The 62,137-nt window shown below is 41.4% G+C and overlaps 1 protein-coding gene across 1 annotated transcript; it reads right to left on the bottom strand.

Annotated features, from left to right (window-relative positions):
• Positions 1-5,756: 5,756 nt before the first annotated feature.
• On the bottom strand, positions 5,757-55,615 carry ALDH1A1 (aldehyde dehydrogenase 1 family member A1). Its single transcript, XM_074994070.1, has 13 exons — positions 55,470-55,615; positions 39,614-39,718; positions 30,519-30,659; positions 29,193-29,322; positions 28,021-28,082; positions 26,638-26,766; positions 23,630-23,743; positions 20,433-20,535; positions 19,625-19,809; positions 14,092-14,256; positions 11,954-12,111; positions 11,579-11,653; positions 5,757-6,378 (listed from the first exon to the last, which is right to left on the bottom strand). Exons 1-13 carry the CDS (start codon positions 55,563-55,565, stop codon positions 6,306-6,308), a joined length of 1,536 nt encoding a protein of 511 aa, XP_074850171.1. The 5' UTR covers positions 55,566-55,615; the 3' UTR covers positions 5,757-6,305.
• Positions 55,616-62,137: the final 6,522 nt, after the last annotated feature.

Below are 62,137 nucleotides of genomic sequence, written 5' to 3'. Positions count from 1 at the left end.
ATCAGGGAATTGTCTTTTTAGCTACACTGTAACTTCTAGGCCCTCACTGCCTTGTTTTTTTCCCCACACCTTTCTCTAAATTTTAGGATCTGAACCTCCAACCTAGCTCAGGTATTAGAGAACCAAGGCATTCTAATAGCTATACTTATTTGGCCCTAATTGACATGCTTCTCTTCGCATACCACACTGCCACAGCTGTGGTGAGCAGCAGCTGCAAGCTAGATTCCCCTCATGAAAAAGAGGTAGCAGCTCTTAAATTGTTCTCTGGGACCCATCTGCCCATTACACCTGAAATAGTCTGAATTAAGAGAGGTTCCAGGTATGCTTCAAAAGGCAGCTATTTGAGAGTTTTTGAGGCTCTACTGAAAGAGAGGTGGAATAGAGCTAAGAAGGTAGGCAGCAATGTTCCTGTTCGCATGATTACCTGAATGCTGCTGCAACTGTATTGTACTGCTCATGATGTGAAACAGCCAGGCTTTTTGCTATACAGTCTTTTTAACAGCACTTCCTATCCAAACATAAGAGGCAGTCCCTGAACTCAAACTTGGTCTGAAGGTTTCACATTCACCCCATCCAAGGGTGCTGGTGATCCTACTTTTGAGTTACATAACTTCTCAATAGCAGCCAGCTCTGCTACTGCCCTAAGTCTCTGGCTAAAGGGACCTACCACAGGTGTTGACTCAACTTCTCTGTAGTTCCTACCTGCCCCCGCCCAAGCACAACCTGCTCCACTTACTCCAGCCTTTTCTGCCTTCTGACAGGTCTTTATATCCCTAAGGGTAAGACTGGCCCATTTAATTAGCTCAGCTGTGTGACCCTGTCTGACACAAGGCTATGCCCTGCCTTCTCATAGGGACTAGCTGTTCTGTGATAGTTGAATAGGTGCCTTTTTATTATTTAAATCTAATACATAAACTGAATTTGGCTGGGGGCTAAGGAACAATCAATTTTCAGCACTGAAAATAGGCAGCAAGACCACATCTCTTGCAAACCTTCCTCTTAAATGGTGGTCAGAGTTTCATAAACCTGCTAATTAAGAGTTGCCAGTGAAAGGGCCTGCTTAGCTATGGCCTTTCTCCTGCTGTATCCTATTGTTCTCAAAGGAGTTGCTCTGGGAAAATGCAGGACTAGCACAGTAGTGAAGGAAGGGCCTAGAAGGAAAAGATTCTCTTTAATTGCATCTTCAATACTTGCAAGCATAAGAACTCATTTATGCCTGCACCAACTAAAACAAGCCACTATACCCATCTCAACATGCCAGTGACAAAGACTGGATGGAAGGGGCATTGTCTAGTCAAGGAAGCACCTGTAATTCCTAATGGCTGCGTCTACACGTGCACGCTACTTCGAAGTAGCGGCAGTAACTTCGAAATAGCGCCCGTCACGTCTACACGTGTTGGGCGCTATTTCGAAGTTGAAATCGACGTTAGGCGGCGAGACGTCGAAGTCGCTAACCCCATGAGCGGATGGGAATAGCGCCCTACTTCGACGTTCAACATCGAAGTAGGGACGTGTAGACGATCCGCGTCCCGCAACATCGAAATAGCGGGGTCCTCCATGGCGGCCATCAGCTGGGGGGTTGAGAGATACTCTCTCTCCAGCCCTTGCGGGGCTCTGTGGTCACCGTGGGCAGCAGCCCTTAGCCCAGGGCTTCTGGCTGCTGCTGCTGCAGCTGGGGGTCCGTGCTGCATATACAGGGTCTGCAACTAGTTGTTGGCTCTGTGTATCTTGCACTGTTTAATGAAAGTGTGTCTGGGAGGGGCCCTTTAAGGGAGCGGCTTGCTGTTGAGTCCGCCCCGTGACCCTGTCTGCAGCTGTGCCTGGCTCCCTTATTTCGATGTGTGCTACTTTGGCGTGTAGACGTTCCCTCGCTGTGCCTATTTCGATGTTGGGCTGAGCAACGTCGAAGTTGAACATCGACGTTGCCAGCCCTGGAGGACGTGTAGACGTTATTCATCGAAATAGCCTATTTCGATGTTGCAACATCGAAATAAGCTATTTCGAAGTTGGGTGCACGTGTAGACGTAGCCAATGTGTCCTTCAGTTCCCATCCTCCAGGCCCCTGAGGACAGCTATAGACTGGTTGTACCCACTGCAGTTCAGCTGTGTTGTTCTGGAGGGACAGAATACCAGAAGTCAACTCAGGGGACGTGCCCCTTTGTACTCACGGAGTGAAGCTACAACCAGGGCTTCTAGTGTGACTGCAGTTAGGAGCTTGTTAGAAGCAGGGTGGGCAGTGGCTGTGGGATCTACAGCTCTGTGCATCCTCCACTTTAAAACTCTCTCCCTGCAGCAGACAAGCATGGGTATAAGGGTCATGGAAAGTGGCTTAGCTCCTGCTCTGAGCTCTGGAGAGGACTCCTCTGATACCCAGCTGAGTTATTCAAGCTGCATGTTGAGGCAAGATGTGGACCTTTGTGGATAAAAACTCCCCTGAATAGTTTTTGTCTGACAATTAGTGCTTATTGACTTTCTTATGCTACCTGGGCTACAGTATATTGGTTTGCCTCCTTTAGACATATTTCAAATACTTTGGACAAATACAAATATGTCTAGTCTTTTAGCCTTATTTAATTGCTAAAAGGAGTATTTCTTTACATTGGCAATTCTTGAAAACACTTTAGTATGACATCATCAAGCCAATGTTAGACTAGTTCTGCTGGAAAAAATATTGTGTATTCCTCTGTTGCTGAAAGGCACAGTTCCCCTTTACATAAATGCACACTCATCTCACCCAAGACATTTGCAAAGAAAGGCGCTTAAATCCCGTGTGAGATGCCAGATAGGTGTGTGTCAAATTATCACCTATTTAATCGTTGAAAGAAGGAGAATCGTGTCACTCCCCAACTACAAAATTGAAAATAGGTTCAGGTTTTTTTTGTGCTAGACACTTCCAAATGACCAGTAGATCAAAATCAAAATACTGTGTAAAGTTATAACATTTAAAAAAAAACTGAATGCCAGGAGAGAGACATGCATATATCTGAGGGCAAAATTCAGGAGCCCCATGATGTCTGCTTTTCTTTCTCTTTTCCGAGACTGAAATTTCAGGAAGGTGGTCACTGGTGGCTTACTTCTGCTCCAGTCATACTTTTGGCATTTCCTTCAGTGGGAGACAACTTATAGCTTTTTTTATAGCTTTATAAAATCCCATTTCTAGGGCAATATACTGCAGCTGCCTGGGGTCTTGACTTCAGCAGCTTCAAAGCACCTCTGTACTGTGGTAGCACTTTTGTGCCTCACAGTGAAACTCCAGCTCTGGCAAGTGGCTGCCAGTGTTGCTGCAGGCAGCCTGCAATGGGAGGGTGGGGACAGAAATATAGTATGAACATATCAACAGATTGTGCCTCCACTACACGGTAAGAAGAGTCCTACTCTGTCAGGTAAAAATAGGAGGGGAGAGAGACTGTGAGAGAAGGAGATGAAGAACAATAAACGGGCTCAAGGAGAAGTATTGGAGAAAAATAGTAGAGAGATGAGGTTAAAGAGAATAGTTGGAGAAAAACAGTGAGGTACACACATGTGTGTGTGTGTATGTACGAAGTGAAGAAGAGAAACAAGACTGAGAAACAGAAAATAGGTATATCACCCCAAGGAAATCCTGCTTCTACTTTTTGTCTGTCATTCTAGGGGTTTATATCATATTTATCACTGCAGTCCTTATTTGAGGCAACTAGCCCCTCTCACTGCTTGGTTACACTTCATCTTTAGCCTAGTGTCTCAGTTACAGCTAGTGTGTATAGGTCACACCAAGTTGCAATTTTCACTTCCTGCTCTAAGTGTAGACATAATCTATATGTTGGACTCAGGTTATGCCCACCTCAGAACACCTACGTATTTGTTATTTTTGTCCTTAAGTGGCATTGTCAAATAATTAGGTAGTTTAGCTTTCCTAGAGTCTACTCAATATACTTCTAATGACTTATGCTCATTTAATTGAGTGTACAGGTGGAATCTCTCTAGTTCAGCACTCTCTGGTTTGGCACATCTGTGGTCCAGTGTGATTTTAGTGAGCTGAATGCCCACTTGCATGGGTGTGGCCACGTTTCCTGCAGTCCCATAAAGTTTGTTTATAGCCACCAGCCCTGCTTTTTGTCCTGTGCTGTAATTTAGATTTAATTACCCCAAATGCGTTTTAAGAGCCCAGTAAGCAGTGGATAAGGTGACCATCTGTCCAGTTTTGGCCAGGACAATCCAGAATTTCAGGTGTCCTGACTTATTTTAACAAAAGGGCTAATTGTCCCATATTCAGGCCCCCTGCTGAGCTGCCCAGCCCCCAACCCAGCACTACCACAGCTGTAGGTACCAGGTGCTGGTCAGAGCATGTACGGACTGGCCAGGTGTGCAGGCAGCAGCAGGGAGGGAGCCAGCAGGGGATGTGCAGGGTACATTTGAGTAAGGGTATAGTGTGTGTCCCCCACACAGTCCTTTTTAAGATTTTAAGGGGACCTGATGCCCCAGGCAGCTGTTGCTCCAGCTTGGTAGACCTCCCTTCCTTCCAAGGTAGGGCTGCAGCTCCATTCCCAACTGCCCACAAGCCGCACCTGCAGGGCTGCAGCCCCATTCCCAGCTTCCTGCAGCCTGAGGCAGCCAGGGAGGTCCCTTGCAGGGCGGTACCCCGTTCCCAGCACTCTGAGGCATGGGGCAGCTGGGAGCCATTTGTGAGATCAAGTTATTGGAGGAAGTGCCGGGGGACCCTGTGTGTGTTGGTAAGAGCTGAGGCTCTGATTCAACAGTAATATAATGGGCCAAATATTTGATTAGGGACTTGTGGAAGGTACATAGTACAGTTTTGAGGAAACATTCAGCTTGTAGAATCAGGCTTGGTGGGAGCTGGAGTTGCATTCATGCAGTGGCAGTAGTTTGTACAAACTTTGCACAAGTTGGATCCAAATATGTTTGTAGTTTGCAGATGTTTGGAAGTGGTCATGTGCTGGTGCAATAGGAATACAGCTTGAATTCACAACAAGCGGTCATGTGAGGAAACTGGTGTCTCTCAGTAGGACCCCTTCTTAGTTCTGTCAAAGTTGACCTTTCCTGTATACTCTTAACAGGTTTCAAGATGAGGTTAATTCAAAGACTAACAGTTTTAGCAAAACAATTTACACTTGGTCTTGGTCACCTTGGTCATGATTGCATGGTTTTTGTATGAATGGAAATTCTTTATGCGGCTGTGTCTGTACTGCATAAGTGCACTGACAGAGATGCCTACACGATAACAGTTGCAGCAGCAGAGCTAAGGTACTGTATTTGTGTTACCATAGCACAGATGCATCCTACAATGATGGAAGGGTTCTTTCCATCAAATGAGGACAAGGCAGGCACTTCTAAAGAGCAGCAGCCACTTAACTCTGTGTGTGTATTTTGTGTATGTGTATATGTACACATATATATGTAGTTTTACTTATTAATTATAATAATGTAGCATGTCTTTTTAAGGGGTGCTCCAATAAACTTGATGTTATTTTGAACATTTGTACTGCATAGGTGTGATTGATTTTCATTGCACTCACTGAAGTCTGAGCAATTTTACCTGCTGGCCTGTATTTGGCATAGGGAAATATGATCACCCTAACAGTGGAAAGGTCAGTACTGCTGCTAGACAATATTGACCTCCCATGGTTTGGCACTGATCAAGTCCCAAGGGTGCTGGACTAGAGAGGTTCAACCTGTACTGCCTATTCTGCAGTATAAAAAGTGAAGTGTAGAGTGCCCAGTGAAAACTAATACCCTATAAAATATAAGTGCAAGAAATATTAGTTCTGAAGGTAGATTTTAATAAGGTTTACATCCAGATTACATGTGTGTAGCATTTAACATGATGACAGAATCAACCTTCTAAGAAATGTACCTAGAACAAATCTATGAAATTCCAAAGAGACAGAGAAGAAAATCTATTTGATAAGTAGTAATTTTGTAAGTGCTTTTGCAAAGGGCATGGTGAAAAATGTAAAGGCAGGTTGCCATCTACCATTTGGAACAGCACATTAAATCAAACTGCACAAGCCAGCGTATTAGGGAAAAAAAGTACATTTTGCTAGCACTACAGATATGTCCCATTGACAAAAATAGTCCATTCTCAATAGTAATGTCAAAATTTGTTAGCTGTGTTCCAGACATTAAAATTTCCCTTTTTCAGTTACCTTACATTAACGTTTCTGCATTATTCTCGATTATGTTTACATAGTCAAGTTTCTTGTTTACAAGTTAATGAATAATGTAGGATGCAAAATTTTTCACAACACAATTAACCTTTGCCGATTTGCTCAGCATTTGATGACACTCCATTGTGCCCTGAAGCAACACTATGAATTCTTCTGTGGAATGTTGATTGTGACAGTCTTCACTTCTGTATATTCGTAAATCCCATATTCTCCCCTAGATAAATGAGAAACAATAAATGCACTCACTGCAACACTGATCATCTTAATGATGTCTCAGAATGGATTTGCCCTAGAATTTTGCAAAGGACCATATCATCTTCACCACCTACAAAGTTTTCAGTGTAACTAGGAATCAGGATACTGCTGGATGCTATTTTGAAAATGAAAGCGATTCCTTCCATTTCCAATGAATCAATGTTAATAAAGCAATTTAGCACATCTCTAAACTACATTTCTGAACTCCAGAATGGGACCTTGTCATGGTGTAAACCAGAATGGTTATGAAGATCCCTTTCAGTGCTTTCCTCAGCTGTCTGAATTTTCTTTTGATTCTTGTTCTCGGATGAATTATGGAAAATTGTATACAATGTTATGTTTAAATATTGTTCAGGCTTTGACATAAACCAGCAGAACTCAGGAAACAAAGTTAAATTTGACTGACTCTTAACCTATCCTGATGTCCCTTTAAATTTCACACTGTGAAATCAGGATGTTCCATGTGCTTTAAATGCGAGTTTCCTAGAGGTTTTGCATTTTATGCCACACTGTTTACACATAATTGGTTGTTTTTATAACATTTTAAGCTAGACCTTGGCACAATATATTGATATCTTGGTTCCTATATAAACAGTATACTAAGTATGTATTTTAGAAAACCTGAGATTTATCCAGGCCTGGCCTTACAGCAAAACAAGGAAGGTGGTTGCCTTGGGCTTCACATCTCCAAGGCCATGCACTCCAATTGAATATCACATCCACTGCTCAGGAGCTGGGCCCCACTGTCAATGTGCCACCTTGGGTCCCACCCCCCAGCCAGGCCCCACTGGTCCAGCTCTGGTCTTACTAGTTATCAGGCACCTACACTGAGAAACCCTTTTTTGAACTTTCTTGCATGAGGTATCTTGTCCATTCATAGAATTCATTTATTTACTTTTTAATAACAAGTTGTATAACCTTCATTGTAATATTAAAGTTGTATAACCTTCACCTTGGCCACCTAGGCAGTTTTCTTTTAGATTTAGAGGACATTTGAGATATAGCCTGACATATTTACTTTCTTTTTTTCTGTTAATTGTCTGATATTTGCTTGTTTATGTGACCACTTTGAAATGGTTTCTCTAAATGTTGTTAATAGAAATATATTAAAATGTATTCCTTTCCATATGACTTTTCTCCTTAAATTCTGAGAATTTCCTACTCTCTGTCTCACACACACGTGCGCACACATAAATCCCTTTATTTTACGTATAGCTTAGATTCCTACATTAGACAGCTAAGCCAGTGGAAATGTTGCCTCCTGGCTGTGCTTTTCTGTCACACCATTAACTTTGATGATGCACACCTATACAACCCGAGAGAGGAGATTTTCAAAGGCTCTAATGGGACTTAGGTTCTCAACTTCTTTGAAAATCCTTTTTGATAGGTAATACCAGTGTATATACTGTATATTTGTACAATTTCAAGTGGTGAAATCTTTCTCTAATAACTGTTGTATGTCTGTCCCCATTTCTGCAAGAGAAAAAAGACTGGTTTCTAAAGACAGCGACTCAGAAATGTACATATGTCAAATTTAAAGCAGCCTTTGATAGCACTAGCTTAAATAATCATTTTGTGGGTGGGATATTCAAAAGTGCCTCCCTTGAACCTAATTGTTGCCTTCAAAATCAGATGGAGTTTGGCCTCAATTTGCTCATTTTGGCACATGCGGAGTACTTTTGAAAAAGCCTACCCTCTCCTCTCTAGAGAGAGCATTAACTCAGATGCACCTGTACATATATTGTCAACAGGGTTGTCCTCATCAATCTATAGTGAGACCAACAGCCTCGCTGGGCCCCTGGAAGGCACAGGGCCTCTGGTGGAAGGGGCGGGGTTGGGGGAAGCCAGTCTTCACCACTACCTGGACTGCAGCATGCCCCACTCCAGTGCTGTTGTAGAAGCAGTGGCGACTGAAAGCTCTGGGCCCTTTTGTATTGTCAACCCCCCTGAGCAATTGCCCCCTTTACCCCTGCTCCCATTGGCAGGCTGGGACCCTGTGCAGCCCAAGCACCTGTACCCTTCCCAGGGAGAGGGAGAGGTAGCACTCAAGGGTTCTGAGGAGCAGAAACAGGAGTGGGAGGCTGACAGGGAGCAGGTGAGAGACACGAGCACTAGGCGGGGAGTGATATGAGCTTTCATGGTGCCCTATGCAGCTGCATATTTTACAGTCGGTAGGAATCTCCCTGATTATTAAATAAATTCTGTTATTTGATGCAAGTATGTACATGAGACTTAAAAGAGAAAATATTCATTGTTTTGACTTTACCCTTCAATTAAATTAATATAGATGGAACATTGCTTCTGTGATATATTGGTGGTCTTTAGAAACTCACAAATGGCTGCTCTAAATGGATGTTGCAAAAATCAGAAGACATAATCCCATTCAATGCAGCAGGCTCACATAATGTCATGTGTTTTATAAGATTATTCATTATGAGACTCATCACATTTGCTCATATCATAAGAAGGGATGAGTGAGCTGCTCAGAAAATAAACAAGTGATCCAGATGGATGTAGCCAGACAAAATGTCCCCACTACAGACCAGCTTTTGCCTCCCCTCTAAGGTGCCTCAGAGCACACAGGGCACTGAACAGCAGTTAAACAGCACGGTCTTTGCTGCCTTCCTAAAGGGGCCCAGATGAGGTGGCTTATCGTGACCCTGAGGAACTGAAAACACAGATAGAGGGCTAGCAGGCTAACCATTAACGAAGGGCCTCAGAGAACTGTCCTTGGCTGGCACTAATGGAGTGAGGCACCCACACAGTTTTCCCAGAAGAGAAATCTCCGCCCTTGTAAAAGAATGTCCTGTACTCCCAAATTCTTTATCTCCTGTCTTACAAGTGCAAATTAAGTGAGAATTGCCCTTGCAAAAACTGGCATCACAAAAAACAGACCAATACGATCTGGCACCATAGATAAGAAAGAGAATACGTGACCCAGGGGGTATAAAGATGGGCCCAGCAGCACAGTGATTCTGGGTGCACCTTCACCAACTACCTGCTGGTCGGGTCAGGTGATTGCCTCCCAAGGTCTGCAATGGGGGATGCCCAACCTTGTATTCATCTTTCTGCAGAATTGCGTGACCAATCCTGGCTTGGCTACGCTGGTATCGAGAGACGCAAGGAGGGTAAGATGTACCCACATTAAGGTCTCCTTTTGGTGTACACAGTTAAAGAATTAGAGCTCTATAGATAGATGTAGTTGTATTAAGATGTCGTTGCATTGGATTGTAACGTAACCTGTTAACACCTGTACTCTGCTAGCATATAAGAAGTAGACAATAGCCTTTTGTAACCACACGCTCATAAACTGTAGCTTAATAAACTTGTAACTAGTTAAGATCTAAGCCTGACTGCTGTTACTCTGTAGCTACATCTACACGTGCACGCTACATCAAAATAGCTTATTTCGATGAATAGCGTCTACACGTCCTCCAGGGCTGGTGCCGTCGATGTTCAATGTTGACATTGGGCAGCACCTCATCGAAATAGGTGCTGCAGGGGAGCGTCTACATGCCAAAGTGGCCCACTTCAAAATAAGGGTGCCAGGAACAGCTGCAGACAGAGTCACAGGGCAGACTAGCACTTCCGGGGCAACAGCAAGCTGCTCCCTTAAAGGGCCCCTCCTGGACACACTTGCACTAAACAGCACAAGATCCACAGAGCCGACAACTGGTTGCAGACCCCGTGCATGCAGAATGGATCCCCAGCTGCAGCAGCAACAGCCAGAAGCCCTGGGCTAAGGGCTACTGCACACGGTGACCATAGAGCCCCGCAGGGGCTGGAGAGAGCGTCTCTCAACCCCTCAGCTGATGGCCGCCATGGCAGACCCTGCTCTTTTGATGTTGCGGGACACGGCTCGTCTACACGTGCCCTACTTCGATGTTCAACGTCGAAGTAGGGCGCTATTCCCATCTCCTCATGAGGATAGCAACTTCGATGTCTCGCTGCCTTACGTCAATGTCAACTTCAAAATAGCGCTCGCCCCGTGTAGACGAGGCGGGTGCTATTTCAAAGTTGGCACGGCTACTTCGAAGTAGCCGGCACGTGTAGACGCAGCTTTTATCACTGCAACACAGCCGGCACAATAAAAAAACTTTAACCGTTTGGTTACCACAGCCTGGCCATAGGTGAGAGTGCTAAGGGCCTAGCGTAGAGTCGTGCCGCCTCCACGGGGCAGACTCCTGGGGCGCCCGTCAGCCAATCCTGGCTGCCCGCTGCGACGGGACAGTGCGTCCTAGCAGTTGAAGTCTCGGGTGTGGAAAGGCTCTTTGTGCTACCATTGGGGCACCCGTCAGCCAATTTTGGCTGCCTGTTGCGACAGAACTCCCTGCTCTATCAGTAAAAGACTTGGGTGTTTAGGACCCTGGGGCATCCGTCAGCCTGGCCCAAGCTGCCCGCTGCAAAGGAGCCCTGCGCTCTAGCAGTTAAAGACTCGGATGGTAACAAGGGCATAATTGGTACCTCACCGCACATTACCCGGCCACTGGCTAACAATGGAACATGAACAAAACCGCAGAGCTTAAAAAGAGTTTGGTTCTCTTTTCATTTGGGCATTTCTGGGCACTTTGTGGTTTGGGTCAAAACCAGAGGCAGAAGGATTGAAAAGCTGTGAAAGGCTATTTTTTTGAATAAACTAGAAGTGGCAAGTGATTTAAAAATGTAATTGTTATAAGCCTGTCAACCTAGAAACGTTCATCTGTTCTAAACTAAACCGAACCTTTGAAATTTATGTCTCACTAGTTACAATATACAGGATGTGCTGAATTTTCAAAAATTGAGTACCTACAGTAGAGTCCGCAAATTGTGCCTGTGAATACAGGTAATTGCATGAAAGTATGTAAACTGGAAAACTGCATCCACCACTATCAGTTTTGCATGGACACATGAGCCCTTATGCCTCACCATAAGTACCCATTCTTGGAAAAATGGGCTACAATGTAAATAATTTAACTACTGGAATTTATGAAATGGCTTGCCTGATGCTGTATGTAATAACAGCAAACCTGTGACCTGTAGCTGCAATACCAGACACTACAGATCCTATATAAAGACTTTTATTAAGAAATAGTAAAGCTGGTCTGTGGAAGTTGAGTTTTGGACTTCCTGGGAATGTCATGCAGATAAATCACTGTGTACAGAGCTGAAGCTTTACTTACAGTTCTCGTCCATTTCCTGACATTTTAAATCCTCCAAAAGGACTCTGTACAGACACTGAACCATAGCAGTTAACCCTGAAAAAGAAAAATGACCTTAAACATCATGGACAAGATTCTGACTTGGTGAACGTCAATTGATTTTAGTATGGTGATTTTCACCAGCTGAAGATCTTCTTAACTATACTTATGAGCGATTGAGATCAAGGGGAAGGAATCTGCCTCTCTGGAGATCAGAAGGGCTTAGAAGAAAAACACTTAAGGACACACACGCACACAGAATAAGTCATCCAATGATGTGTTTTGAAATGGCATCTTAAATCCGTTGAAGCTACTTATAAATATGATCATTGAGGGATTACGAACTCAGTTACCTACCAGACAGTTCCAGCCTGAAGAGCAGATGCAAATGTCAATGCTTTGTCGAGGTCTTTGGTAAACACGGCTGCTGCTAACCCATAGTGAGTATTGTTTGCCCTCTCAATAACTTCATCTACAGTTTTAAACTTCATGATCTGCTGAACTGGTCCAAAAATCTATTTCAGACCAAAACAAAAATGTTGTTAAAATCTATGGAAACTTCAGCATGGATTATTAGTTGAAATAATTTATATCTGAAGTATTTACTTCTGTCAGATGAGTTGTCTTCCTGTGTTATTAATCAAATCAAAAACATAAACTTTAGGGCATGATAACAATTCTAGTGTGAGCACAAATGAGTTTAGAATAAAATGGAGTCAACCTTTAAAGTAAGCTGATTGTAAATACAAAAATAATTAAAGAAAAACAAAGATCATTTAATACCTAACACCAAGATAAGAGAATGTGATCATAACCAATCTGTGCTCCAGTGAATAAAAATTATTTATATTTGGTAAAGTCAATTTTTAAAATGGAAAGACATCCAACTTTTCCTTTCATAAATCCTTTATTAGATTTTAGCTCCACAAGTACCTACACAACTAAAAAAAAAAAAAAAAGAAGCCAATCTGCTTTTGGTGGTTAACTCTTATACAGGAAAATACTCTGTTATATTCAGCTCTTCTTCTGTTAATGGGCAATTAAATTAGCTCTGGCTTCTCATCCAGAAATTGCACTATTCAGTACTTCTACAGGTTGAACATCTCTAATATGGAACTCACTTGTCTGGCAAACTCCAAAAACTGGCATGATTTTAGTTAACTGGGGGACCACTTGTCATTGTTGTGGCCAAATTGCCCACGATCCTATAAAGTGTGATTACAGCCACCAGTCCTGGCTCCCAGTGTTGATGTTTAGCTGTAATCTACCGCTTAAATGTTTTCTAAGAGCCCCGTAAGCAGTAGAAATGTTGTTAATGTGATAGACAAAATTGACCTCCCGCCATTCAGCAAATTCTCTCATATGGCACCAGTCAGGTCCCAAGGGTGCCAGACGAGAGACGTTCAACCTGTATAATGAAAGGGGAATATTGCCACATAGGTTCAGTCTTGTTCCAACTGAACAAAATGAGAGTTTGCACTTGACTTTACTAGAAGCAAAATCTAATCCTAATTTTGCAACTAGGGCTATACGAACTTGTCTAAATAAAAGAAGGAGCCACCTTCTTTTGAACTCCCCTGGAATTCAAACTGAAAGTCAATCTTTGAGTTTCAGAATTGTAAATTAAAACTTATCCTGGTTACATCTCGATCAGTGTAGATTACAGAGAGACTATTCTTGTGGGATTGATGGAAATCTGGTAAGAAAGTATATTTTGGTGAGATTCTCTCCAGACTTCCAGGTGCCAACAAACAATCTCTTTTCAAAACAGCTTTCACATCTGTTTGACCTAGGGGTTATTTTTAGCCTGTTCTCCTGTTGTCCCTGGCATCTCAGGATCCATTCTACTTCAAGTTAACCTGTTGACAGTTACCTATTGCACCAAGTAATTTTGGCTGCTGAGTAGACCAGAAACAACTTAATTTTCCAGATATTTCTGAGGAACTTCAATAGAGCACAGTAGGCAGGCATCAATACAGTGGAAGACCTCCTCTGACATGGTTAACTGTAGAGTAATATAAAGATAACAAAAAGAGTGGGAAGGGCGCAATGGCCAAATTGTGAACCTGTCAACCACTCATTTCTACTGAAGTCAAAGAAATTACTTCAGCAAATGATTACTCATCAAGGGGAACAATGTTTCCACAAGCTCTCCCTGAAAGATTTGTTTTCCTTATTATGTGCTACCTCAACGATGGCAGTACAAGCTGATGTAACTAACAACTCCAACCACTGCACCTGTCTCATATAAGCTTTAACTAGAACCTTATTCTTTTAAGACAGGCAAATTATTCTCCTTTTCCAGCACATTTCATTGAGCTGACTAAGTAACCAAGAAAGGGATTCTAAACTGAACCAAACAGGAGTAAAAGATTTATTTCAAACATTATTTATTTATTTTTATCTACCCAGCTGACCTTTTAAATTAATATTTTGTACAAATATTTAAGCAGAGAACTGCCTGTGAAAGTACAGACTGTCATGACTTTATTTACCTCTTCTTTGGCAATGCGCATCTCATCTGTAACATTAGAAAAAACCGTGGGCTGGACGAAATAACCTTTGTCTCCCCAGGGACCTCCTCCACATTCCAGTTTGGCTCCTTCTCTTTTCCCACTCTCAATTAGGTCAAGTATTTTATGAAACTGTGCCTTGTTAATCTAAATAAAAAGATATTGCAAGAGAGAGAAAAAGTAGCATGTCCCCATAGCAATCCTTTCTCTGTCCATTAACGGCTTCTTAACAAGGTTGTAGGTTCATTAAATCTTATGCGTTGAAATGAAACAGCTGGCAAGCCCCACCAATTTCTTCTCATTAACTTCTCAAAACTTTACAGGCTTGTCAAATATAGGTCAGTAAGTAGAGATATGAGCTCAATACAAAGGGTTAAGTGTTCTAAAGGAGTTGATATTCTGGTTGGATGGGGAAAACAGATTATTCCCTATAAAATACATTAATTGCAGACATCTCTAAATAGTCTGAAATCTGTGGGCTTACAATTGGCCCATACAGTTCAGCAGTCTAGGGGGATTGTTTGTGATCAAGTACATGTGCAAGCCTTCCCAAGAACTGCTGGGTTGGTCGTACTCTTTTACCAACACCAGTAGAGGGGGGGTCTACTACAGCAAATCACTATTCATCAAGGGGAACAAAGGTTCCATAAGCTGTCCCTTTAAATTTAAATTTAGTGCTATTTCATTGTGTTCCGTCATTGGAAGTTGCTGGAATACAGAATGGCTTTGTCTACACAAGAGGCTTTTCCCAGCAAAACTGAACTGTTGTTGAGAAAAACTGTGGAGCGTCTACACACAAAATGCACTTTGTTAACAGTTTGTCAACAAAACCTAGCGCATCCACCAGCAGCATTATACCTCTCTCTGTTCAGGTATAATTCCTCTCTTGACCGTGTTCTGTTGACAAAATAGCTGTGTAGATGCTCTGGGGCCCTGCTGTCAACAGCCAGACAGGGCTTCTAGTTCACCAGGTAGTCTGTTTGCAGAGCTTCTGGTCCATTGTTCTATCAAGAGAGGGCAGGGCAGTATGGCTGCTCTCTGTTGCCAGCACATTGCTCTTTCAATCTGCTTTTATGTGTAGATGCAATCTGTCAACAGAAGTTTTGCCGGAATATTCCTTCTGACAGTGACTTCTGGCAACAGAGGCTTCTCATGTAGACATAGCCAGTATCTGCTGGAACTGCATTTGAATGGCAGATTGTTTTTTGTGTTGCACCAAAATAATGAAATAAAACAAATGCAAGCAATGCTGAGCATATAAGTGCTTGGCAAGCCCATCAGAACAAGGTATAGGAGGCTTGGAAGAAGCAGATGTTTACAACAGGGATGAAACTGAGACAAGCCATTCCCAACAAAGAGGCAATGCTGATAACAGAAAATAGAGTTGTACCATATTAGAAAGTTATTATTCTGGCAAAAAAATAAACACCATTCTTTCCTGCAGGGATTCAAAATGTAAAATCAACACAGCTTATTTCTTACAGACCTATAGTTTGAGAACTTTCTTATCTTGTCCATTTTCTCAGTGACCTTTTTCTGCATGTTTTTGCTATTTAGCTCTGCAAACACACTGTCATGAAGACAATGAGAAAACTTACTCTTATCTGTTAGTGTGGATAGGGCTCTGACTCTGGACAGCACAATACTGAGTGAAGTCCTGATCCCCATGAAGCCACTGGCAAAACTCTCCTTGATTGACATCACTTAGGCACACTGGCTGTATCTACGTTACCACCTTCCTTTGAAGGAAGGATGGTAATGAGGCTGTTCGGAGTTTACTAATGAAGAGCTGCCGTGCATATGCAGCACTTCATTAAACAAATCTCTCCCCCCCATGGCAACTGTGAAGTTTTAAACTTTGAAGTACTGGCATGCATCTAGCCGCAGCGCACCCGCCGGTACTTCGAAGGGCCAGGGCATCTTCCAAGTCCTCTTACTCTTGCTGGTACTTTGCAGTTTAAAACTTTGGAGTTGCCGCGGGGCAGGGGGGGTGGGGGGCGCGGGATTTGCTTAACAAAGTGCTGCCTGTGCAAGGCAGCACTACATTAGTAAACTCCGAACAGCCTCATTACCATCCTTCCTTCGCAGGAACGTGGCAAGGTAGACACAGCCACTATATTTACTTGTACCCAGCATTTAACAGCATTCTGACTGAGTGGTTTTGTCTATTATAATATAATTTTGCTGAGAGAAGGGAAGTCTATCTTCTCACTTAAGATGATACTTTTAGTACGTTAGAGAAACAAGGTGGCAACTAAACTCTTGCTAAAAAAATCACTTACAGCCAAATTTCACTGTTATACTCACATGATTTATCTGTTACCATTGTCAACGCTTAAAACCATTGTTTACAGTTATCAGGGTTGGTGTTTTAAAACCTTACTGGTAGAGTTTCTAAGGAAGGATTAGATAATAAAGTGTACACAGAAAGCTTTGTTTGGGAAGCATTTTTTCTTCTTTTTCATTCTTTGCGGTCCAGTATCATAATCTACCATGTGCTTATTTTGCACCTTGTCCCTTTCCACGTAGTAAGGAACTTGAGAGCTGACTTAGCAAACAGAAGAACAAGGCAGGAAGCCAAATGAGTCAGAACACTGCAGTGCTATAGCAATTATTAATCTCACAACATAGTATTTTTAAAAGGCTTTGGCGAACCCTGAATCATTTCAGTGTATTTTGTAAGGTTCCAATCTACCCAATGGTTCAGCAAAAGCTATGATAAAAGCTTGAACATGTTTATGAAGATTAAAGTCTATCTGTTCCCCCTTCCCTTGGCCACCCATTATATTGCCTTATTGTACACAATAGATAGATTGTTATCCTGGTTGGCAAAATATCTTTGATATATGCAACCTTATGAAGAATGGAAAATCTTGAGCTGGAACAGCTGGATATTGTTGTCAGTTGTGTTCACTTTTCAAATGAACTCTTTGGGGATATCAATTATAATGTACATGAGATTGCAAGTGGTTCGAAAAAGACTGTTTCATACTTCCTGTTTGGACAGCACTCAGCACAGCAGTGCTCCAGTCTGATAGAGGGCTTCATATTGAATCTGGAGATTAGAGCTCTGCAGACTTGTGATGAAGGTAAGTGGCACTGACAGACCCACCAAGGGGTGGGGGTGGGCGCGAAGGGAGCAGCTTCCTTGGGGCCTGGTGATTCATGTGGCAGTGGCGGAATCCATGAGCCTTGGAGCCTTCTAGGCAATGCATAGGGAGGCCTGGGGAGTAGGCACGCTCTGGGATGCATTGAGGGCATTCATCCTGGCCCCCTCTGCCTGAAGCTCTGACCTGTCTGGGATGGTGGAGCACCCTCCCCCTCCCTCACTTACTTGGCCCAAGGGTCTGGAAAATCTGTAGGTGCTTGTGTGCAAAGAAAGGAAGATGGTGGAAGTGGAGAATTGTTTTTTAATTCTCCTTTTAAGCCTCTTCAGAAATATTCTCTTCAGCAGTTTGACCAATCCTTTTGACTATTGTAGGTTCTTTTCCTCTTTCCTATCAACCATGAGTACTTAATTGCAACATAAGAAGAAGAACATGAGGGCGGCTTCCTGTTGGCTCAGCATTTTAACCACACACTAGACTAACACACACCCCCCTCAATTCTCTGAAGTTCATTGTTATGAACACTGCATTCTTTGGTCCTGGTGTTTATTCAGCCCAGGCTATGGTTGTTATTTCGCTAACAGGGCACACCTTTCAAGCTCCTCAGCTGGGGTGGTTTGAGATGCTTTTTTCCATCCTTTGTGAGGTCTTTGATTATTCCAAGGGTGTATAGTTTCCAGGAAAAGGGAATTTTCTATACTTTTTGGGAATTTTCTTTGTTCAGGCTCTAGCTTTACCATCTCTAAGACGATACTTTTACACTATAAGGATCAGGTTCATGGTGAGTAAAAGAGTTACGTTTACATCACAGAGCCTACAGTGCCTGCTCCCATTCCAGTCAGACTTTGGAAAGGAATAATTTACAGCTCTGCAAAGTCATGTGAAACAACTCATCAGTTGCGTGATGTTATGTGGTAAAATATGCTTAGTTGGATAGCTAATAGCAGGTTAAGATTCTGCACAACAAAAGCAGTCACCACCAAACTGATACAATGTGTTTAAAATTTGCAATATGTCAGGGAGCAAAACTGGTGAAGCACAAGAGCCTTGGAAGAGTGGGAAAAATATCAATAAGTGACATCTGCACAGCTGTTCACTAATAATACAATGGCAGTATTTGGATATGCCATTTTAGAGGTTGCTTATTAGTATAAATGAGTAATAATAATTTGTACTTTTACAATGGCCTTCATTTGAGGCTTCTCAAGCACTTTCGAGGTTATTGTATATTGTAGCATTAACCCCTTTCTAAAGAAGAGGGAAGTGAGACAGGGAGGGGACGTACGTTGCCAAAGATCTTTCAGTTAAAAGTATGGAATGCAGGTGTCCTGATATGTAATTCTCTACAGAACTGGAATTAATAATAGAATATGTTTTAATGTGTGGTGCTGGTCAGAAAGAACTACTCACGGCAGGAATCACAGCCTCCTCTGTTTGACTCAGCCTTCTGGTCAGGTCACTGAGGCAATTTCTAGATTGCTGAGAACTGTCAGCAAAAGATATACAAATTGCACAATGCATTTGCGTATCTTTTGTTGACAGTTCTGTTGGGAGAGGCTTTTCCGACAGTTCTCCCATCCACATGGGGCCAATTGTTGGAAAAAACCCTTCTGTCGAGACACGCCTTCTCCTCAGGGAACAAAACGTACAGGGATGTCCACAGAACGCTCCTGACTGGCAGATCTCCTCTGACAGATCTGCAGTCTGGAGTGCGCTCTGTTGACAAAACTTCCATCGATGGAAGCCTGCAGTTTAGACATAGCCTGAGTGCTTCCCCTTTTGGGTGAGGGATGGGAGAGGTGATGGAACACAGTAATTCCAGAACAAATTGTCCAAGGCAGTCCACTATCCTCTACCTTGTCTGTGCCATGTTCCCAGTATCTGGAGGGGAAACTGGGCCCATCTTCTACTCAGGGTTTCTGTGAAGGAGCCTTCTAATTTTCAGCCAAGGTCTGCAGTCCTATTCCTTGATACTTTTCCCTTGAGCCTTTTCCTACCTTTCAAGCTTCCTTCCTCATTTTGTCTCCCTGTCTCTCACCTCTCCTCTCGAGGAAAAACTGTACGCTGTCCTCTCTAGTCCTATCATACTCCTCTTCTCCCAGGTTGTGACTACAGGTTTCTTCCCTACAGTTGCCTACTGTTGTCAGTTACTTGGCTCCATCTAAATATCTCTGGTTCCTGTCTAGCTGAGCCACATGTCTGATTAATCATTCCCTGCTCTTTGCTCCTAGAGGTAACACCTAGAGTAAACTGGACCTAATTTACCATCTCAGAGCTGTGTTGAGGAGCAAAACTGGTGAAGTACAAGAGCCTTGGAAGAGTGGGAATTAGTTTTTCCTAATTTCCAATCCCAGCCTCTTTGCCATAGCATAACAGGACCATAAAACAGCTAGGTAACAATAACTTACCTGGGGACCTTGATTCACACCAGAAGACAGAGGATCACCGAGGACAATTTTCTTAACTCGCTCAACGCTCCTGTGGACAAACTCCTCATAAACAGGTTCTTCCACAAAAATCCTAGAGCCTGCTATACAACACTGACCCTGATGGTAGAACAGACCATGGTGTGCAAATTCCACAGCACTGTCCACTGCAATGAAATGAACACTTAATCAAATCTTCCTTGTTTACAGTCTCTACATATATGCATTTAAGTGTTCACAACATGAACTTTTAGAAAATCTGCTATGTCTCCCTTTCTCACTCCACCTAATTTTTAAAGCACAGATGATTAATTGCTCACATGTATCCAGTGATGCAATTCAAAAGACATATATGTATGCTACCCTTTGAAAAGTGTACATTTGACCACATGGTGCAGAATTTTCATTCCACATATTCTCATGATGCTGGGTCAACAATACCGAAAGGTATACTGAATTATTACCTTTCAGACATTCATATGGCTGAGTTAGCAGCACTTATGCCATTGGTCCAGAATCTCAGGGATACATATCCCAAACAGAAGCTAGTTTTGTACCCCACACTGATACTACCACCTGATACCAGGAAGTTCAATCCTTCCATGACTGTCTGAGCAAAGTCCTTTCTTCCAATTTTAAGTGAAATTTAAGTTAAACGTCCTGAGGCACACACAGCTATTGGACAAATGGAAAATATTGTTAACAAAAGTGATTTGGATACATTCCCTAAGACCAGGAAGCAAAAGAGGAAGGTCACAATAACAAAAGGAAAGATAAAAGAACCACTAACAATCAGCATCTGCAAATATGATATTAGGACTTTTCCCTCCAAGTTCCAGTGAAACCCTCTTCAGATTACTTTTTCCAGCAGCTTCTTTGATCAGTTTGCCAACCTAAAGCAAAAAAGAGAATTTCATCTAAATGGTTTCATAACAAAGTTCACAAAGCTTAAGTGTTGTTTCATCCCCAACTTTTACTTTTCCAATACAGTGAAGTTCAGGCTTGAAAGTGTTCAATATTAGAACTATTAAAAAGGCCCCCGAGTGTTACATCCCCCAGAAATTCCCCCTATCCTCAAACCAGAGGTAAGCCTCAACTGTAGCTGGTACGTCTGTGAAGGTTTATTCCGGGGCTACAACACATAGACACAGCATCTCCCTCAGCTACCAAGTGCCTGTCTTGGAGCAGCACTCTGTATAAGTGGCATCCCCCACCTCTGTATAACATGGGCCCTTGGAGGTAGAGGGCAGCAAGAGCTACAGCCAAAGTGAGCACCAGGGCTCTGATCTCCCACTTTCTCCCTTTCACACAGCCTTTCCTGCAGTTGGAAAGTCTCTTGAAGCACCATATGTGGGAGGGGAGCTGTGGGGCCCAAGGAGCTGTCTGCAGAGCCCACCTTTCCTGGTCCAACTTCTCTCTCTTCAGAGGGATCATAAAATCCTAGGGCTGTGAAAGAAACCTCAGGAGGTCATTGAATTCAGCTTCCTGCCCAAAGCAGGATCAACTGACTAAATCATCCCATCCACGATTTTGTCAAGCTGGGACTTAAAAACCTCTAAGGGTGGAGATTCCACCACCTCACTAGGTAACCCATTCCAGTGCTTCACCACCCTCCCAGTGAAATAGTTCTTCCTAATTTCCAACCTAGACCTCCTCCACTGTAACTTGAGACCATTTCTCCTGGCTCTGATGTCCATCATTACTGAGAACAGTTTCTCTCCATCCTTTTTAGACCCCCTGCTTCAGGAATTTGAAGGCAGCTCTCAAATCACCCCTCACTCTTCTCTTCTTCAAACTAAATAAACCCATATCCCTCAGCCTCTCCTCATAGGTCACGTGCTTCATCCCCCTGATCATTTTGGTTGCCCTCTGCCAGACCCTCTCCAATGCATCCACATTCTTTTTAGGTGGGGGTCCAGAACTGGAGGCAATACTCCAGATGTGTCCTCACCAGCGTTGAATAGAGGGAAACAACAGCTTCTCTAGATCTGCTGCAAATGCTCTTTCTAAGGCATCTCAATAGGCCTTGGCTACAAGGGCACACTGTTCACTCATATCCAGCCTCTCATCCACTGTAATCTCCAAGTCCTTTTCTGCTGCACTGTCACTTAGGCAGTTGGTGCCCAGCCTATAACAATGCTTGAGATTCTTCCATCCCAAGTGCAGGACTCTTCTTTTGGCTCAATCTTCCAACTTGTCTAGGTAACTCCCTACCCTCTAATGTAGCTATACATCCAACCTGAGGTAAGGAGGTCCAGAGGGGACTAGGAATATGGACAAGGCAGACACACCTCATGGCACCATTCTGCTTCCCCTCCCCAGATAGCATTATTAAGGGGGCTCCCTTGTGGTGTGTACTGGAGAAGGTAGGATGGTGATGTGAGGGACCGTGTGGTCACAGACTTTCCATGCGGCTGGATAATTTGAAGGAACTGTTAGTGTCCCACTTCATCATACCTTCCTGCATCCAGAACACCATCTCTCACTTTCTTGCTGCTAAGTTACACTGGGGTGGGGAGGGGGTTGTCACTGGTTTCTGGTCTGGCCTTTCAAGACTGCGAGTTTTGTGGGTTTTTCTCCACGCTCCTGGCACCAGCCACTGTCCAAAGCTGCACAGCAGCAGCAACCAGGAAGAATTATGTTACTAACTCCTCACTGAGCTCCACCAGGAAGCTGTGCCTCAGAAGTCATGCTAGATGGAGGAAGCAGCAGATTAGTTGCTGGACCTACAGGGAGACCGACCAGTTGGGATGTGACCTGTCTGGCACTCCTGCCAGCAAGTGGGGTTGGGCTGCATGGCCTTGCCCCACTCCACACATTTGGCACTCCTGGGGGGAGCAGGGGAAGCCCCCACAGGGTGACCCTTCCTCATGGCAGGAGCACTGGGCAGGCGGATTAGGGCAAGCCTCCCCCACCCATGCCTCAGCCCCACTTCTCTGGCAGGAGCACCAGGGTAGGGGTGAAAGAGTTGTGGAAGGGCTCCCCCTTGTTCTGGTCTAGGGCACCAAGCCACACAAACCCCTACTCTGCTTTTGGATGGAGGAGAAGGTGGAGGTGAGTTATTCTTCCTATAGCCTCAAGTCTCTGGGGAGGAAAAGCAGCTGTTGCAGAGAGTGCATATGGATCCTTTTTATAGGACAGGTGTGTTAACCTTTGGATGGTACACCCATGATTGATAAGTATATGCACTCTCTTACCACACTCCAATGGGGCACACTCCTATAAAAGTGCTCTTTAAACTTCCCACAGAAAATCCATACAGCATAATTAAATAATTTCCTTACTGCTATTAGCTCAAATATTAGCTCGGAGTTTCACTTTTTTTCCTGAAGTGAGGACTGGATAAATTATTCACCATCCTTTTTAAAATTACTGAATGGAAACATCATCAACACACTCTTCTTAGGTATCAACACCATCATTCATTTATGTCATGGTAAAATCCTATGGCATTAATGATGCTCTAAACAGAGGCCAAATTCTCTAAAATGTTTCACATAAGCTTAACTTTACACATGAAGAGTCTAACTGACTGCAAGAAAATCACTCAAGTTCACCCATATAAATAAATCTTTGCAAGATTTGGGCCTAGATTTCAAGTAGTTCTCCCTACCAAAATGCTGTTCTCAAAATTAAATAGCAGAAAACTCTATTTATTATATTTTCAAATTTATAAGGCCACCTCACTGCCAAAAAGATATGGGAATAATATTTGTAAAAAGAAGCCTTAAGAACAGTACTGTTAAGTTAGAACCAATTGTATCTCATTGCATTCCTTCATTTGAAGAGGCTCTCCTACAGTATAGACATTGTTTAGCTATGTTTGAAGTTTTCAATAATGAGCAAATCATTAAACAGACTTTGTTTAACAAAACAGCAGCCAAAACGTTAAAATAGTTATCTAATGCAAGCTAGCCACTAAATCATTTCTGAGATTCAGAAGAGCAGAGCGTTCTAGTTCATAGTTACTTGCATTCAGAATAATACCTGTGTAGAGCCTGTGAAAGACACTTTATCTATGTCCATATGATGAGCAATTGCTGCTCCAGCAGTGGGTCCAAAACCTGGCACAATATTCACGACCCCAGGTGGAAATCCAGCCTAAATTGTAAAAATCACCAGAATGGTGAGTAAATAATGAAGAATAGATGAACACTTCTGTTACTCTCATCAAATTGTTTCTGTTCTACAGCTCTGCAATAGTTTTTCTGGACCACCCAAGGAGTAATTTCCATCTCCAATTCAAACAGTTTCTTTTGCAGAAAAAATATCATGCTCCTATCTGTTGCAGACATTCTTTTGAAAGAACAGATTCCAATTTTCCAGAATAATTTCAGAATGTTTGTCAAATTAATTCAATATGTCCCTCCCCAGATCAGAAAATGTTTAATGGCATGGAAACTGGTTAATATCTTTTCTCAGGTTCGTGAAGGAGATTCCATTCATTTGACTGCTGCTTTAGAATGAGCTTCTGCTCCGGAAAGGGACTGTTAAAATGGTACTGAGGTATGCCCACACAGAACGGCCTGCTTCTTTCCTTTGGCCCAACCTGAGCTGCACATCTTCAGTGGGGGAAAGACTTCCAGGAGGGAGTGGGCCTGAATAGTGAGCAGCCATGTCCTGTATACCTAGGAAAAGTGCTGTTTAGCCTCCCTTCAAACATGTGTTTTTAACACTGTCCTGCTCCCAGAACAAAATTTGGCAGCAATTAAAAACCCATTGCGGCTCAGTGACTCCAACAGACATTTTCTCAGTTCCCCTAAATGCCATCCCAGCAAACTACCACTAGGATCCGAGAGTCAAACTGAGTAGCTTTCCTGCTCACGAATCCTCACTACTAATCTAGAGTCAACTGAAGTGCAAGGCAAGTTAAGTGAAGATGGGCTTCAATTGCAGAGAATGGATGTGCTGGGTTGCTGGCACTTGGTGGAAGCTTCTTTTTACTTTCCATGAAAGAAATATGGCAGACCTCCCCCATTCTCATTGTAGCAGAGTCCCTCCGTAGAGCAGAGCTGGGATTTTGAAATAAGATTTCATTTTGAGGCACCTAATAGTAAAATGTAACTCTCAGGCAGACCTGTTTCTTAAAGAATACTGTATTGCTGGGACACATACAGTTAGTGTACACATCTTAAAATAGTTATATTGTATTCCCTAACATAATGGCACTTTGCCCTGAATTAGCTTCCAGGCCCTACTACTGGAGGCATATTAAATTACAGCATAAAATATAATAAGACAGAATATAAGTAGGTTTTAAAATTAACTTTTTAGCTGTTTTTAGTGCTCATTAAAGGTGCAAGATTTATATTCAAGGCAACTGAAGCTCTCTGTTTGCCACAGAATGGGTCAGCAACAATGACCTTTCCATGCTACCTTAGATATGTGTGTCATCCCTGACCTAAAAGGCCCATCATGAGGGGGAACAAAATGGCAGTGCAGTAGCTATAAATCTATTCTGTCACTAGTTTCCATAATGTAATTGCCAGTGAGGGTATTAGTTAGTGCCAGCTGTGACTATGTAGCATTGTGAGGTGAACTCTTGTCCATGAAGACATGAACTTAGATCACCAATTGGTTTCACTTAGAACAGCTATCAGAGCAAATTTTGATACTCTGACTAGGCTCACATGTCAATAGGTGATTCAGGTGTGAAAGCAGAGCTGAGATGAATTTGGTTCACAAATTTGGACTCAGAAACAATCTGACAACTTTGATAAGAATTTGTACTTTTAAAAATTGCTTTATGTACCTTATAGCCTTATGTCCATCACCTATAGTCCACCCTGATATATTCAAACTTTAGATATACCTGAGCTTTCAACAGGAGAAGTATGGGTAGAAAAACCAAAACAAAATTAAAAATGGGTACACTTGATTTTTTAACATGAAAATGAAATCCTCTTCCTTTGCTTATTTCTACATTAAAGTTTCATAATATAAAATCAATTATAGCCCGTTAAACAGCAGCCCTGAGCTTTTGAATACAGTTGACTCATTATTGTAGGAATATTAACCTTATATTTACAGACAGACAGTACTTTGTCAGGGTAGAACTAAGTTAACTTCTCTTTTATATTGCTTTTCAATGGAGCCACCACCTTTACTTTTGGTGTTAAAAACACAAAAACAGATGAGATATTTTGAACTGTAAAGGCAATTCCCCAAAATTGTATTTTCTAGTAAATTTTTACTGTGTGTGACTCATTAAAAAGCAGCATTTGGGCTCTGGGCTCTCATCCACTTAATCATATTTTTATGTTTGACCTAAATGTTCTGTGGGCTGTATATGTGATAAGTCATTGTTATCAGGCAGAACACTAAAATGTGCGGAGTCAGTACTGCTAGTACGTGGGAAAGTTACTGTCCCAGTAATTACTGATATTGGTGGCAGTATTTACCTCTAACTGCCAGCTTTTAGTTTGTTTTATTGATCCAAAAGGAGGCAATTTAACCATATCACCACTCTTTTTTTGTACCCCTTCTACGCTTGGTGACACCCAGGAAGTAAAACTACTTTGAAACCACTGGAATGTTAAGGACAACTGTACTTGAGACATTATGAGACGGAGGAGGTGTCTGATACTTGGACATATTGTGGATGAGGTTTGTCTGCAGTCAAGCTGTTTAATATTATCTTCATTATTCATAAACTGAGGTGAACCAAATATGTGTTGAGTGAAATCACCTACTCAGATAATGATGGTAAACTAACCACCACTCATCTTCACAAGCTAATTGTTTGCTTTGAACTTCGAAAGATCTGATGCCATCATAACACACAGTCATTTGCCAAGAAATTTAGTGGTTTTTTTGCAGTAGGCTAGATTGAAAAATATGCAGGCTCTTTACCTTTCATTTGCTTCAGTGGTTTGAAGTAAATTCCATAGCACGCAGTTAGACATGCTGTTTACAATTTTGGCATAGTGCAAACTAGTTCTTACTAGTGTCCTGGCCTCTTAGCAGAGTGAAGTAGTCTGCTATGGTAAACTTACCTCTTTAATTAAAGATCCCATGTATAAAGCAGCCAGTGGAGTTTCTTCCGCTGGTTTGATGACTACTGTGTTTCCACAACAAAGGGCAGGAGCGATCTTCCAGGTAAACAGAACCAAAGGGAAATTCCACTAAAAGACAGATGAGAAGGTATCTCCTATACCTAATCATACTGAATTTGCTTTTCCTTCAGTAGTTGCATGAATTGTCACATTGGCTGCATAAAACCCATTGATTTGGGATTATGTGATTTCAGGGCACTCAAACTGGCCGTTAGAGATCATATGAGGCTGCAAACACCTAGTGCAACACAAGGAAAGCCTGACAAAAGTTGCCACTTTAGGGATGAAACTGGTGAGTCTTGCCATCACCTTCTCTCTATAAGGCCATTTCTCACCTGAACTGGCCTCATGACAGTGATGGGGTTGTAACTTGGGACCTCTTACCTCTGGGTGGCTTTAAGGGGGAGAGGCAGGGGCATTGTTTCAAGGAGCAGCTGGTTGGCTTGCTCCCTTGTTGTGTATCTCTGGAGACTCAACTGGTAGGTTTCTTGCCTCAAAAGGAAATCTGTTCAGAATCATGAATAGCCTCCACCTCACAACTTGCTGTAGCATGACTGTAATGTTCATTCTTACTTATTGCTGCTGGTGTTTGAAAACATTTACCTTCTACTATGGTTGGTATGTATGGCTACCATTGGGAATGAACATGGGGCATATAAAGAGTCTTTAAATCCTCCAAACAACACTGGAGAAACATCTCCTGGTGATGCTGCCGTAGGCAACATAGCTTGGGCAAGGTGAGCCAGCAATCTGTTCCTTTGAGCATACTTCTTGCAGGCAAGAAGTGCTGTATCTCTATACCCTTCTCTGACCCTGTCTGCAGGCACAATGTGCCAACTGGTCATCTCTGAAGATCTGTGAGGGGTGAAGTGGCCAATTAAGACACCAGAAGGTAATTGGAAATACACAACTTATAGAAGATGTTGCAGAGTGTTTTGTTTACTCTTTATTTGCCTGTATCCATCCACTCTTTGCCTCATACTTAAGACTGTAAGTTCTGTGTTTGCACAGCACTTAGCATAGCGGTTCCTCATCCATGACTAAGACTCCTAGGCACTACAGTAAGGAAATAATTAGTTTTACATTCTAAACTGTACATATTTAAAATTTGTGCTATATTTTATGAGGGATTGACCCTTTAACATGCCAAATACCTTCTGATTTTAACATAGTTCCTCTCAGGATCAGGTTCAGAAGCAATCTGGCCTGAGAGGGAAGGTTCTGATGGTTAAAGATCCAAACATTCATTCATGCAGAGATAATTTGGAAAGTAACCCCCATCAAATAAAAACATTTTTTTTTAACTGACAGGCCCCAACTTACAGGAATAATTTGGCCGCACACACCTATGGGCTCATGTCTTGTAAATGTGAAAAAGTTTCCATCTAAACAAGAGGAAAAAATAGTGTGCTCAGACAAAAGCTTTTGTAATAAACAGAGAATAAAGAAGACACAGTTTAGTTACCAAGCATAGCTATGTGTGTTGTATTATACATGATATTTTCCAAATGTTAAGTATGCAACCAAAAATACATCTGGATTTAATCTGGACCTTGCCTATGTGCCTCAGTGTTTGATTCTGCCCAACCTGGATGATATTTTTTTCTCCAATGGCAGCTCTGTTTCTGTATGTATGGTGAGACGGTCTCCTAATGAGGCGTGTAAAGTATACCCCATGAGCATTTTGAATTCCTTCTTCTCCACACTCCCCTTACCATGGAAGTGCTTTTTAAAAAGTTACTCACAATCCCAGGTATATATAAGACCTATTTTAGGATTAGATTTTAGGTGACATGGAATCCATTAAGTATAAAATCCTTTTGGTTTCAAATAAACATCTGATCCAGTAACCTTATATAGAGGTCTGTGTGATGCAAACATCTCTGAAGTTTGAAGTATTTAATCACTCTAGTTATCCCTAATTCCTCCTCCATTACAAATCTATTATTTTTTATAGAAAAGACAGGGGAGTCAAATTCCTGAGATGATCAATGGAAGGGGCAACAGAAGGGGCTTTGAGTTAAACCAGGTGAAATTCTTCCCTTCCCTTGTAGTTAGTCTCTTTCTCATCCACCCCAGATAATGAAATCATAGTAGGGCACCTCACTTGCTTCTGGTCCAGGCCATAGTTTTTACTGAGCAAAAGTAATTTCTTAAGATTTGGTTTCAAACAATGTTATGCTGTTATGTGTAACCTCTACCACTAATATGGCCACTTTAGAAAGTCCTTCATATTTACTTTCTTATGCAGAAACCAATACATCTGTAGTAAATAATATTGTTTAGTTGAATAAATAACACAAATATAAGTAAGTTATGTTAACCTTGCCAAAATGTGTAAAGGAGATGTCTGATAAGTCTTAACCAACCCATGTTAACGTTTATCTAAAATCTTTCCCAAGGCAAGATATTTTTCCATGTTACAGAATATTTAGCAGGAGGCAGTAAAACTGAGATCAGTTTTGCCCGGGAAAGACTTTCTCAAAACTACTCACCCATTGGAATTGTACGACCTTGAACTTTATCAGCCCAGCCTGCACAATAGCGTAAACTTCTAAGGCAGGCTCCTATATCCATGAAGTAGGCTGTGGAGAAAAGTTTTCCACCATCAATGGATTCCATTGTCTAGAAGTAAACAAATCACCCATGCATTAATAATGGCAACTATTTTTATACTTATATCTTGTTATATTGCTACTGGCTGTTTACTTTGTAGATTTGTAGTGGTGTTATATCACTTTCTAGAAGGCAAATCAATTTCTGAAGGAAGCAGAGCCACTGAATATCAATTTGGATATTTGAAAATGAGACATTTTCATAGGGTTTTACTCTCAGGGATTTATGCAGATAATTTGATAATGATATATTTTAAGTGATGAACATTCTGGGGATAAACATATTTCTGTATGTGAAGCTGCGCTAGTTTAGATTGAGTATTCTACTGCTATGTATAAAAAGAGCTCCATTCAGAAGCTCCTGTTTCAGCTGATATAAAAGGTTCTATAAATGCTAAGTCAGTAAGCCTTCTAAGTCTGCACTAGCTTATTTAGAGCTGGTGAGCCCTCCTTAATATGACCAAGGAAAGCAGAGGCTCACACCAATAGCAGTGCCACCCAGGTGCCTTTATAACAATGCTATTGTGGTTCTTAACTACTGAGCGGACCTTCCATGGACCCTTAACGAAAGAGAGACTAATATGCAAATAATATGAGCAGGGTTACATTGAGGATGACTCCCATGGCAGAATGGTATCCAAACCAAACCAAAGTCTCCCAGTCTGCATATGAGAGGCCTGCATACAGGAGGAGCTTTTGATGGGGGAAATTTCAGCATGGACAAATAAATACCTCCTAAATGATGGATTGTCTTTTGACAACATTGTTGATTTGTGTTTTTCCCATCTGGCCTTACTTACTGCTTTTTTTGCCATTTCTGATGAAGCTGGGCCCAGAACATACAAGCAATCTCACAGAAACACCTGGTAGATGGCAGATTCCCATATGGACATATAAAGTGCAGAGGTTGGAGTTAAACCTCTGAAGGTTGAGAGATTTCACTGATCAGTCAAAGACTTTAAGCTGAGCAAATGTGTACGTGCATTGCTGAAGGAGGGTACAAAAACACTGGTTATTTAAACATGCCATTCAGCAATACAAAATGATCAAGTCAGAGACTTGGCTGAAAACAAATGCTAACATGGCCTGATTTTAAGAAAGCCCAAGCATTAACAGAAGTTCAACACTAATGCTGAGTCCTTTGAAAATCAGGGCATAAATATAACACCACCTTTTACCTTCTCTCTGTAAACACTTTATACTTACAGCTAAGATGAGACGATCTCTTTCAACTAAGTCAGCAAGTTTATATAACAGCCTTCCCCGTTCTGAGGCATCCATTGTACGCCATGGCGACCCAAGCTGAAAAGCTTTTCTTGCTGCTTGAACAGCTTTGTCTACGTCCTCCTGTATGTGAGCAACATGGAAATTATTTGACTGATATTCAATTTTGTCATCTAATCCTATAGGTTGTTTCCATTTGCATAGCACCTTGGGCTAGGAGTTTTGCAGAAAACATACAAGATGTCAACCTTGCTGCAAACTGCTTACAGACTAATTAGCAGAGAACAAACATTTTATATCTATTTTTCAAACATGTTCACTATCACTTGAAAAGTTTCCCTGTTGTAAGAAGTGATATAGGACAGCTGAAGTCTCAAAGCCCATAAATGAAAGTATATTAAAGAACTCCACTTTTAAGTCTAGATTTTTCAAAACACTAGCCCCCATTTTAGCACCTGAGATTATTTACAGGGGTAACAATCTCTTTCAGTGTCCAGATGACTGCCTGTACCCACAACATGAGGCACCTAACCATCTAATGAGGCTTAACTTTTGGACATAAGACCCTCACAGGCTTGGTTAAGGCCAGATTCAAAATATGTCTCTTAAAATTTTCATATAATGAACATAAATGCATTTTTGGAACACAAATCATCTTTAGTTTTAATAGTAAACTCAGGAGCTAAGCCCCCTTAGTCCTGGAAGTATTTGATAAATTGACCAGGTTTTAATTGGAAACCCTAAACACTCTACAGCCTTAGCATTGTCTCTATATTAAACATGTTAACTTGTCAGCCTACAGCAGTTTTTATAATGCTGTTTATTATTAATCTTTTGGCTTTCACAAAAATAGAGCAATGTATATTTCACCATATGAAATTATATCTAAATAGAGGGCATTCGAGGATAAAAAAAGAAGCAATTAAAGACCCGATGACACATGATTTTCAGTATTTGGGATCTTGCTGTACTTTGCACATCTTGCTGCTCCTTTTTCACCTAACATACAAATAAGAGATTCAGTTCATCCCTATTTTAAAAAGCATATTTCTAGAAAAAGTAGAAATCTTGTCTGTGTAATTTGGATTATCAGTTTCAGCAACTATTTCTGAAATTTTGTCCTAAGCTGTGATTTGGGTAATTCTTCTCTCACAGTGGTGTAAACCAAGAGTAACTCCACTGAAGTCAACACTAGATAAAGTTGTTAAGAAAAGCAAAACAGGCCATTTTTTTAAATTTATAGCTAACTGATACACCATGATGCTTGGATGACTTAATGCAGGACAAATCATGCCATGAAAATCCCAGAACGCAACAAAGTTACAGCAGGCCTGCTATGCAAGCAACATGTAGTGGGTACTTACCATCACAGCACAGACAGCTTCTCTGGGGCTCTCTGCACCCAAGTCAGAATGAGGTTTGGGGGCAGTATTAAGGGAAAGAGTGTGTGGAGCTGGTGGATTCATGACCACATGTTCTGCTGACCAGTCCCACCTATGTGGGAAGGCACAATAGCTCCTGGGAATATTGCAGTTACACTAAGCTCAGAGATAGTTCTGTTAGTATTTTGTAGGCTGATGAAGACGATTCCTTCCCCTGGGTACCAGTGGAGAAACCACATGCATAGCCCACATGGGCTGTATGCTGAACAGGGAAAAGGATTTAAACCCAAAATGAACATCCATAATTTATCTGTCACAGATAAAAGAACCCAGTATACACTGAATGATGGAATGGACCCCACATACTGAGCTAGACCCAACATTTTTCTGCAAGTGTTAAAAAACGACAACTGCTGATAATATTGGTCGTATACATCACCCCTTCGCTCAGCATGAACACTAGGGGTGATGCACAGCAGAAGGTGGGAACATCCACGCTGAAGTCTTGCAGCTGCTCTGCAATCTCAGCTCACTGGCTGAAGTAGCTTCATGTACCTTTAGGCTATGGCTCCAGTGTGGTTGCTATTTTGGGATACATTTGTATCCTGAAATAGCAACCCTGTGTCTAAGGGCTGCGCCTGAAATAGCAGCGCTATTCTGAGCATGGTATGCTGTTTCCTCTACTCCTTGTCATGAGAGGGGTAGTGGAAACTTGGAAATAGCTGCTTATTTTGAGCTTTGGTGTCATGAGTTATTTTGAGTTATGGCTACAGTGTAGCTGTAACCTTAGTGTGGTCCTGCTTTGAGAGACAGGATTGAAATATCTGCACAGTGGCAGAGCCTCTTTCTCACTTTCACAAACCCACAGCCTATCTGATCTGCATATAAGCCAATAGGGATTTGTGTGTGCTCAGTACCTCTGCTAGATAGGCTACTTAGTTAAGGGCCTATTAAAATGTTGGCCTCGACCCACGTTTCTCAACTTTTTTTTTACAAAGTACCCCCTTTAAAAATTATTTGTAATGCCAGACTTCTCTTGCGTACCCTTAAGGGTACACATACCACCAGTTAAGAAACGTGGTCCTAAGATAATCTGATGTGTTGAAACAAGTGCAATTCGACCTTTCCAGGTTACTGTACCCTTTTCAGGGATCAGATTTGTTTTGCATACCACCAAGTTACACCTCACTTAAAAACTACTTACTTGCAAAAATATCGCAGAAGACTGCTCCTGAAAACTTGCTGACCTTCCACCATCTTATCAAATAAATGAAGTGAAATAGAAATATTGTACTTACATTTCAGCTTAAGGTATATGAAGCAGTAGAAAAAACAAGTCATTGCCCGAATGAACTTTTAGATTGTACTGACTTTACTAATGTTTTTTATGCAACCTGTTGTAAAACTAGGCAAATATCTAGATGAGTTGAGTGCCCCCTGGAAGACCTCTGTGTATCCCCAAGGGTATACAAATCACTGGTTGAGAAACACTAGTGTAGACTATTTAAAATTGATTCAAATCTGTATCATATTCTTATTCTAATTCTTTGTGGTTCTAATCGCATATGGAATATGCAAAGCAATGGAATGTGCAGAGCTGGTTAAAAAAATTGCAAATATGTTCAAGAAAATTTACATCATATTCTGAAGAAGTGGGTCTGTTCCACAAAATTCATCACCTAATAAATTATTTTGTTAGTCTTTAAGGTGCTACTGGACTGCTTTTTTTGTTTTGATATCATGTTAATTAAAATTTAAAAATTCTCCTGTATGCTCTATTAGATATTAGTGACCTAGAAAACCTGTATAAACATAATAATGCAGCTTAATTTTACTGTGTCTATCATGTTATAATCTATATATGATAAAATGCTTCTATTTTTCAGGTATAATTTCTATTACATAGTCAAAATAGCTAATTAGAATTCATAAAACCAGAAAGCTAAAGTTAAATTCAACTAATTAAGCCCTGTGAGCAAAAAATATAAAAGCTTGCCTTCTCGGTTATAGGAGACTAAAGTTAATATAGAAATTTTCTCCAAGGATTGGAGTACAGGGATGACAGGGATGGACTTACTTGGTTTCTTTTTCCTTTTTTTTTTACACTTGTTATAAATGTGCATTTACTTTACATTTCACTGACTATTTGTTAAATAAATGTACTCCTGCTTTATTATTGCTAGAGGCCTTCTGGATTAGTAAGCATAGCCTGAAAGAGCCATCTTACTGAAAGGAAAACAGTTCCCACCCACATATATGTCTGTGTTTTGTAATCCTCACTTTAAAAAAAATACCACTGAAAGGCAGTGTATAGCTCTTTGTTAGCACTATTGTAAACACAAATTAAATTCCTAAAAATCTCTTGGCTCATTATCTAAAGACTAGACTAAAATATTAGGTTTACAATGACTGTTTAATTTAGTAGATTTGCACATTTCACTGAACAAATTAGTTAATAGCAGTTGTCATTACACATTAGTTTACAAAACTACTGGACATGAAGCAAACCTGTGTGCTGAACAGCATTATCTCATTACTTAATGAGTTGTTAGATTGCTTGTAAAGAATAGAAGCTACAAGAGTTCCTAATGTTACATGAACAGTTGTGGGTCACAAGTAATTGAATTTGAAGTTGATCAAATATCAGGCCAACCTGATTTGCAATGTAACTTGATTTTTAACAATTAAAAAGAGAAATAAAAGGGTAACATTTCACACTAAAAATATCCAGAATGCCAGTGAGATACAATTGGACAATTGAGAGTCATTATGAAATTCTTTGAGTAAGGAAAAAAGAAATGAAAACTGAAGACACAGCTACAATGAGCATCAGCCACAGACCCACTGGACTTGAGAAGGACAATAATGAAAAAATCCAATACCAGATTTCATATGGCCAGTTTTACCAGGTTTTTAAGAACACTTGTTATAGGCATGCATTTGCTTTATATTATCTTGAGCATTTGCTCAATATATGCAATCACGCATCCTACGTCACACATCCTCCTGAGGTATTTGAAACTGTTTGTAAACATTCTCTTGAAGAACTTTATCTAGCCATCTGTGTTACAAGAAATAGATCCAAACCTACATAGTAAAAGATGTTCCAAACATCACCAGGTATCATATAATCAGCCCTTGTGCTTGGACACCTATCAAACAATCACACTTGGACCTGAATCCTAGCATCAAATCCATGGTGGAGGTATCTGGTAAAGTACTGAAATCAGTAACTTAGAAGCCACAGAATTTTGCCATAGATAGAATATTTATGCTGAATCTTGCCCTACATTAGTGCCAAATGATTACCAGAAGGGGATGGGAAGCTGAGCAGTAGGGGCACTGCACTGTGCTCTGATGTATTCAAAGGCTGAATGCATAGTAAAATAAACAAATTATTTGGTCTAATAAAAAGCAGTGAAAGTGGGAGAAATCAGAGAAAATTAAGAAAGGGGGCACAAAGGCTGACCGTGAAGGGTTTTTTGTAACTGTAAAACTATGGTACTGTTGGCCAGGAGCCATGTGACTTTTTAAAATTCTGGGCCCAGGGGCAGTTGCCCCCTCTGTCCCCTTGCTCCCACATCAGTTGTCCTGGTCATGCCCATTTTATGAAGAGTTTGACTGGAAACAGTGAACTGTGGGGAGGGGAGGTGGAAATGTTGTCCATTTACTTATCTGGTGCATGTCAGTTAGAAGTAGTCTGGGTAATCCATAGGTGACAAAACTGTTTGTGCCAGATTTGACTGGAGTTTGAAATTTTGTCTGGAAATGTGGTGGGGGAGTGGAGCAAGGGGGATAAGGGGAATAGCTGTGGAGTTCTGGGTGTCTGCATGCAAGCTAAGCCAGTTAAGCAATAGTGTTGTGGATTCAGTTGTGAATTCTGATCCAAACTCTTCTTGAAGCAGGGACTCCAGAGGCGTAGTCGCATTTCAGATAAGGGAGTATCTGCCTGGGCCAGCTAGTCAGCCAGTTCTACTCACAGATGTACTCTTCTGTCACTATACATATACTACAGCTGCATACGCTTCAGATTTTCCACCAGCAGATTGGAAGAGCATCGCCCTTTCCCAGGCAGGCAAAATGAGGACTGTTATGTCCTCCAAAATGTGGAAGGCCTGAAATGGCAGTGAACACTTGTGCGGCTCAGTCACTAATACTAACCCCCACCCACTTGCAAGGCTATGTAGTTCTATATTTTTTAGAAAACAAAAACAGCTTTCAAATATTAACATTCCATTGTCCTTGCACTGTTTCAGGCCACTCGACCTCTTCTGGCTGCCAAACCTTCACAGATCACTCATATGGCGGCAGAAGCCTGGGCCAATGTGCCTCCACAGACTGTTTCAAGAGGAATTGTTTCTATGGTGAACATATGGTTGAAATTCTGGAGCGGACCAATAAGAAGGTCCAGCACCAAAGATGGAGGGACTTGCAGCAAGAGGAAAATCATGGTCAGAGGCAAGAGGAAGACTGAGGCTGGCTGCACAACTTGGCTATGTCTATACTACAGCTATCTTGCAAAAGAAGTCTTTCTGGAAGATCTCTTCTGAATGAACTTCTTTTGAAAGAGGGCATCCATACACAAAAAAGTGGGTAAAAAGCGTGATCTGCCCTTTTGATAAAGAGCATACATACAGCCCCCACTCTTTCAAAAAAACAGGGTAACGATTGAAAAATCAGGCACCATGAGGCCTGCTCTTTTGAAAAAAAGGTGCCCACAGAGTGCTTACAGACATTTTCTTTGGAAATAAGTTTTGAAAGAGGGTGCTCTTCCTGAGCAGGAAGGTAACAGCACTTTCAAAAGGAACTCCATGTTTTTTCAGTTTATTTTTGGAAGAATGCTTTTTGTGTGTAGATGCTTTGCTGGATATTTTGAAAGAGCCCCTTCTTTCTAAAAATATTTCAAAAGAACTTGCTAGTGTAGACACAGCCCTTCAGGGCAGGAATTCATAATGGGAGCAGGCACTTGCTTTATAGTTACTGGAAAAGGAATGGTGACCAAAAAAGGAGGACAGATGGCAGCAGAATATCACTGATATCACTAATGGCTGCAAGAGTATTGGCTCCTGCTGCATCATTCACACCAGAGCTTGCGTCTCTTGTGTGATACCTTATGATGCACTCCAGGAATAGCTGGGGAAATTCCATGGTTGACTAGACAATCTGCCCCCTTGAGCGAGTGGGCAGGGCAATTTTGCTTCATTCTGTCCTCCATATTGACCTCCCCTCCTAGATGCCACTTTCCCTTAGCACCAAGCACATGGAAAAAGGGAACCAATGGAGAAGGAAAATAGGGGTGGGGCTGCAGACATGCAACAGCAGGGGGTTTCCATCTGCTCTTTTTCATACACTTTTTAAAAGGTTCTGTTGCAACTGGTGTTTTGGTGTGGTAGTGGTAGCTGGCCTTCCAGGCAATGGGTTAATGTACTTTTCTCATACGTATTTATAAGCTTTTTATTTAATTAGGAATGTGTCCTGTTATCACTGCATTGCGCCACACACTGCGTATTTCAAATAATCAAGGTAAATGATAATAAGGAGCAATTGGGGATTAAAGTGCAAACACTGGTCCTCCAAGCAGTTAGGTACCTCAAGCCATACTTTAATCACTTCCTTATGTCAGTACCTGCTGTGAATCAACCTCCTGACTCCCATTTGGGAATGGTCATAAGTATATTGCATGACAATCAACCTCCTGCTACCTCTCCAAGCACTGAAATCCTCACTATCAGTGAATCCCATACACCCACACCAGCAAGCACATTCACAAAAGTATTATTTTCCTTCTTTTATTGGGCCATGCATGTCTATAATGTGGGGACACAAGTCCTCCCTGTCTTCTGCCTAGGTGCATCCTGCCACAGCAGTGATGGGTATACTTTTAGTGTGAGTGAGCTGATTCAATGGTTTCTAGCTGTCACCAATCCATTCAAGAGGAAATGGCTCATTTCTGGTTTTGCAAAGATTGTGAAGAGCACAGCAAGCTGCATTAATCTAGTTCTGGATTATGTGTGCCTTGGCAGTAATGTAGACACTGAAATCCACATAGTCATAAACATCTCCAATGCAATTTCAATCTGCCAAACGCACTTTCAACAACCATTCTGCACAGAGAGTGTAATAAAACCACCTTTGGACAAGGTCTCTGAAAGCAGGGTACAATTCCATAAGCCAAGGCAAAAGCAAGTAATTTGGGTCCTCGGCATGGACAGTAACTCCATCGATGACTGTCATTTGGTGGGGATAGTGTTCTTGCCTGTTCAAGAATGTAGACTCCTGATCAGCGCCCCAAACCCAAAAAAGGGAGGGGCCTGGCTTCTGGTCATCTTACGGGTTTAGGATAATTGTGCTATGATAAGCCTAATAAGCATTTCTTCATGGCTGTTGACTTAATGTGAGTTATGAATATAAAATGAAAGTAGGACTGGGTTCTTAGTATTAAAACAGGTGCAAAATATTCATAATGAAATGTGAAAGCTCTGAAAAATCATGTTTTCTGCATTGTGTCATTAATTTCACCACACATCTACCCACTTATAGCCACAAAAATCACTATTTGTAGAAAAGCTTCTCTAAATAAAAATAGGCCAATTCTGAGGCAAAAAGGAGGTTTTAAATGAGAAAATGTTATAGAAACAGAAAAAATGTGTGCCTGCACATGTGTATGTATAAATGCATGCTCATGAATGACCAGACAGAACAGGAAATAAGAACAAGTATTTGCATGAACGAAAACGTAAGCAGATAAAATCGGTGACTTTCCCGCAGGTTTAGGAAAATGTTTTTCTACAGTTGTCAGCTAGAAATAGAACACTTGTATCACTGGCTTTTTTTTTTAGAGAGTTCATCCAAAAATGTGTCTGCTTATCAGTTCTAAATCTATGTAAACAAAAGAGCCTACTGTACTGAAAAATATAACCCTATACTTGATCATGTGCACTGAAACTAGATAGTAACACCAGGGAAAGTATTCTCAAAGAGAAAATTATCTAGAAGTATAAAAATCTAGGAGCTCTGCTCATGAGTTCTTATGGTTCCAGTCCAGATTTTTGAAGTTACTATATACATGTGCTTTTTTTTAATACATGGCAAAATAAGTATATTTGTCTCCAGCTAGTACCACGTTTGCAATCCTCCCATCAAATACCAACAGTTAAAGCAATGTGTGAGCCAGCTCAGTTTTGCTGAAACTGATGCTGTTGATTCAGCAGGTGGCATTCATCACTGTGAATCTGTATTATATCAGTTCCCCACTGCATTACAAGGAAGCAACATCAAGGAAGTGCCATCACTCAGAAAGGACATGCATACAGACTTATGACCACTTGTTAGCAAAGAGTCCCTGGCATTTTATGTAAGAGTTGCATGACTAGCATGGCCAAATACTAGCATGGGTGACTTTTGTAAGAGTATTTACATAACACATGCTTACTGTGAATGGAACTGTTAAGAAAGCCTTTCATATTAGGCAAAACTTTGAAATATGTCAGCCAGTGGTGAATTTGTGGTATCCCAGTTAGTTTCATGGTATTACCTGTATCTTGAATACAATATTATCTTCCCTGAACGAACAATTAGAACAAGGAGCATGGCATCATGGAAAGAATGAACTCAGAACTAAATGGCGAGAATAATGGTAAGCTGAATAGATTGCATAAAAAAAGCAAATTTATGGCAAAACTATAAAAAACCTACCTTGTCTCCTTCTTCTACTTCACAAATTTTATCTCCAGTTGCAGGGTTATAGACGGTGAATTTTTTGCCACTAGCTGAATCATGCCATTCATTATTTATAAATATCTGCAAGGAAATAAGGAAACAATGAATAGAACGTCACCAGTAGCACAGATCTAGTTGTAGTTTACTACCTGTTACCATAAAAAAATTGACATAGTATCACATAATTGCTGAGAGCTATCCAATGATCCTTTTTGTTTGTTTGTTTTAAGTCCTATATCAGTGGTGTAACCAACCAGCCTCGGGTTCCCCAGAAACGAGGCTGCACCCAGAAGGCGAGTGCTATATTTGGTTTATTAAAAGCGTGACACCTGTGACGGGAGCCCTGGAAACGCCGCAGTCACCAGTGGGGGAAAACCCGATGCGTCAGAGCTTCGCTTGGGGGAGAGGCTCTGTAGCAGGCCTCCTAACACTAACTAATAAAGCTTAAACTCATTTACATAAGATTGCTTAAACTTGCCTATGCATTACTCTTACTATCTCTTGTGGCCTACTGCCAGCGTAGCCTTGAAGTTTTGGAAATCGTACTTTGTTTTGCAGCTGTCCACCTTGGCAGGATTATTTGTTTTGCAGCTTTTCACCTTGCACAGACTGGTCTGTTTGGAATTCTCCTGAGGGTTCACAGAGGGGTTGGACTGTATTCACAACTGTCACAATGTCTTCTTGCACCCTACAAGTGGGAAACGGGCCCCTTGGAATTTTGAGGAGTAAATATGGATAGATAAATGTAGAATTTTAAAGAGTTTGAAAATTTAAGTAACATTCACCTATGCTTTGAGTAATCATCAACGGGGTAGGGATGACAGATGGAGTCATGCAGCAGTACATTCTCTAGTCCTCCTCTGCTGGCATACAGGGGTCCCCTTTGGGAACGGAGGTGTGCCCTGCGCAGGCAATGTCAACTCCCTATATAGGCCTCCTGCAATCTTGTTTTCCTCTTGCCTGGCAGAACCCCACAGGTTTCACTGCCAGACAAGCTATTGTGCCTTAGAGGCAGATTTGTCACCCAACACAGAGGTTCTCAAACTTTTTTTTTCCTAAGACCCTCTCCCACTGCCCAACATGTTATAAAATCTCCATGGCCTTCCTCTGCCATAAAAACTTGTATTCTGCTTATAAAAGCCAGGGCCAACAAGAGGGGATGGTATGAAGGGCAATTGGCACTGGGCCAACAGCAGGTCCTGTAACCCTGAGAAGAAGGGCTTTGAGGCCTGGGTTTCAGCCCTGCACAGTGGGGCTTTGGATTTCTGCCCTGGGCCCCAGTGACCCTAATGCTGGCCCTGCTTGGTGTACTCCCGAAACACGCTGATGGCCTCCCAGAGGGCTCTGTACCCTTGGCAGAGGACTGCTGACCTAACAGAAGATGACAAACACCTGAGTTATAGTAGATGTGATGTTTTGCAGAGATCAGTGTTATTTATCTAGCTTTTCTTTTATTTCCTTTCAAAAAACATATACCTCTGAAATGAAAGACACCACTAAAGAGCTGGGTCCAGTTTAAAGAAATCTACAACAAAGAAGAAACCACTGAGGCATAGAGCAAGAGCCAAAAGATGTGGTTTGCACACTCTTCTGCTTCCATAGCACAGGAGAAAAACAAAAAGGAACACTAATCTGTGACTCTATTTCAAATCCCTCTGGCCTGTGGATTGGTACTTCATTAAATACGATCCCAATAAGACCTTATTTAAAAGCAGAAATGTAATGCTGTTAATCTTTTACAGGAACTAAGGGATATATTTCATTTCATGGAAGATTATCTGCAGATCAAGAGGCATTTACTGCTGTGATTACAAAAATGACACTGCTTCTTTAGCAAAATCATGAATTGTCTCCGTAGCTATCAGATAGATTTTAAAGACCCATTGCACACACATTTAAAAATGCATGCAACAATGTGGAAAACTTATTAAAACTGTTTTAAATGTTATAGAACTATAATTTATTGTATCATTTAAGTTGTGCAATGTGATATATCTTAAGCATACAGGGTCAAATTCCATTCTCTGCTGTGTGGGAGGAACCCTGCTGACTTTAAAGGGTTACACATTATTCACTGAGAACACAATATGGTGTACAGTAACTTGTGTCCATGTTAATTCTAGAGTATTACAGCTGTATAGTGAAACACAGTCTATAGTTAAGACTGACTGAGTGTTTTCATTCCAAAGGAGTCCCACTTCCTTCCAGTCACATTTGAAATTCCAAAGCACAGTGGTTCTCAAATGTTAGCAATCAAAGGATCCCGTTTTGATTTAAAATGTTTGTAGACTCCCCCTGGCAAGTCACCTTTACATTTTTCTCAAGGATGTTCAACCCTTTACTCCACTTTTTCTCTGTTCTGCCTCACCTCTCCTGCCCTACTCTTCACTGCTCCTTGTGTTCCCTACCTCACCATCTGTTCTGTGGCACACAGGAGGTGCTGGGAGGGAGGCAGAAGTGTTGATGAGCCCTGAACATGTGTTGCAGATTCCCCAAGGGCCCATGGACCCCAGTTTGAGAACCTTGTAGGGCATGATAAAAGGCTTCAGAGCCCTACATCATCACACAGTAGCTGTGTTCTGCACACACACTGAGAATATCCTCCTGTTGTCTAGCAAATGTTTGGGTATGACAGAATTTCTTTGTTTTTAGGGGTGCTGGAACAAATCTCAGTGGTTTGAGCATTAGCCTGCTAAACGCAGGGTTAGGACTTTAATCCTTAAGGAGGCCATTTAGGGTTTGAGGCAAATAGATTTAAATAAAAAAAATCTGTCAGGGATGGTGCTTGGTCCTGCCAAGAGGGCAGGGACTGGACTCCATGACCTCCCAAGGTCCCTTCCAGTTCTATGAGATGTGTATGTCCAGTTTGTACAGTGGACAGTGCTGAATACCCTTGAAGCTCTGCATATGGCTATGTCTACACTACAGGGTTTTGTCAGCAAAACGACTGTTTTGCTGACAAAACTCATGGCGTGTCCAGATTCCCAAGGCATTCCGTTGAAAGTAAGTTGACAGAACGCTGCATTTTTGTTGACAGCCGTACCTTGCTCCCCACGAGGAATAATGCCTCTGACAGACAGCCTGTTTGGACATTCCAGGGGGCCCCACATTGACAGACAGGGATTCCAGTACACCGGGCAGCCCTGTCTGCTGTGCTTCCAGTTGGCTGTTTTGCCAGTTGAGTGGCCAGGCAGTCTAGCCACTCTCTGTTGACAGAGTGTATTGCTTTTGTAATCCACTTGGCAGTTTGGCCATGATCTGTCAACAGAATCTTTGTTGGAGGATATTCTGACAACAACTTCTGTTGAAAAATCCCTGTAATCTAGCCATAGCCTATGATGGAAATCACTTCAAGAAGGGGGCAAAGCAGCACTCCGGCACTGCTACTGCCAGTACATATGTTTGTTTTTATAATTCTTCTTTAGAAAATGAACCGACCCTAGGATATTTCACACAAAAGCAAAGTGAAGTTCTCCAGTGTCTGGCAATACAGAAGCGAAGGCTGTTTGTGTGCATTCAATAGCATGGGCCTACTTTTCTCCTGGACCAAATTTAAACCTGCCATGATCTTGGTGCATGATCTTTAATTACATAGCTACATAGTACATGCAAGCAAGATGTCTACCAGGAGAGCTCCATTTGGCAACTTTAGTGTTTTTTTAATTGCCAGTGGCGGGGACAGTGATGGATTTTAAAATGTATTTGCTACTGTCTCATGTTTTTTGAAAAGAGGATTTCCAACTGTAGGAAACAGGAAAAAATAATCATTTTCTGATATATAGTAATTTTTTGCAACTACATCACCACCTTGTTAGACTGACTTCACTGGACCCGTGTTGCTCATTTCATCAGCGTCTCATTTCTTGCCGTCACATCAGGCCTTACACAATTTCAACCCACTCTATACCTCTGATTAAATATTTTATCAAGTCCCTATCACCATTTTCCCTCTAAAAATGACACCGGACTTCGCACTCCATGTAGTTCCTCCTCTCACACATTTTCTATGTCTTATTCCAAACTACCACCTTGTTTTCATTTGAATGAATAACTTCTTGCATGGTATGGACTGGAAGTGGGCTAATAAAATTTAAAACCAAACCCATGAGTTCTTCTCTCTTCTGCAAACCCTGCCTTACTAGTTTCTGTCTCTTTGATTTTAAGCTCTTACACAATACTGAGCATGTTGTTGACGATTAACAGATACAATGAAAAACCAGTGAACTGTGGTGAATTTAAACCAAAGATAATCTACTAGTTTATGCAGCATCCTTAAAACTGCTGAGAGCATCGTCCAAAGATTATTTCATGTTTGTCAGGAATTGCATTACATCTGCAGCTTTTACCTTTACACAGGCAGAAAGAGCATTGTGTGACAATTTTCTTTTTTATACATAGAACAATTACACTCTTGTACAAATAAGAACATTGAGATAGCCTGTCACACAGCAGTGCTATAATAAAACTAGACAGAATGGATATTTCAACCTCCCGTGTTTGTGACTGGACCATTAAAAGCACAAATTAAGTCACTCAAACCTGAAAACATTTGATTATTTAATTAGCAAATTCACTTTGGCTATGCCTACACTAGCCCCTCCCTTTCGAAAGGGGGATGCTAATGAGACACTTTGGGGCATGCTAATGAGGTGGTACCATGCATATGCAACACCTCGTTAGCATAACGGCAGCCACAGTGATTCGAAAGTGCTGCTTTCAAATCACACACCACCTGTGTAGACGGGGGCCTTTTGAAAGGAGTCCCTGGACTTCGAAAGCCCCTTCTTCCTAAAACCAAATAGGATTAAGAGGCTTTTGAAGACTGGGGGTGTCCTTTCAAAAGGTCTTTGTTTACATGGGCGGCGCGTGATTTGAAAGCAGATTTCAAATCATCACAGCTGCCATTATGGTAATGAGACACTGCATATTCATGGCAGCACCTCATTAGCATACCCCAAAATGTCTCATTAGCTTCCCCCTTTCGAAAGGCAGGGGCTAGTGTAGACATAGCCTTTAATGTGAAAAACTTCCCTTTGAGAACTAAATATCTGTATTCCTTATAAGATCAGGATGACAACAGAAACATGTGAGCATTTCTTCTAGAACATCATAGACGTTTCAGGATTGGCAGGGATAAAATCGCTACCCAATCTTCTCTGCTGTTTACCATGAATTTTATAGTCTGCTCCATATGACACTTTCCTCCTCCTTGGTATTAAGCTGCACTGATCGTCCATAAGCTGACTTCATATTTTCTAACACTACACAACATGAGGGTTTCAGACAGGGATAATTCTGTTTCTCTCCTTGATATATTGTTACTTTTAAATCCTGCAGGAAGTTTAGAATGAGTGTGGGTACAACTGGTATAAATAACATTTCCCTATAAAATGCTGTGAAAGAAACCAAAGCAGTTGCTATCAAAAAGTCAACATTCACCTACAATTACCACGAGGGGCATTGGCAGTACTACAGTAAAATTGGCATCTCACATATCACCATAGTAAATTAGAGTTCTTCTGACTCCCTTCACCCTTGCCCCTGCAGCTGTTCTCCCTGCGCCACTTCCCCAGATGATCCCACCCTGGTATCTCCTTCAGGTAGTGGCAGCAGCAACAAGTCCCCTTCCTTGATCGGCTCCACTAGCTGACCAGTTCTCCACAGTCTCTAGCTGCGTCTCATGGTCCCTCGGACTGGAGGCAGCCCAGTCCCTGGTTACTGAGGCTCTTCTCCTCCTCCACTGTCTTTGCTGTTCCTCCAAGTCTCCTTCCCTCTCCTCACTCATGTCCTAAACTCTCCTTAATCACCTCTCCTACTCCCCCCTTTCCCTGTGTGAGAAAGGGTTTATAAAGGAAGCCTTGTGTGGGATCATCTGGCCCCAATTGATTTAGGGCAGCCTACTCAGCTGCTCCCACTCTATCTGATTGTCAGCACCAAATCTGTCCTGTTTTCGCTCTTGTATTTCCTTCCCTGGCTTCACCCTGCCACATCTATCATCCGGAACTCTCATATAACTGCCATTGTAAGCATAAGTACATTTTAGTTATGTTTTCCCTAAGTACAGTATAGTGAAAGTAAATACAAATAAATGCAGCAAATACAGCATACAACATTACTGTTCTTGGTAAATAAAGTACTCTGCTTACATTTTTGTTTGTTTCACAGAATCATAGAACATAGAATCATAGGACACTAGAACCACAAGGGACCTCAAGAGGTAATTGAGTCCAGTCCCCTACTCTCACAGCTGGACCAAGTACTGTTTAGACCATCCTTGATAGATAATCAAAACAAAAAGCAGTCAAGTAGCACTTTAAAGACTAGCAAAATGGTTTATTAGGTGAGCTTTCGTGGGACAGACCCACTTCTTCAGACCATAGCCAGACCAGAACAGTCTGTTCTGGTCTGAAGAAGTAGGTCTGTCCCACGAAAGCTCATCTAATAAACCATTTTGCTAGTCTTTAAAGTGCTACTTGACTGCTTTTTGTTTTGATAGTGTATAGACTAGCATGGCTTCCTCTTTGTTACCATCCTTGATAGATGTCTATCTAACCTGCTTTTAAACATCTCCAGTGATAGAGATTCCACAGCCTCCCTAGGCAATTTATGCCAATGTTTAACCACACCTGACAGTTAGGAAGTTTTTCCTAATGCCCAACCTAATCCTCCTTTGCTGTGGTTTAAGCCCATTGCCTCTTGTCCTATCTTTGGAGGCTAAGAAGAACAATTTTCCTCCCTCCTTCTTGTAACATTCTTAGATTCTTGAAAACCGCTATCATGTTCCCTCTAAGTCTTCTCTTTTCTAAACTAAACACGTCCATGTTTTTCAGTCTTTCCTCATAGCTCACATTTTCTAGACCATTAATCGTTCTTGTTGCTCTTCTCTGGACCTTCTCCAGTTTCTCCACATCTCTCTTGAAATGTGTTGGCCAAAACTGGACCCAATATTCCAACTGAGGCCTAATCAGCATAGAATAGAGCAGAAGAATGACTTATGGCATCTTGCTATCAACAATCCTGTTAATGCATCCTGGAGTCATGTTTGCTTTTTTTTGCAAAAGCGGCACATTGTTGACTCATATTTAGCTTGTTCCTTAATATCTAATCCTGTTTTTCTTGGGTGTATACCTCTCTACTACCCAGAGTATTGAATATCTGGCAACCTCCCTTTTCAGGGCTGCCAGACATGAAGGAGTTTATCGTGTACTTTTTCTTTTACAAAAAGTCAACACTTTCTGGTGAAATATTACATAAGCAGCATATAATTTGGTCCAGAAAAGGAATTAGGAAAACTATTAGTAAAAATCACTTTATATCTTATATAGTGGTTAAAAAAGATAAGTGAACACACAAGTGAAAGCTGTTAATATAGGTATTCTTTATTGTGGGCATTACTATATAAGAAGACCAATAGTAAAAGTAAATACCACTGCCAATGAAGTCTTCTCCAGTATCTGTGGATCCCGATCCCTCATCCTCTGCATTAAATTTTGCAACAAGCTCCAACTCTACCACTGTCATTAGCAATTTAGGTGTTTTTAATAGCACGTCTATATGATGCTAAACCATCACCTGGCACAATGCTTCTCTATCAGTTCCCTCATGTTACCACAGCAAATCCAAATTCAGAAGATGCTGAAGGACATAGCTGCTGCAGAACAACCATGAGATAGAGTTTTCCCTTTTCTAATATCATCCTGTTCTGTCACGCAGCCTAATGAGCATTCAAGTAGGTGTTTCTACATTTAATTGGAAAGGGAGGAAAGATTTTTCAGGCAAGCAAGTTAGAACAAATGGTGCTTGATTTACCACTGGGAAGAGTGCAAGTAAGGCAGTTGTAACAACAGGATAAATGCATGTATCACATGGCCTTGCAATCCAGTATACTGATTTCACTGCCATGTATATTGTGTAACAAAGGGTTTAAACTGGTTCAGGAGAGTGGATATATATTTAATCAAAATCTAGATACAGTGCTTAAATTTATTCTGGTGCCAAACAAATGGTAAAGGTAGATATTTTGATAAGGAAACCTCAAGTCCATAAAAATAATTCCTAAACTGGGAAATCTACAATCTTACAGTTATGTTTTTTTACATATCTTCGTTATTTGTATAGGCATCCAAAGAGACATATGTTGACATCGTCAGCCAGAGGTGCCTGAATCTGATGCTAAAGATAATAAGATACTATATGACTTCCTAGCAGTTTCACGGATGGGTCATGTTAGAGTCTAAGGAATCCATATGATGATGATGGGATACATATGCCCAGCAGTAAAGTAGTTAATAAGAAAAAAAATCCTATATAGTCAGTCGCTGTGTCTCCAAGAAAAGAGACAATGTAAGAAGGTAAACATTAACATAACAGTGCTGTGTGAAACTACAGTATGCAAAATTCCCACCTCTCTGTGAAAAGACTAATAGTGAGACACACCAGTTTTGGAAGTTTTACAAATATTAGTTTAAGCACTGCATTTAGGGTATGAATACAAAGGCATCATTTTAGCATTCCTTACTTATTATTGTTCCATATGTCGTTTCCCCCAATCCTAAATTTTCACTACGTACAAACCTGTAAAATGAACAAGACCACTGAAAACTGCAGTATCCCAACATCTCCATCATGACTTTGCTTTTATAGGTATGTACTACAGAAAATGTTACAAAAAGGCAAAATCCAGCCTATAGGCAATGTTATATAGGTTGTAGTCCTGGGAGCTATTTTCATCTAGGAACTCAAGAGTATGTTGGCAGCTATGCTCCTTTGGAACGTACGCCATGGACATATGGGTTGTAGTGTACCGAAAACAGAAATAGCTAGTGTACATGCCAACGTGAACATACACTGCCACAAAAATAGCCTCTTACTGTCTTGAATTGCAGTATACTCTTTGCCTGACTTGAGAAAATGGTTGCAGTTATCTTGTAATGTGGTGGGCAGTTAGCCGTCAGATATGCAGTTCTTCCACAGGAAGGTGTCTCTTTTTCCAGATGCTCATGCATTGTTGCACATGCCTCATGGGTATTAGGGCTAGATATGGTTGACTGAGTTTAAGAGTTTCAAACAAGTCAAATCTTTGCTGCAGGTAACTTTTTACTTAGAAATGTTATGGTGTGCATTGTAAATCTATTGTTTTCAATGAGATGCTCAAGTAAAATGGCAAGTCTCATAATAACCTTGTGAAGAGATGTCTTTCACACTCCTGTCGTTGCCTCTAGAACTAAAAATGAACATTCACCGTGGAAGGATTCTGCCACTGTTCTAAAGCTTTGTATTTAAAAATACAGATCCAGAGGGTTGATCTACAGCTGTTGCAAACAAAATCTCATTTGTTTGGCATTCATCTTCAGTGATGAAAGTATAATAGAGACCCTGATTCTCCAAATTGCCTGGGTTACAGCAACTCATTTCAGGTAATCAGAAACGTGGGAAATTGGCAGGTGGGCAAGGTTTAACATCAGCCTTGTGTGGTGTAGGTATCTGCAAGATTGAAATCTTAAGGTCCCTGTCTGGGGATGTTATTTGCTTACTATATTCTGTGAAGTACAGCTCTGCAGGGCAACAAAATGTTTCTTTGAGGGTGGCACAAGGCAAGATTATCTGCTGTGTGACTCCTCTGGCAGTTGGTTGCCAGCTGGCAGGGGACTATTGAGCAAAGGCTACAATAGCAATTGAGCCCTGATTCCAAAGGTACTGTGTGCGCTGTGAGAAAGAAATTCCTTATTGCCAGCTCTGCAGCAATCCTCATTGCACAGCCATGTTACTCAAGCTGGCCTCTAAAAATTGGATTTACCCTATGTTTGCTGTTTACCAGGAAAGTTTTCCCTCTAACTCGATAGAATTGTTGCCCACTGTCAGACAGTGGACAGTTATGCCAGCTAGGGAAAATACAATAGATCATCCAAACTATAAGAACATAAGAATGGCCATACTAGGTCAGACCAAAGGTCTATCCAGCCGAGCATCCCATCTGCCGACGGTGGCCAATGCCAGGTGCCCCAGAGAAGGAGAACAGAAGACAATGATCAAGTGATTTATCTCCTGCCATCCATCTCCTGCCCTTGTTCTGAAGGCTAGGGGCACCATACTTTATCCCTGGCTAATAGCCATTTATGGACCTAACCTGCAAAAATTTATCAAGCTCTTTTTTAAACCCTAATGGAGTCCTGGCCTTCACAGCCTCCTCGGGCAAGGAGTTCCACAGGTTGACTGTGCGCTGTGTGAAGAAAAATTTCCTTTTATTAGTTTTGAACCTACTACCCATCAATTTCATTTGGTGTCCCCTAGTTCTTGTATTATGGGAAAAGGTAAATAATTTTTCTATATTCACTTTCTCCACACCATTCATGATTTTATATACCTCTATCATATCGCCCCTCAATCGCCTCTTTTCCAAACTGAAAAGTCCCAGTCTCTCTAGCCTCTCCCCATATGGGACCCGTTCCAAGCCCCTAATCATCTTAGTCGCCCTTTTCTGAACCTTTTTTAATGCCAATATATCTTTTTTGAGGTGAGGAGACCACATCTGCATGCAGTACTCAAGATGTGGGCATACCATAGTTTTATATAGGGGAAGTATGATATCTTTTGTCTTATTATCAATCCCTTTTTTAATAATTCCTAACATCCTATTTGCCTTACTAACTGCCACTGCACACTGCGTGGATGTCTTCAGAGAACTATCCACTATAACTCCAAGATCCCTTTCCTGATCTGTCGTAGCTAAATTTGACCCCATCATGTAGTACGTGTAATTTGGGTTATTTTTTCCAACATGCATTACCTTGCACTTACCCACATTAAATTTCATTTGCCATTTTGCTGCCCAATCACTCAGTTTGCTGAGATCTTTTTGTAGTTCTTCACAATCCCTTTTGGTTTTGACTGTCCTGAACAACTTGGTGTCATCTGCAAACTTGGCCACCTCACTGCTTACCTCATTTTCTAGATCATTGATGAACAAGTTGAACAGGATCGGTCCCAGGACTGACCCCTGGGGAACACCACTAGTTACCCTCCTCCATTGTGAAAATTTACCATTTATTCCCACCCTTTGTTTTCTGTCTTTTAACCAATTCCCGATCCATGAAAGGATCTTTCCTCCTATCCCATGACCACCTAATTTACATAAAAGCCTTTGGTGTGGGACCGTGTCAAAGGCTTTCTGGAAATCTAGGTATATTATGTCCACTGAGTGCCCCTTGTCCGCATGTTTATTAACCCCTTCAAAGAATTCTAATAGATTAGTTAGACACGACTTCCCTCTGCAGAAACCATGCTGACTTTTGCCCAACAATTCATGCTCTTCTACGTGCCTTGCAATTTTATTCTTTACTAGTGTTTCTACTAATTTGCCTGGTACTGATGTTAAACTTATCGGTCTATAATTGCCAGGGTCTCCTCTAGAGCCTTTTTTAAATATTGGTGTTATATTGGCTGTCTTCCAGTCATTTGGTACCAAAGTGGATTTAAAGGATAGGTTACAAACCACTGTTAATAACTCTGCAATTTCACATTTGAGTTCTTTCAGAACCCTTGGGTGAATGCCGTCTGGTCCTGGAGACTTGTTACTATTCAGCTTATCAATTAACTCCAAAACCTCCTCTAATGTCACTTCAATCTGAGTGAGTTCCTCAGATTTGTCACCTAAAAAGGCTGGCTCAGATTTAGGAACCTCTGTAACATCCTCAGCCGTGAAGACTGAAGCAAAGAAATCATTTAATCGCTCCGCAATGGCACTGTCTTCCTTGATCGCTCCTTTTATATCTTTATCGTCCAAGGGCCCCACTGCTTTTTTAGTGGGCTTCCTGCTTCTAATGTATTTAAAAAACATTTTACTATCGTTTTTTGAATTTTTGGCTAGCTGTTCCTCAAAATCTTTTTTGGCTTTTCTTACTACATTATGACACTTAATTTGGGAGTGTTTATTGTTCCTTTCTATTTTCCTCACTAGGATTTGACTTCCACTTTTTAAAAGCTGCCCTTTTCTCTCTCACTGCCTTTTTAACATGGCTGTTTAGCCATGGTGGTTCTTTGTTAGGTCTCTTACTGTGTTTTTTTATTTGGGGTATACATTTAAGTTGGGCCTCTAGTATGGTGTCTTTAAACAGTTTCCATGCAGCTTCCAGGGATTTTAGTTTAATTACTCTACCTTTTAGTTTCTGTTTAACTAGCTTCCTCATTTTAGTGTAATTCCCCTTTTTGAAATTAAATGCCAGAGTGTTTGACCGCTGCGGTGTTCTTCCCAACACAGGAATATTAAAAGTTATTATATTGTGGTCACTATTTCCAAGCAGTCCTGTAACAGTTACCTCTTGGACCAGATCCTGTGTTCCAGTCAAGACTAGATCGAGAATTGACTCTCCCCTTGTGGGTTCCTGTACTAGCTGCTCCAAGAAGTAGTCATTTAAGGCATCAAGAAATTTAATCTCTGAATCCCGAAATTTAATCTCTGAATCTGAAATTTAATCTCTGAAAGCTCAAATCCAGTTTTCATTTCAGGCCTGGCTGTTATTATCACAAAAAGACTGAAAACGACAGAACAACTTAAAATACCTGAACCTGGCCAACAGGTCTCAGTAGCTTAGGATGCAATAAAATAGACTCCTCATTACAGAAAACCTTTTCGAGGCATCCAGTAAGGCTATGGAGAGTTACTCTCTAAGGGCCGTTACATTCCTCTATCATGAGCTTACAGTTCTTGCTATCCATTATTAGTTCCAAAGGTGGTCACCTGACTCTCTGGCCATGTGCCCTCTAGGCTTGCAATGCCTCCTGGGAAACTGTGTTTCCTAGAATGCTTCTTCTTAAGAGGCCCAAGGAAGGTAATAAGAGCATTCTGGGATTCTCAACAATGGACCATCTCCTGTAGATAGGGGTCTAAGCCATGTTTTGCAAGAAAAGCCAGGGAGGCACACAGATAAGGAAAAAACCTCCCTTATGCACTTTGGCATTCGCCCAGGACAGTGGGGGGACTGTGGTTGACTTCTCCTGTCTAGTGTGGAGATGTGGGGGGGGTCTAACCAATCAGGGAAGTACCCCTACCACTAGGCCATCCAGTCATTCTGATTCTCTTGCTGGCCCAATGCATATTTAAGTATTCGTTCACATTGGAACAGCTTCAATGGGTGACTGAGAGACCTGTAGACTAGAACATCTCACAATCAGCTAGCCAGACCCTCACTTGAAAGGTGGGAAAAGCTCAAATCCTTTCTTCTCATCAAGCAAATGGGGGAAGGCACAGAATCCTAGTGGAGGAGTCCTCCTCCTCCTGAAAATGCCTGCAGAATCAGACAAGGGAAATAGGCAAGAGAAGGCCTAGTCTGTGGGTTAGGCCTAAGACAGATGCCCAGCTGCATTAGAATGAGCTGGTTGTGCACGTGCTCAGGGGTGGAAATGTATCTCCTGTAACAAGCTCTGGAAACGCAGGCATCTAAGGCTTTTAAACACCTACAGGGTCAGGTGGCAGCTGAGAAGGGGTCTGACCACTTTTTTATTTGAAACCATTTTATTATTTTCTCTTCTTTTCAGAGATCTCCCCTAGATCAGTTTATTGAAGGCAGAGCAGTGCCCAGTCCTGAATTCTACACAACTTTGAAAATATGCTAGAGCCCAAAGCAAGTACAGAGTGAAGAGTTTATTCTCCTGTACTGGTTCTGGGTGCCCAGAACCTTCTGGGGCTCCATGAAGCTTAGCTCTATGATGCCACACTACCAGGGCTTCGGTAGAATAGAAAGGCCCTAGGAAAACCAGTTCTTCTTTAGGTAATATTGGCTTGTCAGAGTCATGGGTTGGGAGTGTGGTCTTAGAATGATACTGTTGAAACCTTGCATGTGCTTCTCACCCTTAATGCTATCCTGGCTCTCTGACCCAGGCCACCACCTCATTTTATGCAGTCTCCAAGCCCACAGACGATCCTCAGTGGGATTTCAGAAAAGGCAAAAAGTGCTATGAAGGGCGAGGTTAAGATGGTCCCCATGACGTGTACAACAGAGACTCATGATTGGAATCATAATTATTTACATATTTAATGCTGTTTTCATATGCTGAATTTGACCCTTTGTTCAATCCTGGAGTGCAGGATAATGTATACGAAGCTCTGAATTAGTTGAAAGCTGTAAGGCTCCACATACACAGTGTAACTCTTTCCTCATGGAAACCAAAGGCTCTGACGAGGTACTTGTACATTGCTTATTTCAGCAAAGATGTTATATGCAAAAAGCATATTCCTGATAATGTCCTTTTTAGATGGTAACATAAAAACATTTGATATGATTATTCTGTGGTTACCCACAAAACCAGTCCTGTTAGTGAAAGCTTTTCTAAATAATTTTACACTGGATAAATATGGTGAAAAAAACCGGTGGGGAGAGGGAACAAATATCTCAATTTATGCTTTTTAGACCTTCAGTAAGTCATCACTGTTTGTCTGTAGGGTAAGTCAAAAGTTGAGAATGCACCACTGTAGCTCACACAGTAACTTTCTTGGATTAAGCCCTTTATGCTTTGAGATAGAACTAGCCCGGGTGAACAATCACATAGCAAAAATATGCCGCACTCACACAGTTTTAACAGCATGTTAAATATTTACAAAATGACACTCCAAACCTGAACTCTTTGGTCCTGAAAACAGATGTTGAAATCAATGTTGTATTTCTGTGAAAATGAGGTGCAGAACTGGGCCCAACAGAGTTGATCCTGAGTGATGCCAAGCTCCCCAGATTACCCTCATGTTTGAAAAGGAGCCAAGTTTTGACCCTAGTGTGAAGTTAAAATTCAAGTCCTTGCATACTGTATTTGTATTTTGAAACTGAAGTTGAACTCCAGAAGTAAACTTGATTACAAGGTATTTTGCTTTGTGTCCAGAAACTGAGCAAAACCTCCAATTGTTTCTCAGCTTCTGTTTATTGTTCTCTTTCCCTTTGCTTTACAAAACACTACCTGAAAGTTTGACATTGCAGAATGTGCAATGACTTTTTTATTAGCTCAGAGTTCAGATGCTCTTGCAACTAACCTTATCAGTGTGTTTTTACAAGACCATGGAAAGAATTTGCTATTGTACAATGTTCTTGAGTAATTAGCAATGGTAGACTTTGTCTGTTTTATTGATAGCTATTTACTTAGGAAGACAAACGGGTTTATAATCTGTTGGAAAATATGTCAAGACTAGGAGGACCCTCGCTTTAGTCTAAAACAGAAACAAAACCTTCCTCCAGACCGACATCATTGGCAAAACTCTTAGAATCTGTTTGTAAATATCTCTGTTTATTTAAAAATTAGACAAATTTTAATGTATTCTACATTTATCTTTTTATTTTCTTACTGTTCATTGATGATGTAATTGTTTCCTTTTCTGGATTGTGTATATTGTCTAGGATACTTATGACCTCAGGTCTTAGCTTCTGAAAAAATATGGACTGCATACAAAAAATAGTATAAAACTTACCAACTCCTTGGAACAGTTTTTCAGGACAAAAGAGATCAGAGAACACTGCCAGAAGTTACGATATAAGAATTAAACCTAGGTAAACTTTTGTAAATGCACTGCTGAGTTAGTGAGACAAGGTGAAAGAGGTAATATCTTTTCTGAGACCTACTTCTGTTGGTGAGAGGGACAAGCTTGTGAGCATACACAGAACTCTTCAGGAAAGATATTGCTTCTCCCACCTTGTCTCTGTAATATCCGTGGACCAACATGGCTAAAACAACACTGCATACAATAATTGATTTATTCTTATTTTGATGGTTTAAACAAAACTAATTAAGTACTTAGATAATATAAGAGTGCCTAAGGCAAGTTAACAAACATGCATAATACTGTGCTACTAACCTTAGTGTACTTAATTTTCAGATCACTGAGTGGTGCAGGCAAAGCAGGAGCAGACTTGCTATCTGGGGTTTGTTTTTTCGTATTTTCAGTTGACATGTTCAGTTAGCTCCTGAAACACAGGTGAAATGAGGAATCAGAGAAGCGGAGTGACTTTTATCCTGCCTGAGCACTTAGCTTTATTTGTATTATTTTGTCTGAACTGGCTATGGCATATTTGCATACAAGAATATGATTGGAGGAAAGATTTCCCTGCAAAAAGAAAATGACACTACTTATTTGCAACACCTAGAGCAGCAGTGTTTTCACTTAGGTTAAAAGCTGTATGAAGCAAATTTTTCAGCATTAAAACTATATTGAAAGACTCTGTGAAAGTTTGCAACTATTGGAACATTTCTTGTTACCTGAAAAATTTTTCTTAGATCAGGCAGGTCCCAGATTATAGCACGGACTCTTCAGCCTTGAAGATAGAGATAAATTTATTAGTTCTGGTTGCAAACAAAGCCTTTCCCACTCTAGAGCAGCCAGACTAATTTTCACAGCTGTAAAGAACTTAATTGTGATTTTAATACTCTAGGAGAAAATCATAATTCCTGTCGAAAATACTTATTATAGAACGTGAAATGAGGACTAATGAATTAATACATAGTCCTCATAGCCTTACCAAGTATTTAAGGGAGAGACAAAATGTCTGATATAAGTAAGAAAAATTTGCAAGTAAAAACAACAGACAAAAAGCCTTTTCTTCTTCCCAAGCAGCTCTGTGGTTTGTGAGTAGCATTTTTTCAGTAACATCAAAAACTCCTGTGGCACCTTATAGACTAACCTTGTATCTGTTAGTCTATAAGGTGCCACAGGACTTCTTACTGTTTTTGAAGATACAGACTAACTCAGCTACCTCTCTGATTTTTTCAGTAGTGTGCATTAGAAGGAGTATCTGAACTTATTAAAGTAACTGTGTAATTTATTATAAAAAGTGGGCTATTGAAGTATGATTGCCTCCAACACCCTTTCACTAAAGAAGGTGCCCACTTATGCTTGTGTATGTCTAGTTTCTATTACTTAGTGTAAACCACATATCTTCATATCAAGCATGAAACTTCTGTACCCATGAGGTTGCCATCATTCTTGAAGAATGACCGAAGCCTCTTACTACAGGACAAGCCAAAGAGAGAAACCAACAGAACACCACTAGCCATCACCTACAGTCCTCAGCTAAAACCTCTACAGCGCATCATCAGGGATTTACAACCCATCCTGGACAATGATCCCCCACTTTCACAGGCCTTGGGAGGCAGACCAGTCCTTGCCCACAGACAACCTGCCAACCTGAAGCAAATCCTAACCAGCAACTATACACCGGACCACAGTCACTCTAACTCAGGGACCCATCCATGCAACAAACCTCGTTGCCAGCTCTGCCCACATATCTATACCAGCAACACCATTACAGGACCTAACCAGATCAGCCACACCATCGTGGGTTCATTCAGCTGCACATCTACCAATATAATTTATGCCATCATGTGCCACTAATGCCCCTCTGCTATATACATCGGACAAACTGAACAGTCTCTATGTAAAAGAATAAATGCACACAAATCAGACATCAGAAATGGCAATATACAAAAACCTGTAGGAGAGCACTTCAATCTCCCAGGCCACACAGTAGCAGACTTAAAAGTAGCTATCCTACAGCAAAGAAATTTCAGGACCAAACTCCAAAGAGAAATTTCTGAGCTACAATTCATCTGCAAATTCGATGCCCTCAGCTCTGGCTTAAACAAAGACTGAGAACGGCCGGCTAAACACAGAAGCAGCTTCCCCTCCCTTGGTGTTCACACCTCCAGATCAACTGCTGGTAGTAAGCCTCACCCTTGCTGACTGAGCTAACCTTGTTGTCCCCACCCTTGCTCTGGCTTATTTATACCTGGCCCTGCAGATTTCCAAGACCAGCATCTGATGAGGTGAGTCTGTGCTCACGAAAGCTCATGCTCAAAACTTTTCTGTTAGTCTATAAGGTGCCACAGGACCCTTTGCTGCTGTTACAGATCCAGACTAACACAGCTACCCCTCCGATATTGCGTTTTGTGGCTACACTATTCTGGTCATTTTCTAAAGTTTCGATATGCCTCCTAGGCATGACCCAAAGCATACTAAAGTCAGTGGAAAGATTCTTTGATTTCAGTGAGCTGTGGATCAGGTCTCATCTGAACTGTCTTGCAATGGAGAATGTGGAGGCTTTGTTGCCTCTCACTGATGGATGATAGAGGACTTCTGATCCAGTTGGTTCTTTTTGTGTATACAATAGCAGCCCTCCCGACTTCTATATGTCACAATTTCTCCTGGGGAGCTTTGGCTTTGGACAAAAGAAGGTTACAGGATATGCTAGCTTTATGAAAGACCAAATTAATTTTTGAAGTTGAAGTCACTTGTATCCTCAGAACGACTTTACCCTGGTGAGAAGTACAGAACTAGGTATCTAAGTAGAGGAATGCGCCTCAGCTAATTTGAATATTTGGCTAGTGAGGGAACTCAAAACTGAATGTAGGTCCCATGGGAGGGATTATTCATGTTTTCTTTTAAAATAATCTCTTTGCATTGGAGGACACAATATTCTATATTGCTAGGGGAGAGTAGTCTATGGTTACATCTCCTTACTTATATTTTCCTGGCAAAGAATTGGCTTCTCTCTGATTTGTATGTGAATAAGTCTATTGCTCGTTTACTTCTGCACTTCTGTTATGCCAGTACAGCTGGTGGGGTGGAGCATCATCAGCAAATGACAACTAGGCACATACCCATTATAAACAAAATGCTTCAGAGCTCACTGCTGTGGCACTGTGACTTCTTACAGCAGTCTGGGTGCTCCCCAGTTACATGCCCCCTCCCCAGCTCCCTGGAGGAAGTGAAACCTCCCCATTCAAGAGCTATGAGGGAAAGATTGCCATTAGGGAGCATGGTACAATAGCTTGCTTGGAAGTCCTGCCATACACAATGTTTACTTTTATGCAGATTGATCTTCTCTAGTCCAACACCCTTGGGACCTGACTGGTGCCAAATGAGAGAATTTGCCAGACCACAGGAGGTCAATATTGTCTAGCAGCATCAGCAATGCTTCCACAACTTACTGCACTCTTAGAAGACTTTTAGGGTAAATTAGACCTAAGTAACAGCACACAACACAGAGCTAGGATTAGTGGCTATAACCAGATTTAATGGGACCAAGGAAACTTGGCCACAGCCATGATAAGTGGTCATCAGGCAAACTAAAATTATGACAGATTACAGATGTTGCCAGACAAGAGAGTGACAAGCTAGAGAGGTTCTACCTGTAGTATTTCTTCATGTGTTTATATGCACTTGGATTAGAGATTCTTCAGACCTTTCACTGCTTGCTACCATTTTGATTTAGAAAGCAATTTTCACCACCACTTTCCCTTGGGAAGCATGGTTCTCAATTGCACATGAAAGATCAGCTTTGCAAGGTCAAGTTCATTCTTTGCAATACTTTTGCTGTGGTTTGGGTATCAGTTTTCTCCTGCAAATAATTCAGTCTCTAGTTTGCTAATCTGTTAAATGTTTGACTTCACATTGTTTAGCTATATCACTCACACCTTCAAAATAAAAATCAGTGACCTCAGCTGGATTTTATGAAGAAATGCACCTTTTCCAGATTACATGTTTTCCTTAGTTGTGGTCTCATTTTCATGTATCACAATAGCTGTGAAATTTTCTGAGTTAAAACATGGTATCCTGAAAACAATGGCACATATTCCACCTCCCTATCTGTTACAAGAGTACAAAATGTCATCGAATATTATCAGATACCCTGGAAAGAGCATGGAATCCTTGCTTTCCTTTGCATGCCATTCGTTCTCTTTTCTACACACATTTTACTCTCCCTTTCCAGCTGTTGCCTGGCCAGAAACAAAGCCTTTTTTTCTCCCTCCGTTTCAGTCTCACAGACTGACTTCACTAGAACATGTGCACCGACTTCTTCCTCTCCCTATCTTCGGACCTTTTTGACACTGTGAAGTCACTTAAAGAGATTTCCTGCTATTTGATCCCCTGGCTTCTCATACTATTTGCCTTACATTACTATTGTTGACAACAATACCTTTACTTTTCCCAAATTTCTACTTTCTAAGACTGCCTGCCTCTGTAAACTCTCTCCATTCTACCCGAAATTCTAGCTACAGACCTTTCTCAGCAAAATATCTGACGAGGTGTATTTTTGTATTCTGTCTGGTCACCTTTCATTCAGCAACATCCTTGGCCATTTTCAATGTGGGGCTCACGGAGGCCTTAGAACAGAAATTGCGTCTTTCTACACTCTTCTCCTGCAACGTTCTGCTGCAATTAGTTCTTTGCTGCTCCTCATTTTTTTTTTTTTACCTCTTTGAAGACTTTGACACAGGAGACCACAACATTGTCGTGGGCCACCTCCATAACTGGGCAGGCAAATCCCATCATACACACACGTGTACCAAGTGGTGATTACTTCTGTATGGACAGGTTGCTCTTTTATACTAATGTGCAACATTTGTTCCTTAACAAGTTACTCTTTTCTATCTGCTTTCTCCATCTCAATATTCTTATATTTACCTAAAATCTCAATTAAAATATAACATTGCTGATGCTCATGTGGACATATAAGCTGTGTCTACACGTGCACGCTACTTCGAAGTAGCGGCACTAACTTCGAAATAGCGCCCGTCGTGGCTACACGCGTCGGGCGCTATTTCGAAGTTAACTTCGACGTTAGGCGGTGAGACGTCGAAGTCGCTAACCTCATGAGGGGATCGGAATAGCGCCCTACTTCGACGTTCAACGTCGACGTAGGGACCGTGTAGACGATCCGCGTCCCGCAACATCAAAATTGCCGGGTCCTCCATGGCGGCCATCAGCTGGGGGGTTGAGAGATGCTCTCTCTCCAGCCCCTGCGGGGCTCTATGGTCACCGTGGGCAGCAGCCCTTAGCCCAGGGCTTCTGGCTGCTGCTGCGGCAGCTGGGGATCCATGCTGCAGGCACAGGGTCTGCAACCAGTTGTCGGCTCTGTGGATCTTGTGTTGTTTAGTGCAACTGTGTCTGGGAGGGGTCCTTTAAGGGAGCGGCTTGCTGTTGAGTCCACCCTGTGACCCTGTCTGCAGCTGTGCCTGGCACCCTTATTTCGATGTGTGCTACTTTGGCGTGTAGACGTTCCCTCGCTGCGCCTATTGCGATGTGGTGCCGTGCAACGTCGAAGTTGAACATCGACGTTGCCAGCCCTGGAGGACGTGTAGACGTTATTCATCGAAATAGCCTATTTCGATGTTGGCTTCACATGTAGACGTAGCCATTGTTTGACAACATCAGTGACCCTTCCCTGTTCAACTTTCTTTTCATGAAGCAGTCAAGTAAGCTTGAAAATTTAGGACAACTTTCTTCTACAAAGTATTTTAAAGATGGATAAAGGTGTCTCATCCTCAAATCTAACTCTACCTCCTTTCTTGGTTCAGACTTTTGATATGCTTTTCTGGTCTGTCTTTGGCAAATGAGAGATAAGATCTTAGCCGAACCATTAGATATGGAAATTGTCCTGTTATTCTCATAACGGTATTACCCATGTGCCTCTCTACTTCAGCTTACATTGTTATTTCACATCTGCTGCTATGAGAGGCAGTTGCTCAGTTTACAAGAGATTTCCCATAGCTATTCTCTTTTCAAAAGCTACCCGAGGGTACACCCTTTTCCCCTGCCCTAAGACTGTTGACTTTTTTCCCCATCTTTAAAAACAAACAAACCACTTTTCACTTGCCTTATATAACTTTGTAATCTGTTTTGCGCATATTGTTTATGTGCAAGCAGCTGTACAATATCACGTGTACAGCAATACACTCTGTTGATTGCTTTACAAAGATTACAAATAATAAAAGACTACTTAACAAATAGAAAGCCACCAATGGGGCATTCCACAGCACCAATTACGTAATTTTACATAGAGTAACATTGGGCAATATCACCAAAGTTGCAAACACTTGGCTTTTCGTTGTATGTATTGCAACACAGGCTTGGCATTGAACTGTTTGCCAGCATCTCATGCCTTAGAATCATAAATAAAATTGGTCATTTGATATAGCTCATTGCAAAACAAACAGCAGTGTGTTAAATGTGAAGATTTTTAGTAAACATGCTTTGTGATTTTCTACTGATGCAATTACTGTACCATGGGTTTTGACTGGAATAAACACATCATCGACTAATATTTAGGTTTCTACTTGGCTTTTTAATGTTGATTTCCTTCAGGGCATCTCAGGTGTTGAATATAATTTGGAAGCTACATAATCTAAATAGTAGATCCCCAGTTAGTTGTCAATAATGCTTTTTCAAATGTTTTATAAATGGAGAAGATAAAGACCCATTCTAAACCTTTATGGCAGTAGTCATGAATTCCGTATTTTTGACAATACATTTAAATATGTGTTTTTTCTTATCTGACTCTTGGAAGCACTATGTATTCAAGTTGCTAAAAATTCCCTACAGCCCAAACACATGCATCCTGATCTCTTTCAAACTTTCTCTTCCCATCTGCGGTAAAACTTTCTCGGCAAACTACTTCTAGCTGCCAAAATGCTCTTGCTTCTCTCTCCCCTCTCCCTGAAAATCTATTGGCCCACTAGAAATAGGTC

This window comes from Carettochelys insculpta, chromosome 5 (assembly GCF_033958435.1).
Source record: "Carettochelys insculpta isolate YL-2023 chromosome 5, ASM3395843v1, whole genome shotgun sequence".
Classification (NCBI taxonomy): domain Eukaryota; kingdom Metazoa; phylum Chordata; order Testudines; family Carettochelyidae; genus Carettochelys; species Carettochelys insculpta.
The sequence above is the reverse complement of the archived record's forward strand: the minus strand, read 5'-3'. Positions and strand labels throughout refer to the sequence as shown.

Coding starts and splice junctions, on each gene's coding strand:
- ALDH1A1 (XM_074994070.1), bottom strand. CDS start 55,565: ATGTCAACTGAAAATACGAAAAAACAAACCCCAGATAGCAAGTCTGCT. Junction 39,719..55,469: donor TGAAAATTAAGTACACTAAG/GTTAGTAGCACA, acceptor ATTTCCTTGCAG/ATATTTATAAATAATGAATG. Junction 11,654..11,953: donor CTTCAGGCTGGAACTGTCTG/GTAGGTAACTGA, acceptor TTTCTTTTTCAG/GGTTAACTGCTATGGTTCAG.